At 35.9% G+C, this 63881-nt stretch overlaps 3 protein-coding genes across 5 annotated transcripts; 2 read left to right on the top strand and 1 right to left on the bottom strand.

The window, feature by feature from the left end:
* The first annotated feature begins 8773 nt into the window (after positions 1-8773).
* LOC131940018 (thioredoxin domain-containing protein 16) lies at positions 8774-25730 on the top strand. Of its 2 annotated transcripts, XM_059298559.1 has the most exons (21): positions 8774-8827; positions 12857-13055; positions 15012-15097; positions 15192-15268; positions 15459-15533; positions 15907-16028; positions 16203-16293; positions 17005-17173; positions 18373-18536; positions 18798-18876; positions 19106-19250; positions 19545-19694; positions 20115-20349; positions 20832-20965; positions 21297-21384; positions 21617-21755; positions 22014-22180; positions 22645-22826; positions 23180-23299; positions 23768-23824; positions 24628-25730. In XM_059298559.1, the coding sequence occupies exons 2-21, from the start codon at positions 12866-12868 to the stop codon at positions 24864-24866; spliced, it is 2709 nt and encodes a 902-aa protein (XP_059154542.1). In that variant the 5' UTR covers positions 8774-8827; positions 12857-12865; the 3' UTR covers positions 24867-25730. The 2 variants fall into 2 exon arrangements, with proteins under 2 accessions (XP_059154542.1, XP_059154549.1); XM_059298566.1 differs by lacking the exon at positions 23768-23824.
* Positions 25731-26251: 521 nt separating this feature from the next.
* Positions 26252-31706, bottom strand: LOC131940034 (large ribosomal subunit protein uL4m). The gene is made up of 10 exons (XM_059298576.1): positions 31529-31706; positions 29593-29677; positions 29266-29434; positions 29071-29122; positions 28746-28863; positions 27993-28099; positions 27650-27700; positions 27158-27216; positions 26954-27027; positions 26252-26573 (listed from the first exon to the last, which is right to left on the bottom strand). The coding sequence occupies exons 1-10, from the start codon at positions 31592-31594 to the stop codon at positions 26362-26364; spliced, it is 993 nt and encodes a 330-aa protein (XP_059154559.1). The 5' UTR covers positions 31595-31706; the 3' UTR covers positions 26252-26361.
* A 282-nt stretch (positions 31707-31988) lies between these two features.
* On the top strand, positions 31989-37011 carry LOC131940003 (protein lin-37 homolog). Of its 2 annotated transcripts, none has more exons than XM_059298547.1 (8): positions 31989-32142; positions 33450-33519; positions 33834-33887; positions 34136-34233; positions 34463-34626; positions 34929-35048; positions 35276-35349; positions 36283-37011. In XM_059298547.1, exons 1-8 carry the CDS (start codon positions 32121-32123, stop codon positions 36380-36382), a joined length of 702 nt encoding a protein of 233 aa, XP_059154530.1. In that variant the 5' UTR covers positions 31989-32120; the 3' UTR covers positions 36383-37011. The 2 variants fall into 2 exon arrangements, with proteins under 2 accessions (XP_059154530.1, XP_059154523.1); XM_059298540.1 differs by having other exon boundaries at positions 35273-35349.
* The last annotated feature ends 26870 nt before the right edge of the window (positions 37012-63881 follow it).

Here is a 63881-nt window from a genome sequence, read left to right as displayed (position 1 = left end):
ACAAAGGACATGCGCAGTGAGTCTGGATGAACGACATAACCAATCTGTGAAGCGCAGTACAGTGCTGGTGTATTGTGGAATAGTAATCAATAAACGACGCCATGTTTGATTTGACTGTTTGAATGCGTGTGAACTCATTTATAAATTCACAATATGCACTTGTCGTTGGGAACTGATTCGATTCACGCCCTTAAGTAACAATAGTGGGCTCTCCAATTAAGGAATGGCCATCTGTTACATAACACAAATATGTGACAGTTGTTTTACTTGGCCTACTCTAGAGTTATATACCATTTTTACTTTCTCGTATATACGTAGTATAGAGAAAGTATTGTAATCGTGCAAAAAAAAAAAAATCGAGATTTTTTACAAATCTCGACGTTTTTACACCTCACTGATACGGAAAAACATAATTTTGCAATCTTGTCCGTATGTCTGTGTGTGTGTGTGTCTGTCCGTGTGTGTGTCTGTGTGTAAACACGATAACTTGAGTACCGTTACAGCTAGGTTGATGAAATTTCATATATAAGTATTTTATCAAAATCGTAGATCCGTATCAACTTTTGAGCGATTTCCGATAACCGGAAGTGGTACTTTTTCCTACTTTGAATTTTTTAAAAGCCTATAACTTGAGTACTATTTCAGATAGATAAATGAAATTTCACATGTAAGTAAAAGATCTAATTCTCTACCTTCTGTTAAATTTTGAGTAATTTCCGTTGACTGGAAGTAGTAATTTACGCTACTTCCGATTTCTCAAAAAACTAATGTAAATTTTAAAAGTACTAATAATATTGCGCACTATTATGCGCTTTTTTAATTGGTTGTCGGTGTTCACTTGGTGTGCAATTAATTTGTCTACGAGATTTTATTCTATTTTTAAAACTTTAAGTATTTAAAATGGATTAAAAATCATGTCTATAGCCCGAGTTTCCATCCCCTGTTATTTTATATAAGAATATTCGAGAAAGTTTAGGGGAGATCACTCCCGGTTTATTTATATCGTGATACCACTCCCGTCACAATATAATTTGGTACCATGAAAATTGACTAAAATAATTTTTTAAATGTCATTGTTTTTTGTTGTTTTTTTTTTTTAGAGAAAATCGCTTTTGTGTGTTCATTTTTTTATGTAAAAAAATGTCAGTTTGATGTGACAACCTATTCATCCAAGATTCTATTTAGATAAAACTGTAAAAAAACAACAAAACAACAACCCCAACTTGCAATAAAATATAATATTACTCTAAACCACCATCTCACCTCGCATGATATATAACAAAAAGACAAACCTCCCACATTAGTAATGCTAATAGTTTTGTTTTAAAAACTAAATGGGAAAGAACTCTTTCTGCCCACTTGCTTTATTTATTATGCTAATATTTTTGTTTTAAAAATTAAATAGGCCTACTAGATGCGCAAGAACTCTTTTTGCCAGTAGCGTACACGGGAGGGATGGGGGAAGAGCAGGGAGAGCGCTCCCCTTACGACCATTTTAAGGACAGTGGCGCCTTTTTTCTGAGATTAATTAAATACCACTGAAAAGAAGTTTGGCAACACAAAATAAAAAAATACGAATTTAAAACAGTCATGTAACGTAGCCTATCACATTTTGCATGTCCAGGGCCTATACCTCTTGTCTTACTACTTCGAGCCTAGCTGTTGGACAGGCACGAGCGAGGCGCTTTTCGTCACACGTTAGCGTCTGTACATCATTTGTTTGTGTTATTCTTGCTGGATATGGACTGTCAACCACCCACACATCGATCTAATTCACTAGTGTAGCCTTTGCTTGAGTTATCAGGCTCAATTAATTCATCCACCTTTTTAACGGTAGGTTATTATTTTTGGGTTTTAAGATCAGTTTAGAGACGTAGGGTAATTGTTTATAAATGACACATTTTTTGGTGTTAAAACATCTATGCAAATATAAGGGGGAGGGGGAGGGGGGAAGAGGGGAAGTTGAATAAAAAACACACTCTCACATAACTTCAAAAATGTTAGTGTGAGTTAAGTTGGTCAGCACGTACAGATGTACTTAACGGAAATATACTTAAACGAGAAAAATGGCCCGTTGAGGAAGGATACTCCGGGCGCTAGGTTGATAGTGCTATCTCTTTTCTCTAAACTAAAACCAACCCACCCCCCCCCCCACACACACACCACCCCCCCACCCCCCCACCCCACACCCACCCCACACACCACCCCCCACCCCACACCCACCCCACACACCAACCCCCACCCCACCCCCACCCCCCCCAAAAAAACATGTCTACCGTCCCATTCAACGAAATATAATTATATACTTTTTCCAGTGTCCGCCCCCTCCCCGAAAATTTTACCCCCCGCCCCCGAAAATTTCAAGTACCCCCACCGCTCTCCGGGGAGCAAAAAGTCTGAAAGAAACACTGGTGTCGCGCTTAGCCACTACGCGAAGAATTGCATTAAAGAAATTGCGAGAAAACCACTTTTTATATTAGACACATTAATTAGGCGGTAATTTTATTATAGAGTATCGATGAGGAAATTTCTTTTGAGTTGGGGAGGGGGGGGCTCAGACGTTCTTACGCGGGGGTGGGGCTTCGCCCCTACCCGAAGAATTGTATGAAAGAAACTCTTCCCGCAAACCACTTAGATTAGACCAAATTGCCTTTGTATTGAATGTTTACTCGATAATCAATGACGTCATATTAATGTGTGCACTATCCGGCTTGAGATTATTTTCTACTCTGTGCTAAATGTGTCGACGTCATACTTCGTTTTTCGAATTACTGTGCATGTTTTAATTTTCCTTGTGTTTTCTCTAGAGCGTTCTTGTCAGATAGATAGATAGATAGATAGATAGACAGACAGCGAAACTATTAGTATTACGAGAAAAATGGCCCGTTGAGGAAGGATACACCGGGCGCTAGGCTGATAGTGCTGTCTCTTTTCTCTAAACTAAAACCACCCCCCACACACCCCCACACCCCCCACCCACCCCACCCACCCCACACCCCCCACACACACCACCCCCCACCCACACACACACCACCCCCACCCCCCCCCCCCCCCCACACCACCCCCCACCCCCCAAAAAACATGTATACCGTCCCATTCAACGAAATATAATTATATACTTTTTCCAGTGTCCGCCCCCTCCCCGAAAATTCTACCCCCGCCCCCGAAAATTTCAAGTACCCCCACCCCTCTCCGGGGAGGAAAAAGTCTAAACTAAAACCACCCCACCCCCCACACACACCACCCCCCACCCCCCACCCCCCCAAAAAAAAAAACATGTCTACCGTCCCATTCAACGAAATATAATTATATACTTTTTCCAGTGTCCGCCCCCTCCCCGAAAATTCTACCCCCGCCACCGAAAATTTCAAGTACCCCCCACCCCTCTCCGGGGAGGAAAAAGTCTAAATTAAAACCACCCCACCCCCCACCCCCCCCACACACCCCACCCACCCCCCCACCCCCCTAAAAAACATGTCTACCGTCCCATTCAACGAAATATAATTATATACTTTTTCCATTGTCCGCCCCCTCCCCGAGGGGGGGGGGGCTCAGACGTTCTTACGCGGGGGTGGGGCTTCGCCCCTACCCGAAGAATTGTATGAAAGAAACTCTTCACGCAAACCACTTAGATTAGACAAAATTGCCTTTGTATTGAATGTTTACTCGATAATCAATGACGTCATATTAATGTGTGCACTATCCGGCTTGAGATTATTTTCTACTCTGTGCTAAATGTGTCGACGTCATATTTCGTTTTCGTTTCACTGTGCATGTTTTTAAATTGCTTGTGTTTTCTCTAGAGCGTTCTTGTCAGACAGATAGATAGATAGATAGATAGATAGATAGATAGACAGACAGCGAAACTATTATTATAGATAATATCTCGGATAAATTTAGTTAAAGCAATAGAAAAATACTGTTCATGAGAGTAAAACTCCCTCCGAAAGATGAATAACCAAAAATCAGAAGGAAAAAAAAACTAGTTTTTTTTTAAAAATTAAATTCAGACTTATAGCTTTTGAAACAGGTAAAACTCTAAGAATATTGTTTTTGCAACTAACAGTAAAGAGGTGTATGCAGAGTTTCTTCCAGGCATCTCTTCGGGGGGGCGAAGCCCCCCCGAAAATTTTTTACCGCCCCCCCCCCCGAACGAAATGAAATTTATATAATTTATATAGAAAATATATACTTTTAACAGTGTCCGCCCCCCCGAAGAAAGTTTACCGCCCCCCCGAAGATTTCAAGTGCCCCCCCCGGAGAAAAAAGTCTGGAAGAAACACTGGGTGTATGGGGTCGTCCATAAATGACGTCACACACGTAGGGGGGGGGGGGGGGTGTCCTTAATTTTGTGACCGTGTGTGATGAGGTGGAGGGGGGGGGGTTAGATGGTGTGACGTCACTTTTTGCACTTTAAAAAGCAATGTTAGAAAGCGAGTTTCAGCCGTTAATTCGCGTTTTAGAAAACTGTTTTAATAAATTGTAATAGGAATTGATAAAAATACTCAATGTTGACAGAGTTCTGACAAGATTTTGGAAAAATATCGATGTTTTAAGAAAAATTCAACTGCAATTTTGAGGGGGGGGGGGGGTTGTAGGCTGGAGGTGTGACATCATTTTAGGGGGGGGGGGGTCTGGCTTTTTGTGACGACGTGTGACGGAGGGTAGGGGGGACGTAAAAATCGCCAAAAAAGCGTGACGTCATTTATGGATGACCCATATGAGTAAAACAGATCTAACCCATACCTTATTATGTTAAAAATACAATTTAAAGAACATAAAAAGCAGTGGCTAATTAAAAAATGTAATGATTTGTAAGGCAAGAACAATAATTTTCAATAATTTAGTGGAAACAAATAATTTTTGCTATTATTCACATTTTTAGCGCAATTTCCATTCTGGAGAATTGCGTTTATTAACTCGTCTTTTCTGGGAATGGATGGATGGATGTGTGTCCGCAGCTTTAAGTCGTATCTCCTCCTCAACGAAGCAATATCGAGGACTAGTTCCAAAAGCAAATATGTTAAGCAAGTTACCAGGATGAACATAGGCCAAAAACCGGGTTTCTTTCATGGATTTCCCGGAAAAGCCAAAAAACCTCGAAAAATGCAGTTTTTGGCCCATATCTCGGCAACCAGACCACTTAGCGACTTGAAACATGTACCAATCGATTCCTGCCATAATTTAGAACAATATTGCCGAAGAAAGTTTTCAAAAATATCCTTTCGTTCGGTCACAAAATTTTTTTTGAATTAATTAAAATTTGGACCGAATTAGTAGGCATTTTTATTCAACCACACCACACGCGTCATCACGTTCAATAGCTGCGCCATCACGTTCAATGGCTGCGACATCACGTTCGGTAGCTAGGCGCGCAATGGTTTTTAGTCATGTAGCTCTATTGTAAATAAAACATGTATTTTAACTAATTTAACCAATGGTTTTACCAACCCTGCTCTTGATTTACGCTACGACAGAGCTATTTTTAGATAACATAAGGAAATTGCGCTAAAATTGTCACTAGACTTTTTAATTACCTTGTTTTCGCCTCAGACATGTAATTTACAGCGTCAGTTGTGTGTTCGCTTTAGTATTACATTTTTCATCATCGGCTTGTGAGGACTGATACAGATTGACAATAGTAATTCTTCTTTCCTACATGTAGCCTACTTTCATTAATTTAAGATGGTTTTCTTATACATAGATCTAATACTAAACGCCTAATTACAATTTTTTAACACGTTTTTATTAACTCAGCTTCGCGTGTGTTTGTTGTTAAAATTGACATCGAAAATTAACCCACTTCTGATTGCTCAATAGATCTGAAATTTGGCATGTAGGCTACTTTCGCCTAACAATTTCAGATGCAATCATAAAAACTAGCAATTAGAGACGGTAATTAGCTTAATTTAATTACGCCCCAAGGACCATAAAATTGAGGACATGATTTCTAAAGATACCGACAAGACTGGAGGCTTATAGACACAGTTACTTCGGCCCCAATCGATGTGAGCGCGCTGGCCGTGATCGTATAGTGGTTAGTACTTCGCGTTGTGGCCGCGACAACCCAGGTTCGAATCCTGGTCGCTCAAGATTTTTTTAGTCCGTGTATTTATAAACACTTAGTCAATTCATACTTAATCAAGTCATTAGATAAAGTAGAAAATAAACTATATAAAAAACTTTTTTAAAAACCACGTTTTTCATGTGTAGCAACGGACTAAAAAGGAGAAAATAAAATACTTAAAAAAAACTTTTTAAAAAACCACGTTTTTCTTGTGGACTAAAAAGTAGAAAATAACTATTTACATACATTTGATGACAAAAAACGTGGGTCGGGCAGATGGGTCGGGAAATTTGATGGTGAACGTACCCACGTTTTTTGTCATCAAATGTATGTAAATAGTTATTTTCTACTTTTTAGTCCACAAGAAAAACGTGGTTTTTTAAAAAGTTTTTTTTATTTTAAACCTGAAAATGCAAATGTGTAATTAAATGGTGATTCAAGGAATTTTTTTTCTTCGGCGTGGTGGGCTAAGGGGATTTGGGATTTTAAGTAGAGCTGAAATAAATTGGGGATTAAAGAAAAATAAAATTATAAAAATTTTAAGCAACCGGAATGTTATGTTGTGTACAATGAGACTCATCAAATCAAACATTCTTCCCTTTCAAACATCTATATCTATAGCAGTCCTCCCACATTTTTTAAAAACATTTAAAATAGTAATAATAATTTATTTGGTAGTTTTACACAGTTTCAAAGACATGAACATCTATTGTATATATAGTAATTAAATGGAGAAAGTAAAATGGCATAAGCACTAGATTAAAATAGGGTGTGCAACTCGATTTCTCTTGACTGCTTAGTTTACTGTGCTCCATCCTCAGCTGCGAAGTCAAAAGTTCACATAGTAGCTACCCATGGCCAGAAACAAAAATAGACCGTGGGAAAAGGGTCTCTGTAATACTCATACTGATCTATCATTTCAAAATTGTCCATGACACAAAATTGACCCCTAGCGATGAGCGTAGGCTGCCCTTGATTTATCCTCAAGTCCAGTTGGGTGGGGGTTGAGAGGTGTATATCTCTTTCTACCATTCAGATTGTGCCCTTTTAAAACCCGAGAAATCTAAGGACTGCTCTTATGGTAATTTACTCGAGGGCTGATCATGTGAGTTTTGGCTCCAGGCTGTCTGAATATTAAATTAATACTATTATTCAAATTTTTTTTTTCGCCCCAGACACGTAATTTATAGCGTCAGTTGTGTGTTCGCGCTTTAGTATTACAGTTTTCATCATCGGCTTGTGAGGACTGATACAGATTTACAATAGTAATATTTCTTTCTTAGTTGTAGCCTGCTTTCATTCATTTAAGATGGTTTACTTATACATAGATCCAATACAAAATGTCTAAATTTTAAAAATTAAAAAAAAAAAAAAAAAAAAAAAAAAAAACCAACCTGAAAATGCAAATGTGTAATTAAATGGTGATTCAATGGATTTTTCCCACGCCGTACTATTATTCAAAATGATCTATAATTACAATAAGAAATTAATCTAGATGTAACATGTAATAATTTGAAAGAAGCGCGTTTGTATATGATTTCCGCGTTTGCCAAATTTTTTCATGCTTTAAAATTTTAGCATTTATGATAATGAAATATTTAAGCATAAGTAGAGACAGTTATTAATAAAACCTGTTGTAGTAAATTATTATACTTAATAAAACGTAATTGATTGATATCGTTGACTTTGAAAATGATAATTATATTTGTAGGTCTATACGTATTATCTATATCAAGAGAGTGATTATTTCCCCTACATTAGTTCGGTTGTCTATTCCATTTGCCATTTTGTCAAATTTTTTTTTTACAAAGATTACGAAACAAGAAGTGTTGCGATTCTTGTTTTTGGTTGTGTTATGTGTATATTTTCTTTTGTGTGTTCAATTGCTATGTGTTTTAGGCTTTCGTTGTACTGTGTATAGTTCTTTTGTTTTCTTTAAAGAGTACTATAACATACAGCTAGTGTGTATATATATATATATATACATATATATATATATACATATATATATATATATATATATATATATATATATATATATATATATATATATATATATATATATATATATCGTAATACGATTATACAATTTATATAGAATATATATACTTTTACCAGTGCCCCCCCCCGAAAATTTATCAAAGACCCTTATAATTCCATTAAATGTTTGTAGTTTGATTTAAGTGGGTGTTTTTTTTTCGGGGAGCTAAATCACAGTGAGTCCTCTACGAGCGCTGACGTAGGCCAATGCATTCTATATCGACATCTATTGTGCGTTTGGTTAGGCTTTTCATATTTTCATTACTGCTCGCATTAATTACTAGATCTACGACCTAATCTAGAAACTGTAACAGGCCCCAACCCACGTATGCCCACATTCATGATCAATTATTTTATCCAGCTTTACCTGGCTTCATTGTTAGCCTCGATTAATGAACTGACACAGCTTGTTTAGCTATCATCTCCCTTCCAATAACTTCTCCCTTGCACGAGAATATTGCTAGACTGCTCGTACTATTGTGGACAGCTGTGCTACACATTAGCAACTTGTTTAGTTGCTTCTTGTTAATTCCTGTATATGAATTTATCTAGATAGTCTATGTTGAACAAATCAAAAGATAGATCTAGATCTAGAATCTACATCACTTCGCGACTGTTTTATGAATTCTCTGCTAGACTAGTCCTTCACATACTAGAACACCTGGTTTGACGTCTGCTGGTATTTCTCTCATCAACACCATTATTGTGACCATAAAAAGAGTACGTTTGGTTTTTGCCGTCGTATACTTAATCTAATATATATATATATATATATATATATATATATATATATATATATATATATATATATATATATATATATATTTTTTTTTTTTTGATTTTTATTTTTATTAATTCAATTGTTTTAAACATTTAAATCAGTAATAATAATATATTTGATAGATTTTCTATCTAATATATATATATAGTTCAATTCTGTATGTTTGTATGTCGTGGATTTCAAAGGAATATAAGAAAAACCGATACTTCCATTGTGTCAAGTGTTAAATGTCTAAAGTGCTCATCGTCTAAATGCAGAGCCGGCTTTAGGGGGTGACAAACGGGGCGGTCGCCACAGGCCCCGCGCTTGAAGGGGCCCCGCGCTTGAAGGGGCCCCGCGCTTCAGCAGCGCCATTGTTGCCTGAATTAGTTTGTAAACTTAAATAATCTTTGCTGAATTAAATTAAAAAAAAACAACCCAACGAAATGGCCGAAATTGTTGGATGTTAAAACTGAGGCCACGGCTGATGTTAGTGAGTTATCCTCTACATGGACTGGGACAGACCGTTATTCTAAAGAAAGACATTAGTGTCACACATCGCTGGCACGGTCGACTCGCTATTGTCCTGAGGTGACTGGAGATGGCGGTTGCGAATTAGCCCCCGACCTGACATGGGAGGTAAAATCGAGAAAAACGTAAAAAGATACCCTATTGTTTGCGGACCGTTGAAGACGTTTTTTTTTTAGTGAGCAGGCGGGGGTGCCTGTAGTAAACAGTCAGTGACCTGATGATGGCTTGCAGAGGAGGAGGGGGAGGGGGGAGGGGAGCGGATGGGGACATGCCCCGGAAATCCAGAGTATTTATCCCTAAAATCACAATTTATACACGGTATGGGCATCTTTTGTGTAATTATAGGCATCCATACAGTAATTATGTTCATATTTATTTTATATATTGTCAGGTCATCTTTAAATACATTATACTTGTATTTATTTTTATATTTTTGAAGGGCATTTATACAGTAATTATGTCCATTTTCATTTTGGTAAACTTTAACGGTATTCGTAAAGTGATTAAGCACATGTTTATTTTAATTAATTGTAGGGACAGTGGCGTAGCGAGGTCGGGTGTCACTCGGTGCGGCACTTAATGGTGTCACCCCCCCCCCCAGAGGCGTAGCGACCCTTCCCAGGAAAAAACTTTCAAACTTTCGATTTGCACCCCCCCTCAAGTTTTCGATTTGCACACCCCCCCCCCCCCCACCTCAAACTTTCGATTTGCACCCCCCCCTCAAGTTTTTCTCTATATATTTTGCTATTTTTTGCCTTGGTGTCGACCCCCTAAATGGTGTCACCCGGTGCGATCCGCACCCCCGCCCCCCCCCCCCCCTCGCTACGCCTCTGTTTAGGGATATTCAGTATAATAGTTAAGGCCATAGTGATTCTTGTTTTAAAATAGTGTAGGCACACTAAACAAATTATAAAGTCTATACTGTTTGATATATCGGGCCGAGACTGTTTTATGGTAAAGTTCTCCTGATTTCTCAAACGTCTAAATTACCGGCAGTCCGAGCATGCCATCGCGAAACTCATAAATAACATGAAGCACATGGTTCACTTTCTATAGACACGGACCTTCTCTTGTGAGAACGCGGTCTTAATCTGTAATGTAATACGCTGACGCTCTATAAACACGCACCTTCTCTTGAATGGCTGCGGTCAGAGATCCAGTAACGTAGTACCCGAACTGATTTTTTTTTAGGGTTTGGCATCCCATAGATTTAAATGTACAGTTATCCTTCACGGGCTTCACCTCACCCCACCAACTGTCACCCCCCCCCCCCCAGTGTTCCACCTTACTGAGCGTCCGTGATTACATTTGAGAGTAATTTCATTTGGATATCTATAGCTGTAAACAGTGTTTTTCACGATTCGAGCTTATTCCGAAATCTATCAATGTTTTGCTATTTTTCCCGGCATCCACACACTTTGAATGCCACTGTTGAGAGTACCAGATGAAAGCACGTTATCGGGTGAAGATGAGTTTAGAACAGAGTATTTCTTATGTATAATGGATCAAGCAATTATTGGCATGAACACTCGATTTGAACAACTACGACAATACGATTCACTCTTTGGGTTTCTCTACAACATAAACACAATGAGAAAATTAAATAATGAGGATTTGTTAAAAAGTTGCATAAATCTTGATATAGCGTTGCGATCGGTGAGCTCAGGTGACTTAAACGGGGCAGATTTGTGTACAGAGCTCACAATGTTTCGAGAAATTTCCCCGAAGGTATTAAGTCAGCCAAACAGTGCCTTCAGTACATTTGGAGTATTCGGGATTCCTTTCCCAATACGGCGATCGCCTACAGAATCTTGCTAACAGTTCCAGTCACAGTTGCAAGCGTCGAAAGAAGTTTCTCCAAACTGAAGTTGATCAAGAACTATTTGAGATCAACGATGTCCCAAGACAGGCTTTGCGGCCTGTCGATTCTGTCAATAGAAAAAGACATAGCCTCCAGTTTGGACAATGATGATATAATCATGGAATTTTCCTCACGAAAGGCAAGAAAAGTAGATCTTCGTTTGTGAACGTACTGGTAAGATTTTCAACATTAATGTAAAAAAATCAGGTTTGAAGCTGACGTTCATCGTCACTTTGATGCTTGTCTCAAACTTATATCTGTTTTATTTTTTACTTTTCAAACAAAAAGCCTTAACAGAAACAAGCAACGTTTCGAAAGCACTTCTAAGTAAACAAATTATTTGTTAATCAGTGTCTTAATGTTAATACGACATTGATAAACAGCTTAAAAATACATATATATCGTTAAAAATATTAATTAGCGTTGAGAAGGAAAAAAAAACGCCGCACTGTACATGTTTTATTTAATTATACACCAATGAAAAAAATTTAAGGCCCCGCGCGGATGGTTGGCCATAGGCCCCGCGTACCCCTAACGCCGGCTCTGTCTAAATGTATGAGTTAAAAAATTAATATTGAAAGTGTTTTAAAACAGTTTTTATTTTCCATAATTAGAATCATAATTTTTAACATGCTGATTAAAAACAATTTTAAAAATAAAATGTATCAACGTTCACAAAATGTGTAATTGTGTTTGGAAATTATTTACATTTAGTCCAATAACGCTCATTACGTCCCTTGATTAGGAAAACACAGTTATTTCCCTTTATAAAAATCATTACAGCGGGGGAAAAAGAATTTACTTTTTATTACTTTGTTTTGGTGTTAGGAAAAAATTAATTACATAATTAGCGGGGATTTATCAAATGCCATGTTGTAGGTATTTTTAATACTGCCTTTTATTTATTCTATACACTGAACATACTGTTTTCTTCTTATTATTTTTTTGTGTTGTGTTTGTGTTGTTTTTGTGTTGTGTTTGGTTTGTGTTGTGTTTGTGCTGTGTTGTGTTTGTGTAGTGTTATGTTTGAGGTTCTTTTTTTTGTGTGTTTTTGTTTTGCTTAGTTGTGGTTAGGGTGGGCAATGCTGGGTATATGATTATTACTAAACACACAGGTAATGGTCCTTAACAGATAAGTTTTTTACTGAGGCCAGAGCAGGGCCTGGTCGGGATAGCTAGTATAATATATATCTAGACTCTAGACTCTCTCTCTCTCTCTCTCTCTCTCTCTCTCTCTCTATATATATATATATATATATATATATATATATATATATATATATATATATATATATATATATATATATATATATACATATATATATATATATATATATATATATATATATATATATATATATATATATATATATATATATATATAGATCTATGTGTGTGTGGGTGTGTGTTTGACACTGTTTATAAATAATAATATTGTTTTATTTTGTAAACTAATATGATAAATTATGAAGTACCATAATGTGACTTCCTCACAAAATGATTATAATAAAATAAAAATAAAAATTAACATTTTATTAGTCATAGTCATATAATATCTATATGATTGTTAATCAAAGTTTTATATTAATTGTTCCAGCTTCATTCCATGAAAATGTCATCTTTTGATTCCTGTATGGCCACCTTAGTCCTGTTGCTCGTTATTGGTGTTGCAAGTAGCTGGGCTATGGAAGACAAGTCTAGTTCAAACACAGAGAGAAGTATTTATCTCACATCTCAGGAACTCAAAGAGTTTAGGAAAACGCCCCATTTATTAGTTGTGTACTACTATGTCAAACGTAAGTTTATGTAATAATACGTCATGTTTGCAACTTTGTTATTGATTTTAATTTTGAATAAGTACACCTGCTAAATGGTTTAATATTTGATTAACTTTGCAAGCTGATACTAACAAATGTTGAAAACAAAATATAAAGCACCAAGTAGTTGACTACACTTGGTGACGTCATCTACGTGACTGACACCATCTGAAAATATAACATGGTCTAAGATAGGGTGGGGGTGGCACCATCTGAGGTGGAGTGACATCATCTATGAGACTGACACCATCTGATAATATAACATGGCCTGAGAGAGGGTGGGGGTGGCACCATCTGAGGTGGAGTGACATCATCTAAGTGACACCATCTCAGGGGATGACACCTAAGGGGGTGGCACCATCTGTGCAGAGGGGTGACACAATCTGATGGGGTGGACTTTTCAAAGAGTTAAACTATTCAAGCTACCACTGACTAAGTTATGGCTGCAAATATTAAGTAATTATCTGTTGAATTTTTTAGGTTGGATGATGTTAAAAGCAATTATATGTGACTTCTTTAATAGTATAACTCATCACATTACAGCTTCAAATGTTTAGCAGTTATACTTTAATCAAATTCCCCTGCATTTACACCACATATTCTGGTACAGAATTTTTTTGCCTTTAAAATTTAATTATTGCAAAGCACAAACCTGTTCCTTTCAAACTTTAATGTCCTTCAGTGTTTTATTTGTTTCAGTTATGAAAGGTGAGGTAGTATTTTTTATTGTCAGATGGTGGAAATTAAGAATGATGATTTTTAAAAATTGGTTGGTGATGGTCTTTTTGAAAGCATCATGAAAATAGTTCACCCTCTCAAACACATGGGCTTATCAAACTCATTTGCATTAGGAGCCATTTTTATAATTGAAAATTATACATGCGCTTTTGCAATTTTAAACGTAGAATTAAGGCTACATTATAACGAAAAACATAATTTCTTAACTTGTTAAAGAAAATAACAAAAATCTCTGTAATTGTTCCCCTTACTTAGATTGTATTTGTACTGTAAAGTACCCTATTTGCCCACAAGAACACTTTTAATTATCCCACTTTTATTGTTGGTTGACTTACACAATTATACCAACTGATTTCATTCCAAGTCATCCTTTAGGAGTCCATCATGTTTTTCTTTTTTAGTTTTTCAATTCAATTTCCTGGTCAAAGTGTCATTGGTAAAATATGGTGGACTCCTTTTAAAGTGCCTCATTACTTACAGTTTGAAGTAGAACCATATTAATTTTCACCCTCTCTCTCTCACCTATTCCCACCATCCCTGCTTCCCTCCATTCCTCCTTCCCTTATTGCCATTATATGTATATGTATTTCTTTTATGTATACATATACATGAATTTACCTTAAATGTATACATATACATAAACATATATTTATATTTATTTAAATATACACATATGTATGTATGTATACAATCTTATAGTTATATATAAAATGAAGACGCCTACCCTAGTCTTTTAGTTAAAGCCTAAGTAGTTAACTGCTCAAGTTCGCTGGATAAGCATGATACAATTGATTATTTAATTACTTACTTTATTTGTGAACTAAATCTAATTATATAGTTTAAACTGTTGATGAGTACATGTTCTTTTCTCCTAATCCATTAAAAAATTAACTTTAATTATTTTAAGAGAACTAAAATGTTAATTCAGTCAGCCCAAATTAAAAGAAGCAATACTTCATTTACCTGTGATACAAATTAATATGATATTAGCATTCACAGAAAATTTTTTGCTTTAATCTTGTACCATTTTTTATTGGGGTAAAATTTGGGGAAAAGCTGCAATAGCACCACAATATAAAAACCAACCAGGTGGATAGACTATAGAAAAATACATTCCTCTCCACTTGGGTTGTTTAAATTAAAAAAAAAAATCCCCAAAAACCCCACATCTATAATTTATATTGATATTTTTCATAGCTATCCCAGGGCTTTTTGAGGAATATATGAAACAATTTGAACAGTCAGCAACATATTTGGAAGCCTACAAAATTAAACTGGGAGTGGTGAGTATATTCATATTGTGTTGAAACCCATAATATAAAAATATGAGATTGTATTGGCGTCAAAGATAAAAACAGATTGAACTTGTTTTCTTAGTTCGACTGTACATCGGATACATCAGGTGAAGCAAAATGCAAGGAGGCAAAAGTAGAAAGAAATGTTTTTGCATATCAGTAAGTTTTTATATCTAAAGAAATGTAAATTCTGTCATAAAATACTATTCTTGCACACAAACTATTTGAAATAATTTAATACAATAATGTTAAAAAACAAATAAATTAAATATGGAGAAAATGTATCAATCTATTATGATAATTATTATTTTAATCAAGTTAAACAGACAGACACATGTTTTTCTTTTAGACTGGGAAAACTCTTGGCAAAAATGGAGTTGGAAACGATGTTTGACGTCAACTCAATTATGTCTAATGCTTTACAGTATGTACAATTATTTATTATAAACTTGTGAAGTTTATGTTGTGTTGTTTTCCTTCTTCTCTAATTTGCAGTGGCATTATGGCACTAGCAGATACACTTTAATTTTTCTAAAATGAGAAATCCATCATATGATGTTCTTATTTCAAGACTTTTGATAAATCCATCACGTTTTTATTGGTGAATGCATCACATGTTTTTATTTAAAGACTTGTATTGGTGAATCCATCACATGATGTTTTTTTTGTAGACTTGTATTGGTGAATCTATCACATGATGTTTTTATTTGAAGACTTGTGTTGGTGAATCCATCACATGATGTTTTTATTTGAAGACTTGTGTTGGTGAATCCATCACATGATGTTTTTATTTAAAGACTTGTGCTGGTGAATCAAGTAAATATTATACAGTCGAGGCTGGAGAGGCAGGCAATGCAGAAGAATCTGATTGGAAAGAAAAATCTATTCTTTGCATATCCACAGGCTGTTGGGACAAAGGGTATTATTTAATTTTTTAAAAAAAAAAGCAGTTCTTAATATCATTATCAACTTCTGTATTACCAGAAAAAAAAATACAAAAATTGTTTTAGAATCAGAATTGAGTTTTTCAAAATTACAACTTGTTATTAAATACCTTTTATGAATTGTAACAGCGATTCAAATACCATTTTAGAGCATCGAATATTTATGGAAGTAGCCTACACCTACCAAGATGACTATAACTTTGCCCTAACTACAGAACTTAAGACCACTGTGGGTCTACAGTAAGTTAATTTTCTTGTTTATTATTAAACTGTGTATGTAAGTATTATATTCTTGTAACTGGCGTGGTGTAAAAACTAGTATTCTATACATTACCTAGGCAATGTAAACAATGATGGAAATGGATTTTATAAGTGTAAAATACATTATATTTCATGCACGCCCTAGTCATCCTATAGAATACCAAATTGACTAAGGGCAGAGTAAGTTAGGGTTAGGTCCTGAGTAATTCTTGTAATTCTTTACAATGCCTAGTCATTTATGTTATACCAAGAAAAACTATAGAACATGCATATATTTCATACCTTGCCTGACAAAACCAGGGATTGTATACATTGCCTAGGCTTTCTATAGAATGCTTGAGTTTCATACATTGCCTAGGTTTTCTATAGAATGTTTGAATTTCATACATTGCCTAGGTTTTCTATAGAATGCTTGAGTTTCATACATTGCCTAGGTATTTTACAGAATGCCTGAATTGCATACATTGCCTAGGTTTTCTATAGAATTCTTGGGTTTCATAACATTGCCTAGGTATTCCATAGTGTGCAAGGGTTGCATACATTGCCTGTAACATATAGACACATTAAACTAACCTAACCTCGAGTTCAACTATCCACAATTCTTCATTATTTTATGGTTTGTATACTCACCTCCTACAATATTGAACACATGATACAACTTGTGACGTGACTTGCCACTCCTCCTCACAGAGATAGTCAGCAGGTGAAGTCCAGCCTTGCCTTGTGGGTTTTTTTCTGCTCTGAAACGACCCCTGAAGAGTTTGCTGAATATGGCGACTGTCTTAACATGCAGTATCAAGGGGAAATAAGCCTTGCTGCTGTAGCCAAATTCATCAAGAACTTGCAGAAACAAGTTTTGGTAAAATCAAATGAACAATTTTAACTAGTTTTGAAATTAAGTGAGCTATTTATTAATTTATTCATTTATTCAATAACAGTAACAATAGTAGGGACTGAGGCCTTTTTTCACATTGGCCGTTTTAAAATAAACAGACAAAACAACAACTTAATAACAGCATTTAATAAACCAGGAGTGATCTCCCCTAAACTTTCTCGAATATTCTTATATAACACTATGGGGGATGGCAACTCAGGATATAGACAATATTTTTAATCCATTTTTAATTACCTAAACTTTTTAAAACAGAATCTCGTAGAAAAAAAAATTGCACCCCAAGTGAACGCCAAACAAAATGTGTATAGGCCTAATAAAGCGGAATATTATTAGTATTAGATAAATTCACATGCGTTTTTTGAGAAATCGTAAATAGCGTAATTTACTACTTCTGGTCAACGGAAATTACTCAAAATTTGATTGTTGGAAGTGAATTAGATCTAGGTCTTTTACTTGTGAAATTTCATTTATCTATCTGAAATATTACTCAAATTATATGCTTTTGAAAAATTGAAAGTAGAAAACGTTCCGCTTCTGGTTACCGGAAATTGCTGAAAAGATGATACAGATCAACAAATTTGATATAATACTTATATATGAAATTTCATCAACCTAGCTCTAAAGGTACTCAAGTTATCGTGTTCACAGACACACACACACAAGATTGCAAAACTATGTTTTTTCGACTCAGGAAGGTGTAAAACGGTCGAGATTTGAAAAAATCTCGATTTTTTTCTTTTGCACGATTACAATATTTTCTGTATAGGGCCTACTTCGTAGATCTATATGAGAAAGTAAAAAAGCAATTGTGTAGTAAAGCTACTCTTCTTTAAAAAAACAAGTTTTGGTAAAATCTAATGAATGATTTTTAACTAGTTTTGAAATTAAATGAGCTACTCTTCTTTAAAAAACAATTATTGGTAGAATTAAATGAGCCCATTCCCACTTCATTCACTAATGTCATCTAATGAAATATAACTTAAATGAGAAAACAAAAATAAATATTATAGTGTTTTAAATATCTAGATTGAGTCTTGCATACAAAGATACCTTATAAATTAATTCTCTTGTTTAAGTACATTTACATTTTTAAATGTATTAATATTTCATGTGAAAATTACTAAGTTAAAAAGTAGGCTAAATTTGCTAAATTTACTTTACAGCATTATGCAACCCCTGAAGAAATCGACAATTTGTTTTACATTTTGGGAGATATACAGACTGTTTATATCTACACCAATAAAGTGCTGGAGGAAAAAATCGCACCCGTTGTTGAATTTTTAAAATTTAATGTTCGTGGTTACGGAAGAGTTGTGGTTGTTGACATGTGGGTTCTCTTAACTGCTATTTATTAAAGAAAGATATTCTTTTTTTTGTAGTTAAATTTGGTTTATTTTAAAATTAAAGAATGTTTTGATCAATTACATAATGTTTGGATATAAAATAGATCAGAGTCTCATTCGTTTATTAGTATCAATGTTTCTGAGTGGTGTTGATACTCTCAATAGGACAATACTAGTTTTGACTTCATAAAAAATCAATTTCTTGCTGACTGAATATTTTTGATAAAACAACATATTTGCTACAGGGATACCAAAGTGTTTCTGGATCATGCAAATAAACAGGGTTTCCATGGGAAACTGCCAGCTATTGCAGTCGCATCACAAGTAAGTTCAGTCTATACCTTACTTGATGTGAAAACTTATCAATAAAAGTCATATATAATATGTATGTATATATTCATTATTCATATATATATATATATATATATATATATATATATATATATATATATATATATATATATATATATATATATATATATATATATATATATATATATATATAGCATCAAACCAGAAAAGAAATATTTTGTATCTGCAATATAATTCACAGAATAGAAATGTGAGATTCATGAATCCTTCAATAGAATGGGAACTATCGAATATAATAGATTTCCTGTTCCCACTGATGTTTCCACAAGAAAATGCAACTGTACGATACTCTCCAGAATATTCATCCAATCCACAGATAGAAGAAGGTTAATTTCTTACTAAATCAAACATCATATAAACTTAATAAATTTAATTAAATAAACTGTTCAAAAGCCATGATTAATTACCACAATGGCTCTACTACACCAATATTTATCCATTTTATATAATTTATGCTACGTAGAATAGGAAGAGCTGGTTGTTAATTTTTACTCTTTCGTTTAAGGGGAGGGGGATGGGTGGTGTCAATGTACCCCCACCCCTTCCTCGAAGACATGCTTTAAAGAAACTGCTTGTTCTCCAAAAATTTAATGTTGTCATCCTTCACTTCTCATCACCAGTGGAGACTGAAGATGATCAAGTAGCAGACGCAGTTTTTAAAATGCAATCTTTTGAGATGGAGCTGGATTTTGTTCCAGCCTTGTTCAAGTCAGATTTTTATAAAACAGTCCAGTCATCTGACTTACTCTTTGTGCTCTTCTATTTGCCATGTAAGACACAGTCATACACTTTTGTTTTATTTGTTTTTAATCATTTAAGACTAATATTAAAAATTGTATAAAAATTAAGATATGGATTCATTTTTTTGTGTGCAAATAACCCACCAGATGAAAAACAATATTATTGAACTTAAATTTCACTTATTGTTTACCATAAATAAACAAAAAACTTGATATAGAATAATTTAGGAAAACAGTAAAGTTACCCTTTCTGATACAGGGCAGATGAAGTAGAGTTCACCTGTTTCTGTCACCTCTGTATATAAATGAGTACTGTAGATGCAGTGTACCTAACCTCCTTTACTTTCCCTGGCTGGACTCAGGGACGTGGTCAAGATCCAAACTACCACCCACAGCTGTCCCATAACTGAGGGCTAATACAAATAAAAGACCTGATGATTTCATCCACAGTTGACCACGTCAGCATGGCATTCTTGCGTGATTATGGGCACGCAGCTCAGGTGCTACACAACAACTTTTCTGATGCCAATCTGTTGGCCAGGGTCAACTGCTATGACGCCACTGACGTATGCGGCCTAGAGAACATAACCACTTACCCTGTTTTGAGGATTTATCAGAAAAATAAGGACTCGCATGATTACAAGTGGTCATTGGACTGGAAGTCTATGGTCAAGGCGGTTAAACTGTAAGCATTTTCTAGACGAATTATCGGGAGAAGAAAATTACCTCCTTGTTGGACTTAACTCCCCAACGCCCCGCCCCAAAAACTGCAGGACATTATGCCTTATTGATTACTTATTGACCCTAAACAAATTGAGTTATGGTTAGTCTAGGGGTGATGGATTGGTTTACAGTTACATTTACAATAACAGCAATGGCATGATTAGGATTTGGGTTGAGGAATAAGGATAGGTTACATTGAGTATAAGGGTTGTATTTAGGGATAGAGAAAGGGGAATGTTTAGGGATGTCTTTAGGCTAGTAAATGGAATAAGCTTACCATAGTTTACTAATATTACTAAGTCAAATTCTTTTAATAAATTCTTATTACAATGTAAAAAGCCTCACTTTTTTTAGTTTGAAATCAAGACATTTTAGTTATAATTACTGTAAATATATATTTGCACTTACTAGTGTATCATATTTAATTACTTTTCTCTATTTAAGTCTTCAGCTGCATGTTCCAGTACTACTAAATACAGAGGAAGACGTTGAGATGTTCATGCAAGGAAAATATCCAAAAGATTTTTCAAAGTTTAGTCACACCTCAGTTTTACTTTTGGCTTCACATAATGATAATGGTTAGTCATTTACTTATTTATAACTTTGTGATATAAAAAGGAAATAGTAACTATTTGATGGTTTTAAAATTATCCATAACTAATTATGAATAGAGTTATGAATATTTGTTAATTTTCTTGGAAAAACTAAGCTGTATAAGCTCCATCATTTCCTTAGTAGAAGCTCCATCATTTCCTTAGCGGCTTAGTTTCATTTGAGTTTGAGGGACCTTTACTTTTACTTTTTTTGTTACTTATCTAAATTTGTTAAGATAGGGTTTCAGTTATTTAAACAAACTGATCAGTAAAAAATAGATGTTCCTTATTTAGAACATAACTAATTTATTTTTAGATAAAAAAGAAATGTTTTTGGCTGCCTCAAAAGACTACTTGACATCAGTTGTGATAGGGATTGTGTCTGAGGAACTGACAGAAAAAATGTAAGTTATCTTATTTTTTAACTTTTAGACTTAACTCTTGAGTCATAACTAAATATTATAAAATTAGGTTTAGAAATAAGCATTTTGGTTATTTAGGTTTTCATCACCTGCCTATGCCCTTAACCTTCAGCTTTAAACTGATGTAAGGTATAATTTAAAAAAAAAAAGAAAGTAAAAATTGTTTTAATCTAGTTTTAATCTGGTTATATTTTAAAAATATCTATACAATTAGAGGGAAAAAATTGGATGCTAGTGTGCCCTCTGTTGTTGCCTACCATCGCAGAGATGAGTACAAACCAACCAGAATCCTGAGAAACTTTTCTACTCAAACTTTAACAGAATTCATCAAATTGTCTCAGTACACCTCCTTAGTAAGTGTAAACTTCATTAGTAGTATCATAAGAATTCATCAAATTGTCTCAGTACACGACCTTAGTAAGTGTAAACTTCATTAGTAATAAATATCATTTGCTTATGATATACAGGCTATGTGTATTAGTACATTAACTTTTAGCATATATAATTATATATGTTGTTTTATTCCTTATAACCTGTCAACTTCTATTCATTGTTGCTTTAAACTGTTAATTTGAGAAGTTCAGATAGTTATTGTTTTGTTTTAATTTCAGCCTGAATTGACTGTGGCAAGTTTTCCAGCATTATTTTCTAAAAAGCTGCCACTAGCTATTCTATTTTTGAATGGCTCAGACTCAACTTCTAAATCTGTCAAAGATATGTTTTACAAGCTGGCTGAGACAGAACAGTTTAATGACGTCATATTTTGTTGGATGAATGCGTGAGTATTGAGAGAAAACAGTTTCCAGCCGTATAAGATTTTAGCTTTTGAAAATGTTTCCATGGCATTGACAAGTTTGATCATCATTCTACTATAATGTGCATTGAATTTTTTAAATATTTAACAACCAGCATAAGCACTGTTCACATTTTTAAAATATGTTTTTGTGTTCACTATTTTTAAAATATGTTTTTGTGTTCACTAGAATAGTAAATAAATAGTACATAAATATCAAGTAATTTGTTGAGTGATATCCTTTAAATACATTTAGATGGTAACATCCATTTTGTTCTTTGCACACTGTGATACTTGCTATCATACTGTGTCCCATGCTAATTAACTAGCTATGTGATAATTTCTGATAATTACTATACCTACTTACAAAAGTAAAAACATAAAATGACAATAGCTAGCAAGCTATTTAACCCTAACATTTCATAAAATAATGAACTTATTTTCTTTAGGCAGTTGAAGACTATTGGTTTGAAAATTCTGTCTGAGTACACCTACACTGCCACGCTACCCATGGTTGTTGTAGTGAACCTAAGAGATGGTGAGGTGTACAACTACCAAGCTGAAGAACTTGTGCAAGCTGACATTGAGGGATGGATGAGTAATGTGTTCTCCCACAAAGTAGCTCCATCAAGTATGTCATACTTTAATAAGGGATAGTGCACAGTAATTTGAAGATGGTGGGGGATGGTTATTTTGTGATAGTGGAGAGTTTTTTAAATACTATCATTTAGAAATAATATTTTCACAAAATTACCTATATTATCAATATGTGAAAATAACAGTGCTCCTAGCAATCTATGCAGTTCTAAGCTGTTTTTGTCTTTTGAAGACCCAGAAAAGTTGTGTTTCAATAAAATATAGACCCAGAAATGTTGTGTTTCAATAAAATATAGTAGCATATAAAATTATACATTAGTATTAATTTTTGTTGTAGTTCTAAAAGCACAATATGGTATTGATTGTCCCATGTTGACTGTTTTGTAGAAATTCTTGAGAAGGGCAAGTGGGTACCAACAAGACGAGCTTATGATTTCCTGGCTATGATTGATAAAGACAGAATGGTGAAAAATGAAAGACTTTGTATTGAAGGAAGAGAAGAAGAAGGCAAGTTTATCTGATTTGTTTACTGTATGCATCATGCTTGGATCGTAGAGCCCATAAGTACTAACTCATGGGTATCAAGTTTGGTTCATAGTCTTGAGCCCAATCAGTTCTAGTAGGTACCTGATTCAAGGCATGAAAGTAAAGAGGGCTAAGCAAAACGCTGACCACACACTCGCAACAAATGCTGAAGTTAAGACTGATTTCTTAAACAGCAGCATTTATTGTCACTGAGAAGAATAAAGTAGTGAATAGACATGATCAGATTCAATGCATTTTCTGCAACTAACAAAAGACAAAAGAATCAATGAAATGTTGTTTGACTAATAACTCAGAATTGTACAGATGTAAAACAATAAACAACTAAATCTGTGTCAATGCTTCATTGAAAAATAGGCAGTTATTTGCTATACAGTTCTTTAGATACCCTGACAGTTATGAACATAACTAATATTTTCTATGCACTTTCAGAAATAGATTGGTATGGCGAAAGGTCTGATATTGATAAAAATCAAGAAGAAAATCATGGTACTTTTTACTAGCAGAAATTCGCTTACAACATTTAGTTTTTTTTTTTTTTTTTGCATTTCTTTACTATAATTAAAATGCTTTCACTTTCCTGATTCAGTCATAGCTAACTCTTAGTTTGAAATTAATGTTATATACATATCTTAGCTATTAAAATTAGTTTAGAGGTACCATTAAAAAATAATATAAGGTATTATTAAATAATTTGAAAGTAATTTAATTAGCATTTTAAAAAAATTTTTGGTATTGATGAAAACAGTAAGTAAGAAATTTAACAAACACTTTAAAATGATTTTTCTTTTTTTGAGTTCAAATTAGAAAATTAATGAACACATGTTAAATTTATCCCGTGCAATAGTAAGAGTGTTACTCATAAAAACCATTTGAGGTAATTCTGGAAATATTATTATTGTTTCAGTATTGGCCTATTTATTTCAACCATTATACTTTTATTAAGGGAAAGGTGCATGATTTAGGTTAAAATTAGATTTTAAGTCCTATATTTATAAATAATATTCTTTTCAGAATAATGCTAGTTATTTCTTCATACAGAAAATTAAAATGTCCTTATTTTTTTCTTACATCCCATTATTATTTATCTAGTAAAGACATTTTAAAGTGGAAAACTCTGTTGTAGATTTATCGGAATTTTTAGTCTGCTTTCCTTACGTGCATTTTTAAAATGCTGGATTTTATAGATTCATGTACATAAAGTTTATTATTATTTAAGCTGGTGATATTTTGAAAATAAAATTTTGTAATTGCATTTAATACCTTGATTATATTATAATTTAATTCCACAGACAATATTTCTGAGCGAACTGCAAAAAATCTGCATTCTCAGAATATTCCAGGCATAGGAGAATTACCTGGAGATGATGAAGAAATTAGGAAAGAACTTTTAGAAATTCGTAAATCTAGGCTGTACCATGTAAGCCCGGAACGGCTGGAGAGATCTGCTAAACTCCATGATGGTGATGCAGCTGTCATCAAGAAAAAAGAATCTCTTGGAGTCCATGGTCAAAGCCATATAGAACTTTAACAGATCCCTTGAACTCTGCTCATTTATTTTGAATAATTATAAGGTTTAAGTTATGTGATCCTGAAGATTTTACTTGGAACTGTGCTTAGTGTTCATTATAATTTAAGTAACTATACAGATTAATTTTCAATTTACTGCTTATATGTTCACTTTTGAAGATTTAGTTGTCTCATTAGTTATATTGTGTACTGCAAGTAGTTTTGTAAGACATTTTTTACTTTGCTTGTCCAGTCCTATTTATTATTTTTTATTGAGAAAACCAAACATTTAAATGTTTCATAAACAATATAACCAGAATAATATTTAATATTATTTTTTTTCATCTATTTATTATTTATTTTGTTTTTTCTGCTGTACTGTAAACTCTTTAAAGGTGAATCTCAATCCACAATAATTTTTTGATTATATCATTTTTGTTGATTCATTTAATATTTACAATTTACACATACTCTTTCATGGTGTGAAATCAACTACATTTTCATTTTTTTCAGCAAAATTTTCATTAGCTTTTTTGTGTTTAAGACTAAATTGAAAGAAATTTATGATACAACAGGCCACAATACCATATGCTTTTATTGTGTATAGAAGTTATTAACAAAAAAAAAACAACAGATCTAAAATTGTCTTCCATGCTTATTCCCTAAGTAAGTCCAACAAGTCTTCAAATATTGTTCTCTCTCTTGAATTTTAATGTCAAACTAAGAAACTATTTATAAAATTGCTATTTTTAAGGCCAAAGAAATTTGTTATTTTAAAACATTTCAAATAATTGTTGAAAATTCATATTTATACCAAAGATTCTTTTTGTGCGTGTGAAAATATACTCAGTTATACTATGAACCAAAATAAAATCCACATTTGCAATTTGGCCTTGTACAACTTTTTAACTTACTTTGCCTTAACTTTGTTCACCTCACCACTTCCATTAAACATGGGTAGTGTGTAGGTGGGATCAATATGGTTAATGGAAATCAATATGGGTAGTGGGATTCAGTCTGAATAATGTGAATCAGAATGTGTAGTGTAATGAGTAAAGTAAGAGAACTCTCATTTGTTTCAACACCCATATTTTCTTTGATTGTATCAGTAACGATTTGTACAGGGAACTTATAAAATTATGTTGAAAGCTGAAAAAATTTGGCGTGTATGGACTTCATCTATTTAATTCTTATGGACATGATTGTAAGTAGAAAGTTAATACTATGATCAAGTCTTACACAGTACTGGTTGACATGCTTGTGGAGAATAATTCATCTCAGTGAAGATAAAGAACATGCACAATATAAAAAAGAAAACAGCTTGTAAACTAGATAGAATTTTGCTAATGGAGGCTACTCTTTTAAGTTTAAGGGGCAGCCATCTCTTTTGGTAGCAAATTAAAAAAAAAAAAACATCATTTTATTTCATCTTTTATTATTCCTCAGAAAAAACCATGGTAGAGAAATATTACAATCTACTATGTAAAATGAAAATGACACACATAAAAGGGAGTACATTATAAGGTCTGGATTGGCTTTGTAAATTTTTTGTACATGATTGTATCTTCTTTGGGACCTGAACGGAAATCTTCAGGTCTTAGTTGGTTGACAAATTTAGTTTCCATCAATGTAGAGTGCATTTCCTCCAGCAGCTTGCCCTCAATTCTCTCTAAGGCAGCTAATGTTATGACAAGTGTCTCATGTTTTAGCATTGAGAACACATTCAGACCTGGGGAATATAACATGTTATGACATGTCTTGCGTTTTAGCATTAACGAATAAAAATACATAGGTAATAGATACTGGCACATTATCTCTTTAAATTCAAGCAACAAAATTATTAATTTTAATTGTAATTTGTAATAATTTTCATCATGAACAAAATAATTTCATAAAAAAAAAAAATTAAAAAAGAAAAATAAGAGCTAAATGTACCAAACGTTATTTAATTTTAAACCGTTTCTGATTAAGACATTCTTAAAATTTAAATATCAGAAAATAATTTTAAAAAAAGAATATAACTCACTGCAGAAAAAAAATATTAAGAAAAGTATTTCATTATTGTCATTATAACAATAACTGTCATAACAATAATTGAAAAAAGCTTACCATAAGCTGGCATCAAACTAAATCCACGGAGCTTATTCACAGCTGCTGTAATATTCCGTGGCATGATATCAGTACTGGAATAAAAATTTCACTATCATACAACATGCTGCTATCATCAGGTTTTAAACTGATCAGTTTATCTGAAGATATAACTTATCACAAGCGTATAGTAAAATAATGAATGCAAAAGACGTTTAAGCTTACTCATCAACAAAAAGCACGGAGTATCCCCAGAACCTGACATCAGCTAGTTCAGAGAGAAACTGTAGCAAACAAAAATATATTTCAAGTTTGTCCCAGAGAGAAAATCAGTAAGAGAAAAGCATATTTTAAAAGTTCATAAGAAACTGTAACAAACAAAAATATATTTCAAGTTTGTCCCAGAGAGAAAATCAGTAAGAGAAAAGCATATTTTAAAAGTTCATAAGAAACTGTAACAAACAAAAATATATTTCAAGTTTGTCCCAGAGAGAAAATCAGTAAGAGAAAAGCATATTTTAAAAGTTCATAAGAAACTGTAACAAACAAAAATATATTTCAAGTTTGTCCCAGAGAGAAAAATCAGTAAGAGAAAAGCACATTTTAAAAGTTCATAAGGTGGTCACTAATAATAGTACAATTCAATAATTCAACAATAACTAAATACACTTTTTAATGCTTTAATGATAAATTCAATGGCTGATTAGAAAAAGCTACCTGGGGATCTGATGTTGGTAAATCAAGGTTATCCACAATCACAAGATCATTCTGTCAATATAAAAATAAAATTAAAAAAATAAAAATAATTTCTCAATTATTTTTATATTCTTTTAAAAATTAAGCAGCTGAATTTTTAGAGGGTTACTTGTTATTAAGAAATGAATCACACTGCAATGATTTTATGAACGTATTATATATTTGTTATTATGTGTTTCAAAGACAGTTTTTAAATATAATGATTATTTAGGTTCAAAAAAGCATAACTGAAAACCTTGGAGGGAGGGGACAACTGTATTATGGCATTTACAAAGAAAAAGATAATGAAAACTCTGACACTTACTTGAGCATATTTACATGAAAGAGCCACTCTCAAACCCATGCCCCTGACAGCACGAGGCAGCATGTAGAAATAGTTTGTGGGACCTCTTGGACCATGAGCTTTTGCACCTGATGAAAATAACAGAAAAAAGCCAACAGTTTATTATTATAATACTGTAAACATATTAGCCGTTATGACATAACTATATAAAAAAGTACATAATTTGTTTAAGCTTCTGAGTCATCAAGAAAGTCATATGATTGATTGCCATATAAAAAAACACTAGTACAAAAAAAAGTTTCACTTAATGATAATGAATAATTGGAATTAAAACAAAAAAAAGCACTCGAGAAAAAAAAAGTCATTTAAAATATGTAATTAATCACATGTAGGGCATATCCGTTCCAACGTCACACATTCATAAACAATGTTTCTACTTTAATACTCAATTTATGTAGTAGAAAACTTTGGCACAATGCCGTCACACATAAATAATGTTTCTACTTTAATACTCAATTTATGTAGTAGAAAAACTTTGGCACAATGCCATCACACATAAACAATTTTTCTACTTTTATACTCAATTTATGTAGTAGAAAACTTTGGCACAATGCCGTCACACATAAACAATGTTTCTACTTTTATACTCAATTTATGTAGTAGAAAACTTTGGCACAATGCCGTCACACATAAACAATGTTTCTACTTTTATACTCAATTTATGTAGTAGAAAAACTTTGGCACAATGCTGATAACTAGCACCAGATCACTCACCCTGGATCCACAGAGGCGATCTACAACTTCCATGCCGAGCTTTGCCGAGACCTTTTTGTGGCCAAGGTTTTCTACCACCACCTTTCATTTCAGCACGACTGGGTTCAAAGCTATAGTCCTAGAAGGATTTAAGACATTGATTTAAGACATTGATTTAAGATTAAAAAAAATATTTTTTTAATAAAAAAATTATTTATTTATTCTATACAAGTTTTGTCAATTTATTACTTGACAAAGCAAGAAATAATGATAAGGATACAATACATCCTTTTAATGGCAACCAGTGTTTTCTTAAAAACTGTTAAAGCAAAAAATTCTCACTTACAATATGTCGGTAGAACTTTTGCCAGTGAATATTTTTATGAAGAATGTCCAGCCTGCAAAAAGGAGATTTAATTTTGTTTGAGTAAACTTGCAACAAAAGCTTTAATTTACTGCTATAAGTTTAAGGCTCTTTAAAAGTAAACCATAGATATTGTGCAAAAATATTCTGAGACAAGACAATTAGCTGTATTCACACCTGGGATAAGTTGCAAACACATCTGGATGAAGATCTAGCATGCCAAGCTTTTCTCCCTCAAGATTTTTCATAGATTCCAGCCAAGCTAGTCGTGGAAATGTGTGTGTTACTGGGAACTGCAAAGTTCTTTTTGTCATAATAGGAGTGTCTACAGGTGCTGATAAATTTTCTGTCAATCAAACAATATATTACAGTAGAAAGTGAACCAAAAGGACAAATGCTAAAAAAATAATTTTCATCTATTACTATGTACTGAACCTGTTTGCTATGATGTAAAACAGAAAAATAATTTGCAATGATGTAAAACAGAAAAATAATCTCTTTTACCTGTGACATTTTTTCCTTCTTCAGAATGTGTGGCCTCAAAAGAGTCAACATTTTGAAAGCGACAAACACAAGTTGAAAAGAGAGCCTGTTGGAAAATATAGCTTTTTAATGTTTTAAAGAAAGAGCAAAGATAAGATTAATGTTCATTAACCTTTATTTTGAAGGTAAAGGTTTAGGAAAATGGATGGTAATCAGTGGCTTGAATTTTATACAAAGCAATATTTTAATATTCTCTAAATCAGCTTTGTGAGCCAGTAATTGTATGAAACTGTTAATTTGGGTTATACAAGCAAATGTTACTACTGGTAAAATTAATAAGACTTTACTAGTACTAGACTCACTATTTGTTAGACCTCAGTCAGAAATATGGGAATGAGACTCAAGCTTAAGACTCCCTCACTTTATAAATGTATTATTTTTTAGCAATGTTTAGGCCAAATTAAAATTGATAATGCCAAGCCTAAATATATTCTAATTTAAACTGACAAACTGCACCTGTGTTAAGGGATTAGCCACTAAACTTTTATAAATAAACTTTTCTGTGACTGTAATATTTACAGCTTTTAAAGTATTTTCTCTAAGCCTATGGGGTCGACATGGTATCAGGCTTTGGCCTTTTAACATAATTTAATCTGTACCTAATTCTTCAAAACTAAAAGCATAATATGATTTTACATGCTTATGAACGATAGTCTAGTTTAAAGTAAACAGATCTATAAAAAATAGTAAATTTGTAGCATAATCACTAATCATGGAAGAAAAATAAAAGAGAATTAAAAAAAAAACAACAGAACAGCATTTAGACCACATAGGGGTAATCCCCTAGCACAACATCGCTTATTATTCTGGAATGGTATAGCAGTAAAAAAAACAGTAAAACAATGGCATAGCCATTCTGGAATCCACAGGAAATACTGTTAGCCATACTTTATTAGGCGCCATCTTTTATTTTTAATACAGAATATTCAAATAATTAGATACATTGATTTTTTGCATGTTAAATACTGATTTACTAATTATTTTGTATTGCTAATCATTTTTAAGTGTTTCAGCTGATAATTATTGCTGCTACTAACTAAACATTGTTCCAGTCAATTTTACTATTTGTGTAATCATTTTCACTACGCCTAGATCTAGATCTCATCTAAAATGATTCCTCTGCAATTTTATTATTCCAATGTTTTTTAAAAAAAACTTTACACTAATTAGGCAAACTTAACTTTATTATTTATAATTAAATCAGCTATATTTCTGTTTCCTTGTGTTGATTAAATTTAAAATTATGTTCAAACATTAATTTAGCATATTGACTTTATAAACTTTATTATATTTCAATGGTAAAAAACCCCATGGTTTACAGTAACTAATGTTAGCCTAAAGAAACTCAACAATCATTACCAAATAATTCCTGACGCTATGCTGGGGGATTACCCCACAAAACTTATTTATATTATTATATTAAAGATTTAGTTAGATTAGCGACTAGTGTTGATGGGCCTGAATTTTTCCCAGGTTATAAATTAATAAATCTACGTAGGCCTAAGTACAAGTAGTAAAGTCAAATATAGTAGGCCTATTTTTTTAGGCAGTATTAGGCCTAACTATTACTATTAATTAGAGGCTAACTACTATGTAACTACTAGATCTAGGACTAGATCTAGGTCTAATCACACTAATGAATAATTAGGCCTAATAATGCCTAGGCCTAATATTATAATTAGGCCCTATAATAATGATTTTGGAAAACAGATAAATTAAAGTTAAAGTGATATTGTACGTTTTCATTTATTTAAAACAGCCTACTCCTTTAATCGCAAGCTGTAGCCTATTTTTAAAATAATTTCATCAAAATGCCGAATCAAACACCACACCTCAACTGGAGATCTTAGCTGTTCTGTTACAAATTAAATAGTTACATTAATATTTGGGAATTTACCTTAGTTAAAGAATTTTTCTTAAAAGCATTCTTTAAACACACATCTAAAGTAGTAATTAGAGACATCTTATAAAGATGCTAATTCTCTTCCTGAAAAAAAATAGACGAGTGTTTAAAGTTTAAATCTATGTTGCTTAAAAAAATGAATACATGACATTCACGAATGATTCTCAATTTGTTTTGTAGTAGTTTCCCTTGAAAATAGCTCTACTTCACTAGAAATATTTCGCCATTTTATCTTTTGTGACTAAAATTTTAATTAAATGGTCAAAGTAAAATATTTTGAATTAACCTTTATTCATTTAGATATATAATCTAAATTTAACATGAAAAATAATATTTTGCGTTTTTCTAGACATTAGACCTTGTAGCATCTAGTAGATCTAGGTCTAGTAAAAATCAAAAGCTTAGTACCAGACATGTTATTTAAAAATATTTCAATTTAAAAGTCGAATCTGCCTATTCGGCGCAGGATATAAATATAAATTTGGAGTCCAGTCATTTGTACTATTGTTTTTAGTTTTTGGGGTCTGGCTTTCGTTACATTAATTATTAATTAAACAAACTTGTGTGATTATTAGGTAGTTTTGTTATGTCTGGGAAAACCAAGCCAGGTAAGTTAAATATCCTTACCAATTTCGGTATAGACCCCCGACTTAGGCCAATCTCGAGATTAACCTCACCCCTGCCTTCTTTAATAAAATTTTACTCTTACTCTTCTTAGTACTTAGATTCTAGTTTTAGAGCAGTCCTTTGCCTTTTATAACTTTTCTTTTATTATTTTATTTAGATCTAGGGAGTAGATCTATATTTAGGACTAGATCTATAGGCCTATTTTCTTTTGGTAATTACATACTTGGTTATTGAATAGCCTATAGTCACTAAGTCAGTATAGATCTAATCAGATCTATTAGATAGATCTTTATAAAATTATAGCCTATTTAATACTATTTAATTTATTATTAATTTATATTATGAAGTGAAGTGACTACTTAGAAAAAGATTTATCCTCCAAGCACTAACTGGCCGGCAAAAGATGCAAAACAAAATGACCTAAATACAGTGTTTCTTCCAGACTTTTTTCTCCGGGGGGGGGGGGGGGGGGGGGAGGCACTTGAAATTTTCGAGGGGGGGGGCGGACACTGTTAAAAGTATGTATTTTCTATATAAGTTATATAAATTTCATTTCGTTCGGGGGGCGGTAGAAATTTTTAGAAATTTTTCGGGGGGGGGGGGGGGGGGGGGGGCAAAGCCCCCCCCGAAGAGATGCCTGGAAGAAACTCTGCCTAAATATCTGCCCAATAGGTTCAAATTAAATACTATTAAGTATTAATAGCTGTGCAATGAACTCAATTTATTCTTTTATAGCTGCACACTGGGATAAATTAGCCTACTCTTTTAGCTTTATTTTTCTGACAAAACTAAACTATCTGTACCTCCTGGTCGAACAGTTGTGCTACGGGCGGGTCATTAGGGGTTGAGGGTTTATAGCAAAGAGTTCTAGTCTATAAGTTAAGTAGTATAAATTGTTTTTTAAAAACCTATTTTAATAGCCTTTTTAAATCTAGTTGGCTATTTAAGTTTTAAGTATTAATCATGTTAATCCCTGCTCCATCAAGACAACACATAGGCTTAAACAGCAAACAAAAAAACCCCAGGTAATTGTAGAGCTATGCGCAAGCACATCTTTTTCTGGCTAGAATGGTCTTTCATATTATTGAACCCACTGTTATTATTTTGTAGAAACTACTACTAGAGAAAGAAAAAAGCCAACCATTATATTATCATATATATATATATATATATATATATATATATATATATATATATATATATATATATATATATATATATATATATATATATATATTTATAATATCATCAACCAACTCCTAATAAATTATAATGCATTGCTATTCAGCTGAAGTCACATCAGCTAGGATTAGGTTAGATGCTACTCTCCAACACTTGGTAGATAGGAAGGAAGACAGGTATGATGTGTAGCGTAGTGTGTAGACTTTAGTCAGATCTAGAATCCTCTAGATCTAGGCTACATGACTATTTGTGTGTGTATTTACTACTTTGTCTGGACTATCTGTTCTGAAATCATAAAAAAAAATTGCAATAAAAATTATTATAATTATAATATTATTCCATTTGCATAAATTTAAAACATTAGGCTCCTATGCCTAAACATTAATTAGGCACATTGGTGGAATATTAATTTCAATCTTTTAAAATTTCAAACTGTAACCTTTTTCTCACCATGTTGATCTAATTTCCAATTTCTTTTCATTAATTTTAGTCATGAAGCCATCAGTGATGGAGAAAGCAGTGTTCCCCTTGCAGAACCTGTTAGGTACTGTTCTAGATTTTATACATCTTTCCTTTTAGAGTCAGACAGAAGAATTTTTATCTAAACATTCAACCAAACTATAATGATTTATATTGCAGCTTAATTGTTAACTGTAGCACCTCATTATGATACAACTTTTATGTAGATTGCTAAATGACTATCAACCACCTAGTATCTTATTAATATTGATCAAACATCATCCTTGTTCTAAACCTTGGTGAAGGCCTTAAATCAATTGTATTCATCAACAGTAAACAAGTAACATCACCTAAAAAATCGACATCAAAACAAGGCAGAAAAAGGAAAAGACGAGAAGATTCTGAAGAATATGATACAACAGACGAGCAGCGTAATAATTAAGATAGAATGTCATTACTACCTGAACTGTTTTATTTCCATACATCATTTTTCATATATTGGCTAATTAGTTTCCACATACCAATTTTCTCATGCTTCATTTTAAATAATCTTATTTATTTTCGTATCTTATCTGCTTCACTTTTACTCATCAATTTAATGACCTTTACAAGAAAACTGCTTTTAAAATGTTGTAAAGGCTTTAAATTTGCTTGCATCAGAGACGGTGATCATGAAGTTATTTGATCGAAGTGTTGACCTAGCACAGTTCCCAGAAGACACCCCCCTGTTTCCTGTGTGTAGGGCATGGATACAAAATAGACCACACGACAAAAGCTTGGGGACTTTACAGGAAAGACCTCTGTCTCCTAAAATTGAAGAGGATGTATGTTGATTTTTTCAAAATTTACTGTGTAGAACCGTTTTATTTATTTCTGCTTTGATCTATACATTTGCAACATATTTTGTATTAGTATTATTATTTTACCTAGGAAAAATATAATCTTTTTCCTAAACTCTGAAGCTGCATGTATTTAGCGCTGTTAAAATTAAAACAAACTCTTTGACATCACATTTTCAAGCATTTCATTAATGCATTCAGTTATAAAAATGAGAATTATCTTTATTCTTATTTATGGTTTACTACAAATTTTGTCATACCAAATAATTTCGTGTTTTAAATTGTAGCCAGATGACGGGTGCATATACAGAATGCCCCCTCCTCTTAAATCTGAAGAAGGCTGCTTGTATGATTTGAGGATCCCTGAACCACTACCACAATCAGAAGAAAGGCTAAATCTATCTGGAGTAAGTTATTAATTAAAGACATTAATTCAAACTGGTAGTTAAAACTAGTTTTACAGCACAATGCGGATTTTTAAGTTTAAGATTAACATGTTGAATACATTTTGAGCAATACAGCAGTGCTTCTTTGTGTATAGCTAGCTACATAAGATGTAGCTTACTCTTGATACTAATCACAATGTGACAATTGCATTCTGACATTGTGATACATATTTTTTTTTGTCTAGCAGGACCCAAAAAATGTGCCAGCGCCTGACCACTTGCTATTGGAGCACTTGAACAGATGGAAGAATGTCAGAGAAAGGTGGGCTTTTGATTTAGTACATAGCAGATTTAGTTTGATAGCCTGACTTAAACAGATGAAAGAATGTCAGAGAAAGGTGGGCTTTTGATTTAGTACATAGCAGATTTAGTTTGATAGCCTGACTTAAACAGATGAAAGAATGTCAGAGAAAGGTGGGCTTTTGATTTAGTACATAGCAGATTTAGTTTGACAGCTTGACTTGAACAGATGGAAGAATGTCAGAGAAAGGTGGGCTTTTGATTTAGTACATAGCAGATTTAGTTTGATAGCTTGACTTGAACAGATGGAAGAATGTCAGAGAAAGGTGGGTTTTTGATTTAGTACATAGCAGATTTAGTTTGATAGCTTGACTTGAACAGATGGAAGAATGTCAGAGAAAGGTGGGCTTTTGATTTAGTACATAGCAGATTTAGTTTGATAGCTTGACTTGAACAGATGGAAGAATGTCAGAGAAAGGTGGGCTTTTGATTTAGTACATAGCAGATTTAGTTTGATAGCTTGACTTGAACAGATGGAAGAATGTCAGAGAAAGGTGGGCTTTTGATTTAGTACATAGCAGATTTAGTTTGATAGCTTTTGTGTTTGAAACACAATATTAGTAGGAATTCGACACCCTGCTTAATATACTGGCTTGTGTTTTGTAGGTTTGAGGTGGTAGTCAATACCATTAGAGAACACATCCAATAAAATGATATAGGAAAAACTGATTTGTTATTGCCCTTTTGAGATTTGTAATGATACATGATTGATTTATCAATAGTTATGTATGCAAATTAAATAGTGCCCTTTGATCATATGTTCTACTTAATTTCTGAGTTCTTGTTTTATACATTTAAATCTGAGTTTTATAACAGTTCATACATTTGCATCTTGTTGTATTTTACTGTGAAGTATAAGTGAGGACTTAATGCTGTGAGTGATCTCCCATTTCAGATGGCGTGTTGCCAGTGTAATGAATGAGATGCAGTACATCAGCAGTATGCAGCTACTCAAAGAAATGTTTGATAGAAATGTGGATAATACTTTAGGCTGAACCCTTGATCTGGACACTGTTTGAAATGCTTTTGCTCATACAAGGACGATGTTTGGCTGTTGGATAATTCTTCACTTTACACATAATTCAAGTCTTTGCCATCAGATTGATCTTAGGAAAGATGAAGTAGAGTTTATACTCCTATGTCAACATTTTTAGAAGGGATTGTTAATGTTAGGCCAACAGTAATATTTGAGTGCTTCTTAATTAATTATTGTTGGACCTGTCTAGCTTATCAAATTAGGTATGATGTAGAAAATGTTCTTGAATATAACACTTTAAAAACAATTAATAACCAGATGATTTAAATGTTTAGTGGGAATTCTTGTATAACAGTGTAATTAGATTAAGTGTTTGAATATTCCACCATGGTAAAGTCAGAGAGCTGTCAGTTAACTTGAACTTTTATCAAACCACACCATGGAGATTGCAGCAGTGAGAGTTGCATTGGTTATCTTCATGATTCCAAAACTAGAATAAAGCAAGAAAAATTATTATCTGTGCATGGCTACTATAGTTTATTTCCTTATTGCCAATGTGTTTTCATTTTTTTTTTCAAATACTTAACTTATTACCTGCCTTGTAAAACATTAACTTATGCAATATGTAAATGAGATGTAATTAAAATTTGTTCAGAATACAAATTTGTTTTTGTTTTTTCAAGTACCATTCGTGGTGCTGATCTGTAGACTTTAATGCAGCCACTGGCTCATGAGTTGTGTACACATAATTTATATCTTTGGTTTAAAATTTACTGACATGTTGTGTATTACTGTACCTTTTTAATACAGTTTTTCTTATTTGGTACTTCGGAATTGTTAAACTTGTGATGAATTAACATCTTTCAGAAAACCAGTCTGAAATGAAAGCAAAAGTACCCCTGAACTATCAAGAGCTCCTTTATTATCTTACATATTATGAAACCAGGTATGTTAATGTTAAAACCCCTTGTGTAGCTTGAGAATGTCAATCAAGAACACATTGAATCTGTTTCAGCTATATTTGCTAAGATACTAACAGGAAAGAGAACTCTTTCATTCACTACTAGCATAAACTGGATTGTCTCCCTTAGATATCTTCCATAGTCTGATCTATTTATTTCTCACGTACTGCTAGAATTTAAAAATGTCTATAGATCTTGTGATTTATTTGCAATTACCAATTTCATGAATTTGTGACTTAAATTTAATTAAAATAAAACAATTATAATTATAGGCTTTAATTAAATGCACTGAAAGTAGAGAAATAAAGACAGTCTACTAATACACACACACGCATACTCGTAAACATGCTAGTAAAACCTGTTTTACTCTATGGAGGTGAGACATAGAGAATAACTGCTTTAAATAAGAAAAAAATACAATCATTTATAAACACATGCCTCAGAAAAATCCTGCGAATTCGCTGGCCTAAAACCATCAGAAATGAGGTACTATGGCAACGGACAAATCAACTGCCAGCTGAAGGAGAGATACGGTTAATGTAACACAGGTGGCATTATAATGTTTACACCTTCAAACAAGTTCAGAATCTTTTATATAACTTTTTTTCATGGACAACGTAAGTGGGAATTTTTTTTTTTGTGAGAAAAGGAAGATAACTCAAGCGCCTGATATGATTAACGAGAGTTGGGATCAAATACAGTTAAGTTACTGTCTCATGTACCGTGTACTACAGGGAGATAACAGCTTGTGAAAAAAATTCTCCACGCAGAAGGACCATGTCTATATCATGGGCAGCATGACATTCCTTCACCAAAGAACTACGTAAATGTATTACCCCGACGGTCGATTACCAAATATAGGTAATATGAATAGGGATACTTTTAAGAATAGGGATAGCGATAGAATAAGGAGCTGAATGCTGATAAATTTATAGTGTATAATTTGGATTTTGATGGAGTGGATTCTTAAACATTTAGAAACCACCTACACCTAATGAAAAAAATAAAAATAGGACTGAATTCCTTAGCCTGGATAGCAACATTTCCATTTGGGCAACTAATTTCAAGCTTTAGTTTTTATCATAAACCAACTCTCTTTTTTTGTACAAATGTTCTGCTCACATAAACTATAGGGTGGACGTCTCTTTCGCCAAATTTACGGAGCGGCTAATCCGGCTTGAAGCAGACGCGAACAGAGGCCAGAACCTAGTCTTAATTACCCACAATCCACTATCGTCGTGCAGAAGATACCCCCCCCCCTTCTCCCGTCTCCAACTCTGTGAATAAAGACTTACATTCCAGATTAGCTGCAAACGGATTATCCTGATATACAATGAGACTTAACTAAAGACTTGTGTGAAAGAGTTGTTATGGTCTACCTGTAGTAGAAAAAGTAGAAACAAAATTTATATAGGAAATATATTCTAACAAGTGTTCGCCTCCTACCGAATTTGTAATTGTCCCCCCCCCCCCCGGAGAACAATATCTGAAAGAAACCGTGTACAGGAGAAAGCAAGTAAAATATATGACCCTCGATTATAAAATAGATAAGTCGCTAAGTAACATAAGACCGAATAGTAACAGACATTCATCAGCTGACAAGAGAAAGTAGACAAGTGCAGACAGAATCAGTCTTCGAGTGGAAGCGTAAAGGTCATGTCACTCCCTTCTGTGACCTTTTAATATAAATCTTTAGATCGACAAGACATAAACACTTAATAGCATATCTCTGCGCATGTCTCTGCGCATGCTCACCACACTTCGACATGCATGCCTTACAGTGAGCGCGTCAAGACAGTGCCACTTAGTGGAAAAAACAATCCTTTGCAGTTGGTTACAAGACCTTCTGCTCATAAGGTCACACGGTTGTACAAAAAGATCTCAGGTCTAGAGAAGATCATAGGTCTACACAAAAAGATCTCAGGTCTAGAGAAGATTACAAGGCTGGCTATTCAAAAAAGATCTCAGGTCTAGAGAAGATCACACGGTTATACAAAATATATCAGGTCTACAAAAGATCACAATTCATTACCGAGTGATACAGAAAGATCCCAGCGGTTTGAACTACCTCCTTACCGGCACGGCCACAGGAGAGGTTGACTTGATAAATAATCACCACGTCACATACACTGCAGGTGGTACTCATTCAACACGTGCATTAGCCAGGCGATCTTTTGTGTGGAGTCTTATGTAACAATCTAACTAAAACATGAGCACAAAGAAATAAACAAAAAATAAACACACAGGTGATAAAAGAGAAGAGATAGACATTCATTAAATGTTGCTGTTAGGTTAACGTTCAATGACGCTTGACTTAAGTGCTTCAGTCAATTTCATTAATACACTTTTTAAAAACCCAGACCTTCATTAGTATATTTAACGATGGTCGTTTGACCTTATCTTTTTACATTTGTGCCTCCTATGTCACTGTCAGAAACATATATTTTAGAAGTGTTTCACCCTACACTCTGTACATACCCAGTAGACAGATGTTTCATAATTGTATTCAATTGTATTGAAAAATATAAAGTTCGAGCAGTGTTAAACCTAGAATAGGTTAAGTTGGACCAGTGTTAAACACTAAAAAAGTAAAGTTGGACCAGTGTTAAACACTAAAAAAGTAAAGTTGGAGCAGTGTTAAACCTGGAACAGGTAAAGTTTTACCAGTGTTAAACCTAAAACGGGTAAAGTTAGACCAGTGTTAAACCTGGAACAGGTAAAGTTGGAGCAGTGTTAAACCTGGAACAGGTAAAGTTGGACCAGTGTTAAACCTGGAACAGGTAAAGTTGGACCAGTGTTAAACCTGGAACAGGTAAAGTTGGACCGGTGTTAAACCTGGAACAGGTAAAGTTGGACCGGTGTTAAACCTGGAACAGGTAAAGTTGGACCAGTGTTAAACCTGGAACAGGTAAAGTTGAGCAATGTTAAACCTGGGAAAGGTAAAGTTGGAGCTGTGTTAAACCTGGAACAGGTAAAGTTGGACCAGTGTTAACGAGACCAGGACAAAAATGCCGCGCGACGATTAGCGAAGGCCGCGCAGACGAGCGGCCGTCGAGTAGTTTCCCGCGCTAGAGAGCGAGCGATTGCTAATGAAGGCGCAAGCAACAGTTCGTTAGCCCAACCCGTAGCCACGTGATACAGAGCTGCTAGCTAACGATGAGTTGCTGTACCAATATTTTACCATGTTTGTTAGTGTTGTTTTAAATGTACGGATGATGGGATATTTTGTGAGAGCCAATTCAATCTAAAATATATTACAAAACAATAATTGAACGTAAAAGGGCTAACATAAATTCTTAATTTTGAAGAGACTCATTAAGTTTAACAGCTAATTATGTATTGGAGGATAATGACAATTTTCAAATACAATTCATGGGGTTTTTGAAACCTCATGGAGTTTTCTGAATGTGTGGATTAATTGATAGAGAAAGTATACTTTGATCAAGGCAAGGTAGGTGTTATTTCTATCTTCTGTCTCTTAGGTATGTTCTCTTTTATTCGTCGCGATTACTATATGCTGTGTTTCTTATTACACACATAAACACATACGCATAGACTCATACGCACAGACGCACTAACGCACACACACAAACACACACATAAATACATAATATATTTTACTATATAATCGATTAAAGCTAAATAAAAAAAATTTCAAATAAAATTGCTATAATTAATGTGGTTAAAAAGTGTTATATTGTATCCTGCGTACTCGAAGTTGAACCAATTCGCACATATAGCTCACGCAGCACATATTTTTGACAACAGCAATGTTGGACGCGTGAGTTTTTTTTACCTGATGCACGTGCGAGAGAGGGAGTGATCAATTTCAGAGCGGTGGACTGTTTTTGATGCGCATCGTTTGGAGTGACAGGTTTCATTGAGTTGTTTTGGGATTCGTTCACGTAGAAGCAATGCATTAAAAAAAGCTACAATATTGTTTAGGAATTACTGTCAAAGCAATGTTGTTTAAGTCGAGATTTTATAAAGTTGCAAAATTGATATTGTGCAAACCTCACTGATTACAATTACGAGAACGTATACATGCTAGAATTAGCATTGTTAACTATAGTTTTTTTGTTGAATTTCATAAAAAAACATCCTATCTATGTGGAGCATGAAGTGGTAATGAGTTTTAACAATGATTTGTTTTGGCTTTACTGATAGTTAACTCCCTTTCAAAACAATATTAAGTGTGTGTGGAAGAATTGAGTGGGGTGGGGGTTGTTTCTTTTTAAGCTGAATGAGCCTTACCGGTAAGTCAGGGGTTAAAAAAAAAGATTCCTTCTCGTGTGATCAGTAAACGGCTACTTTGTCGACAGTCTTGGCGGTTCAGGGTCGTACCTGATGTGGACGTTGTCGACTTGACTCACACCTGTCTACCACACAGCTGGAATATACGTGCAACATGGAATATAGATGGCCGTCAGTTCAGCTACTACTGCTAGTGTAACGGTCTTGTCTAAATATATAAGTTGTGATAGATGATAGTTCTCTTTCTATCTCTCTCTTTTCTCCCTCTCTCTCTCTTAATATATATATACATGAATATATATACATATATATATATATATATATATATATATATATATATATATATATATATATATATATATATATATATATATATATATATATATATATATACATGTATGTATATGTATAAATCGCTGCCTAGAATGAAATGAGCAGGCGCAAAAGATTCGATCTGACGGCATGACGTAATCAAGCTAGCTGGATGTTCCATTTTGATAGCCGTCCATGTCAAGAGTAGTTTAAGTGTTGGTAACAATCTCTACACGCGCGCCTGGTGTAATTAACGCGGGGATTAATTAACCCGTTGTTTAATCACATGCTTACATGTAGGCTAAACAAAGACATTAATTTCATGATGATTGTCTATGATAGGGTGTCAGTTAGGCCCAGTGGCGTAGCGAGGTCGGGTGTCACCCGGTGCGGCACTTAATGGTGTCACCCCCCCCCCCCCCCAGAGGCATAGAGACCCCTCCCAGGGACAAACTTTCAATTTTTCGATTTGCACCCCCCCCCTCAAACTTTCGATTTGCACCCCCCCCCTCGAGTTTTCGATTTGCACCCCCCCTCAAACTTTCGATTTGCACCCTCCCCTCGAGTTTTCGATTTGCACCCCCCCTCCAACTTTCGATTTGCACCCCCCCCCCTCGAGTTTTTCTCTATATATTTTGCTATTTTTTGCCTTGGTGTCACCCCCCTAAATGGTGTCACCCGGTGCGGTCCGCACCCCCCGCCCCCCCCTCGCTACGCCCCTGGTTAGGCCTTCTACAGTCATATAGTATACGTTTACAGTCTTATTTCATACTTCTCCAGTCATATATTATACGTTTATCGTATTATATCATGATTTATCCAGTAGTATAGTATACGTTTACAGTCTTATAGCATACGTATACAGTCTTATATCATACTTATCTAGTCTGATACCATACTCATCCTCAGCTAACACGAACTTGGTAGCCGCTGAAATCGTTGGTAAATTTGTTCTGGTTTCAATACAGTCGGATGTCGATGTCTCATTTTTTCTTGTTCACAAAAATAACTAGATGGCTTAACTTTAAAATAACGTAGAAGACAAAACTTGTCGTCCTCTGTATTTCTTCCTGTTGTCTGTGCGTTATTATTTCACGGCCGTCTAGATCTATATCGTTAAACTGAGCACGAAAGAAAAAATGACTTTTAAGAAGACGGTTTCTGTCTGTCGTCCCCCACCTCTCCCACGTGACGCCTTATGGTCAAGGTACTAGGTTTCTGTGCCCTTCCCATTCTCACAGGTGACTTCTTATGGTCAATGTACTAGGTTTCTGACACCCCCCACGTGACGCCTTTTGGTCAATGTACTAGGTTTTCTGACACCCCCTCCCTAGTGACGCCTTCTGGTCAATACACTAGGTCTCTGACACCCCCTCCCTAGAGACGCCTTCTGGTCAATGTACTAGGTTTCTGACACCCCCTCCCTAGAGACGCCTTGTGGTCAATACACTAGGTTTCTGACACCCCCTCCCTAGTGACGCCTTGTGGTCAATACACTAGGTTTCTGACACCCCCTCTCTAGTGACGCCTTCTGGTCAATGTACTAGGTCTCTGACACCCCCTCCCTAGTGACGCCTTGTGGTCAATACACTAGGTTTCTGACACCCCCTCTCTAGTGACGCCTTCTGGTCAATGTACTAGATCTCTGACACCCCCTCCTAAGTGACGCCTTATGATCATGAATCTTCTGACCACAACTGAACAAGATTACCATATTTGGCACGCAATACTTTTCTAGATTGATGGTTAAATAGTGATATAGGTCAGCGTGGGCCATGAGTTAATCTAGGACATGAGTTATGGTAAAACGACATCAGTATAGAATATCTGCCCGTCTGGTGTACGGGGCAGCGTGTTGTACCAGAGATGAAGAATTCTGCGCGCATAGGGCAGGAGAACATATTTTTCTGGGTAACAAATAATCTGATAAGGATTGCTTCCCTTGAATTATCTTCTCTTCGTCTATATTGCTATTTTTTTGGTGGAACTCATTAGATTAACCGGGGGAGGGGGGGGGGGGGAGGAGAGCGTAAGTATGGGTGGGGATGCAAGGAGGGTTGGACTAGTACTAAAGAAGGCCAGAAAGGTCTCACAATATAAGTTATGTAATCTATATAAATAAAAATATACAGCTATGAATAATAAAGCATATAATACAAAACACATTTTGTCTCTGAAGATACAGCTTACAACGATGTTGGCATTCTTTCGGCCGTCTTATCTCTCCATCAGATGTTTTTTTACTTTCTTAACTTAAGACTGTTGAGTAACGAGGAGTTCGCTCCCTTGAAGTCTAGACCTATTAAACTTAGTCGTACTATCATAACAACAATCATCAATCTACTATCATAACAACAATCATCAATCTCCCTTGACCCCTAATGGGGTCGCTGGGGTAGCACAGTTATTTTTCTCATAATTTTCTGATATCGGCTGCTTTGAGTAGTTCTCCAAGGGGCACAAGTGCAATAAACATGAGGCTAAATTAAAATAAGTTAATGGGATGACAATATATTGGTTTACACTAAAGGTGCTTCGTTAAAATGGTTCGAACCCGTTTGTTTCAATTGTTAAAATGGTTGGAACCCAATGGCCAATGTTTATATTGTGTTTGTTAATTTGTAGCCTCTGATCAGTTTCACCTCGTACTAGACATGGTACCCGAATGACCTAGTACATGTCATTGTGAGAAACGTCCAGCACCTCTGATGCCACTCCATAGCTCTCACTCAGATGACCGGAAGCGACATCACTGTTTACAAGAATTAACCAATCAAATTAGCTGTAACGTATCATGTTGGTTACGTCAGTCAAACAACGTCTGAGAGTCTCCCATCAAGGGAGACTATACAGCCGTCGTTCAGACAGGAGGTACATTAAGTACATTTATAAAAATGTTACTATACACGGTAGCCTCCCATTGAATTATACTCGGTACACTCCTCGGCTTATAACCTTGAGGGGAGACAATGTATAATTAAAGATCTCTCTCGTTCTGAGAATGGTTAGCTATTTTTTACAAGCTTTTATTTAACTCACTTCCTCGTCAGTCGTCAGTCTGTCTAGACGGAGTGAAAATTCGGAAACTTCTATTTGACCGATACGATTCACACTTGGCACGTGGGTCAAGACATGAAGACAATGCAATCTGAAATTAAATTTGACTTAATTGGATGCCTAATTAATTTTTTATGAATTAATTAAAATTTGGACCGAATTAGTAGGCATGTCTATCCAAATCACACCACACGCGTCATCACGTTCAATAGCTGCGCCATCAAGTTCAATGGCTGCGCCATCACGCTCAGTAGGCGCGCAATGGTTTTTAGTCATGTAACTCTATTGTAAATAAAACATGTAAAGTACTGAAAAAAATTCATAAAAACGTTTTAATAACAAGCTTTAATGCAGTGGTTCCCAACCTTTTTCGAGTGGCGACCCCCTTTTATAAAAATTAAGTGACCCGCGACCCCCATAGAATTAAAAGGCCGAAATTAGTATGGAAATCAATAAGCACTAAAATAAGATTTTCTAGTAGACTTTCAACATGAACTACTCTTGATAACTGTTTTAATACCATGAGTAAAATTGCATACTTTTCACTAAACATTCGAGGTTAATTTTTTTTTAAAGTATTTTTTTGTTAACGCCAACCTATGTCATTATCATTATCATAATTTTGTTTTAAATCGAAAAATAGTGTTCTAAATAAAATTGTATTCTCGAAATGTCAATCAATTTTACGTTTGGATATAAATGGTTAATACTACACCAAAATTGTGTCTGAAGTTTTTCATCTTACGCGGAATCATTCTACAAATCAAAGAATTCATCTTGTAATTCATTGGGAATGCTGGCAACATCAAGGGAAAAAGAGAATGGGTAATGCGTCAATGCAGATTTTTTTTTCAGCTCAGAGAAATAGCGCTGCAGTTCGTTTTCAATAGATTCAAGATGCCCAGAAATTTCTTCTTTCAAAATTTTAATTATCTCACAATTAATGATAATAATTAATCTACCACACTGCAGAGTTTCTCAAATTTACAATATTTCCAAGTTTTATTTTTTTTTTTCGCCGATTTTGCAGCTTTGATAAAAATGCCCCGAGATTATCATGGAAAGTGATAATATTCGTTCATTTTCCCTGAAGCTTCAGGTTATGCTTATGTTGATGTTCGAACACATCTGCTAGGTATGATACTCTCTCCAACCACTCTATGTCGTTTTAAGTATACCAAAAGGTCTTGTTTCCTTTGCATTTCCAAGAACAATTTGATTTCAGATTTCAATTCAAAAACACGATTCACAACAATTCGTTTGACAGCCAGTGCACTGTAGTGTAGAAGAGCAGAACCTCGTGATCTTTATTCAGGTCTTTGCTCAGTTCTTTGAAGGCTCCAGATTTTATATAATTTACGACTTATACTAGCAATGGAGTCTTGATGGCGATTGGTGAGGGCAGTGGTTAGGGAGCTAAATCTTTTCTGCTGTCTGAAAGCCCGATTTTGACCTAAACATAGATGGTGGACCATCCGTACAAACCCTCACAGCCGTTTTAACCCATTTTAATCATCCAATTTAAAAAAAAAAACGTATTTATTTTCTCCATGCTTTCTTCACAAAAGAGCATCTCTTCTTTGCTATCATCTGAATAAATATAGACAAAGACCAGCAACTGCGAACACGAACTCGCGTCTGTTGATTTATCAACTTGAAAAGCAAATAATTGTGAAAGCTTAATTTCAATAAAAATGTGTTATTTAACATCTACGGACATGTAAGAATTAACTTCACCATCTTCAACATGCAGCGTTTGATGAGATTTTCTCCTATTGTGTTTTTTTTTTTTGCTTGGCATTTTCTGTCGCGACTTCATGTGATGCTTGAACTAATGCTGAGTTTCCTTGGTGAAAACTTCCTGTTCGATCAAGTCTCTGACGTTTGCAACTAGCTTCATGCCGACGAAAGACCTCCATATCTTTTTTGGTGTGTTTCGAATGTCAAATGACGTTTTAGTTTTGAAGATTTCATAAACTCGTGACTGAGAACAACTTTGTACAGTACGCTTTGTTTCTTCTCTATTCCCTTTCCAGTGATGTTAGTAAAGCCGAATTTCAAAAATTCTTCTAAATATTTATGTTTTGTTTCAAATTACTAAGGTTTAGTATACCAGTTGGCGACCCCCCAGAAAGCCCTTCGCGACCCCCAGGGGGGTCGCGACCCCCAGGTTGGGAACCCGTGCTTTAATGTAATAATGCACTAAAAAGTAGAAAATAAATTATAGACTACTATTTAAATAACTATAAAGAAAAGCGTGGGTGTCTTCCTTAACATTAGTAAAGGTATCCAATAGATACTAAAGTGGCCCACGCTTTTCTTTATAGTTATTTAAATAGTAGTCTATAATTTATTTTCTACTTTTTAGTGCATTATTACATAAAAGCTTGTTATTAAAACGTTTTTTATGAATTTTTTAATACGTTAGATATTTCTGTTAAAAGTTACGAACTTCTACTAGAACACAAGCTAGATCTAACTCACCAGTACAAAGAAAAGGATCGGATATAGATACATACATATATATATATATATATATATATATATAAATAAATAAATAAATAAATATATATATATATATATATATATATATATATATATATATATATATATATATATATATATATACATACATACATACCGTTGGATCACACCGTCCCTTAACCTTTAACTAACGTTAATATAAGTAAAAATGTATGTTGAAGTACATGTGTGTTAGCGGTCATTTAATATGTATGAGACACGAATATTTTACAATCTAACACGTCTCATGCTTAAAACTTAGGTGTCATTTATGCGCGAATTGTTGATTTATTATTCGTTTAAAGATTGCAGGAAAAAAATCTTTATGTCTGGCGTCTGTTTGGCGTGGCTTATTTCTCTGGCCACACGGACTGGTCATTCATCAATGTGGGAGGGGTGAGGGTGGGAGGATATTCCCGGGGGACATTGTCGCGACTTTAGGAGGGTGGCGTATGTGGGTGGGGGGTAAAGTTGGGGGGGGGGGGGGGGGTAAAGGTGGGGTATTCTTCGGGGAATCCCATCGCACCAGTCGGTGAAATCTTGAGTGGGGCAAATAAAGCAGCGATTGTCACTAGTCACGTGACTCGGCGATTACACAAAGCTCGGCTACTAGACAGCTACTAGCCTGCCACTAGCTTGTTGCTAGCATGCTACTAGTCTGCCACTAGTCTACCACTAACCTGTTACCTACCACTAACACGAATGTTCATGCTAAACATACATCTGATCTTACATAACTCACGCATTTATTTTCTCGCAGAATACTTATCTCCCCACCCCTCTACCACCGCCCATCATATCAGCCAAACACAGAAGCAGTGATATAAATAATTCCGAGATTTTCGTCCACGCATCAATAGAATATATTGGAAAACCCGCGAGAAAAAAAAGGAATGGTAAGACCTTGAGGATTGATCAGGATTTGCATACAAAGGACGGGAACCATTCAAGATACGGCAAGTGGGAGGGGGGGGATTGATTGCTGTCTACTGCAGGAGATGCGCATTGTTAATCAGTTACATCTAGAGTGAGAGAAGGGGAGGGGAGAGGAATGAGGCAGAAAGAGGGAGGGAGGGAGCTGCGAAATAGAGTGAGAGAAAAAGTGAGAGAGCGTGCACGTGAACCACTCAGTGGCGAAGGCGGGGGGTGGGAGGGGTTAGGGGGTGGTTAACCCCCTTATAGACCCCTCTGTATATATATATATATATATATATATATATATATATATATATATATATATATATATATATATATATATATATATATATATATATATGTAATGCTGGAAAAGATGTGAACCCCCCATGAGACGACCCTGGCTACGCCACTGGAAAAAGTGACCTTTGGGCAAGGTCTCACGGTGTTTACAATTACACCGTTACAGGCTGTGAGGGATTGGTGACCAGTTGTCAAACCGCGTAGTCTGCTGACGTCATCTAATGACCACTAGGCATGGAGCCTGCACATGCGCACTGGCGGTTGAGTAAAATTCCTTTCACGTTGACAGAGTTCTGATCATACCGGGTCTATGATTCTGTTTTAACCCGAAAACTTCGTCCTTCCAGAAACAAGATTTCTTCCACTAGCTAGCACTAACTCATACATCAAATGTGTCGGCTGTAGCTCATTCTAACGAAGACTGAGACTCGAATGTTTTGTTTTCTAGCCTGGCTTTTCTGTGAGGAAATTGGTCTAGGATAAAAAACCAATGCCCCTAAGCCGTATTGGCTCTTTTTATGAAAATGCTTGTCTAATTGTATATATATATAAATATATATATATATATATATTTATATATATATATATATATATATATATATATATATATATATATATATATATATATATATATATATATATATATATATATATATATATATATATATATATATATATATCTATATATATATATATATATATATATATATATAACTTTGTTATATTTTTGTGGGCTACTGGGGCGCTTAAAATGTAGTCTTACATTGTAGCTTTTTTAATGTAGTCATTTTCTAACAATGTCGTTCTTTCTAACGACGTGTATCTAACTGAAAGTATTACGCAGCAAAATAAAATTATGTCTAAAATAATTTTAGCTGATAAAAGTTTTTTGACCCGGGTTCTGACAAATATCTCAGGCCATTAAAACAAGAAGCAACTTGTTCGTGTATTTCCAGCCGGCAGATGTAGGTGTGTCCTGTCCGGGCGTTGGATTTACGACAAGTGCATCATGTTTCTGAGATTGTGGTGTTTTTAATGATTGGAAGCTTGACATTAGAATTATGTTTCAAAGATTATACTGTTTTTTTATAATAGGAAGCCTGGACCTTTGAATAAGGTTTTACAGTTTATACTAAAAAAAAATGATTAGAAGCTTAACCTTAGAATTATGTTTAAAATAATTCTATTTTTTTATGATTGAATGCCTCAACTTAGAATATTAAAGCAAATAGTTAAAACACTTCATAAACATTTTCCTGAATCTATGACTTGATGCTGGGAGTTTAGAAAATTGAACAATCTCCAGCACTGTTTAAGTTAAAAGATGGGCACTTTTTTTGGGAAACTTTTTCAGGCAGCACCTCTATTTTTCCGCTCAATTAAATCCGAGCTTTTTTTCCCTGGTGAAAAATTGTAAGTCAACACCGGCAACAGTTTAAGATACTCTGCTGTATGACTGCTGACTCCTGACTCCCAGCTCCTATCATTATCTGTCTCAAACCTGACTATCACTGTGACTCCTCTTACCGCAATCTGAATCTTGACTCACAATCTGATTCACGACTCATTATTGCATGACTCATCACTCTCTGCAGTCTGACTCCTGATTTAACCTATTTCATATGACTCTTGACTCTTATCATATACTCTCCGACTACTGACGCACGTGCATCGGTTGAGTAGTGTAAAGATTGTCTATGAGTACACGTCACAGTCTCTGCCCTCACGTTGGCAGACGTAGCAGGCGAAACACGATCGTTTGGACGGAGCTGAGAGCCAACTTTGGCATCAAACGGGCGACCAGGAATGTAGAGTTGTTATTACTTATGCTTGGCTTCAGTCCCACCCCCGGAGGAGGGGTGGGGGTAGCGTCAGAAATAGAGGTTTGTCAGACCAAGTGTATACCACACAGTGGTGTCAGCCAGGGATTAAAGCATGTTGGCGCCACTTTAGCCGCGAGAGAATGGGTTCCTAAATCATATTCAGATTTGTTTTTAATATTATCACCTTAGGTGTTGGTGTAGTTTTATTTCGTATCGTCGATGAACGAAAACTAAAATAGCGAAAACAACGAAACGATAGGTTTGAGATCAGGCTAGCTGGCTGGTAGTTCTAGGTAAACTAATACGATAGGACCAGATCAATCACAATATCCACCTCCCCTCTTTACAACGCGGGGAGGGGTTTCACCAAGCCGACATTGAAGAGGTACAGCGCCCAACTTACATGTACACAGGACTGAGTTATGTGAGTTCACATACACACACGTTAAGATCAGGAACACACCCACATAGAACAGGGACCCACCCACATAGAGCAGGGACCCACCCACCTACATCAGGGACCCACCCACCAAGAACAGGGACCTACCAACATAGAGTAGGGGCCCACCCACCTAGATCAGGGACCCACCCACATAGAGCATGGACCCACCCACATATCAGGGGACCAACTCCACAAATAAGCCACCCGTACGAACCATAGGATGATGTCACATAGATAAGAATTTGATTTACAATTCTTCCTGGTGTACACACACACACACACACACGCACCATACCACACACAAACACATACACACACACACATACACTCACATACCCTAGAACCTGCATCATAAATATTCATCTATCTTGGAGATAAGGATGAGTTACTTACTTGCAAAATGAATTTCTAAAAAAAACCTGTGTTAATTGCTGTATCGAATTACACAACCGTTCGGTGTGGGGGTTTGTTTAGTTTGGTAGAACGATTGTTACTGCGATCTTCGTTTTGTCTTCTCCAAATTTCTTCTTCGATCTTAAATTGTAATGTTGGAAAATATTTAATCCAAAAACGATTAGTATTACGTGTCCATCTGTTATGTGCCATATAGGCCGTTGACTTCGATTTCAGCCTGCTTTTGTTTTTGGATTTTCTTCCATAGACTTTGTCCATCCAAGAACTAACTACAAGGCAGCAGTTGTTTGATTTTGGAGTCGTCCTAACTTTCGAGCCTCATCTGCTCGGGGGTTTGAACTCGGACTTATTGGATTAGCAGCCACGAGCTTTACCGGCCCTACAACGCACTTCTCTCCAATGAAACACATTATTTTTATGCTTCGGTACATAGTGCACCTACCAATAATAAGATCTGCACACCATAAGGTCTTACGTGAGTGATATCTGAGTCAAAAGTATGAGTCATAAGTACGTCCTGACATATAGTTCTACATTAGCCCCACCTGCCCTATCAATCGTCTGCTCATACTCTACACCTGCATCATCCTACCATGGCTGACCACCTGGATACCGTTGCTATGGTCACTAGAGCGACGTGGTAATCCACAGATTAAAGGATTAGTCCACTACATTGAGCGTTGTTTACTTGTCAGTGGAATAAAGTTCCTAGTCTTGTCCTGAAGGACGACGTTAAAAGGGTTGGTTTGACCAGACGGGAGTCACGTGGGTATTGTGATTGGGGAACCAAAAGGTGAGCAGTCACTGGTCAGTCCCAGTTATCTCAGCACACAACCAGGTCACTCTGACATTTAAAGTGATTCTACTTGAGGAAGTTACTAAATACCTCTTCGTCAGCAAAAAAAAAAGATGGGTTCTTTATTACCTAACGAACATGCGGCAAATGTTATCAGTAAGGTTAAAGGTTAACGGACAGTATTATCTTTATGTTTATTTCAACAACTTGTCTAAACATTAAGTTTATTTGTAGGAGTTAAAAAAAAAATTATTTATGTTTTTAATTGATTAAATTTTTCTGTTATTTAAATAATTGATTTTCCTTTAAGTATTGCCCAAAACGCTTTTTTGTTTAGTAGGATACGCTTTATACATGCACACTAAATACGAAAAAAAGAATTTAAAAAATAATATACCGAGTAAAATAGTGCATCCTCCACCAGTGTAAATAAAAAACACTAGCTCCACCCCCTTCCCCAGAACCAGTGCCAACGTCAAGTAGAACGTTACATCCCCCTCCTCTAGAGTACCCCCAGACCGTGCTGCCATCACCTGGCTACTTAATGTTCTGTGTTTATCTCTCTGATACCGACAGTCAGACAATCTTTGTCTGTCTGATACAGACAGTCAGACAATCTTTGTCTGTCTGATACCGACAGTCAGACAATCTTTGTCTGTCTGATACCGACAGTCAGACAATCTTTGTCTGTCTGATACCGACAGTCAGACAATGTCTCTCTGATACCGACAGTCAGACAATCTTTGTCTGATACCGACAGTCAGACAAAGTTCTTCATATTTTCTGACACAACGAGTGCAACTAGGTCGTGTCTGCACATATTAGACGTGACGTCAGGAGCTATACCTGGGCGAAACGTGAAACGATTAACATTTTAGTCAGTCACGTGATGGCCGTCGGTGCTTACCCTCTTACCCCATTGTTTTCTATCGTCAAGGTCATTGAGGGTGGGAATACATAAGATAAAATGGACTACTCATTAGAAACAAATGAAACAAAGATTAATGAACGCACTGAATCATATTCAGGTCTTAAAGTGTCACTGTACGCCAACAACATCCGCGAGTTTGTTCGGCCATTGATATCTAGATGCCCCCAGTGTTCAACTCACGTCCACGTTTATTCGTCATTCAATGTTCACGTGACACTTCCATTTTTTTTTCTTCACACCAAGTATTGTCTAACCTAATTAACATAATTAGCCAATCAGTCTCGTATTGATTGTGAAGCTCCTACGTTCCTTGTGTGTAAAGTGATCATCAAAAAATTAGGAAAAAAAATCTTAGATTTTCAACTTTAAATTTGGTTTCAAATGTCCATCTTTCCTAGACCAGAGTTTCTTCCAGGCATCTCTTCGGAAAATCTTGTCCGCCCCCCCCCCCCCAAAAAAAATAAATAAATAATATCAAGTACCCCCCTCCCCCCCCCCCCCCGGATAAAAAAGTCTGGAACAAACACTGTTCAAGGCCCACACATTGTTAAGTATTTCGGATCTTATACCTGTCAAAGCTCCATAGCAACTACCAACATTGCTGATAGGTTTAAGCATATTACCCACTATTTAAAAAGCACCAAAACAGCGTGCCGGGAACAGAGAGGTATAATTAGAAACATTAGGGAATGTTAGGAGTAGTTACCTGCACTAGGGAGATACACTGATGCTTGATGCCCGGGAAACTCGAGGCTAATTACACGGATACAACAATCTACCATCATTAGACTAATTAAATTGTTAAAGACATCTAACTTCATTAGACTAATTAAGCTGATACTGTCATCTACCTTATTTCTTAATTGAAATAGTGGAAAGGATTTCCTCCAACACATTTAAGTATTTCGTGTCAAAATGTTATGCGCCAAATAGCCTATTGACTCTGACTTTAGATACTTTTCTTTCTGGATTAGCTTCCATAACCTCTTTTCATCTAAGAACAATCTAAAATAAAACTGATACAACTATTCTTAGAGTATCTCGACATCTTAAATTAGACATTAAATCTTGGTCATGCTCTATGTAGTTTACATACTTAGAAAAATGCACCCCATTTCGTGGAGCTTCATCTTCCCACCACACACGACTGTCTTGCCCCTACCACTTCCCAGCATCCACCACCCTCCCAGCACACACCACCACCCTCCTCCCCCCACCACGACCATATAAATCCCCATTCGATAAAAACAGGCGCGATAACTCCCACACGTCACCAAGCAAAGCTACCGGATATAGAAAATACATTGATGTGAACGGCCTGTCCATTTCCGGTGTACAATTTGCTGTTTCCGTCAGGGAAAATTTATTGCCTGCACGTTCCCGATCCGGTTCCCGCTCACAGGGAACAAGCACCACACCTTGACATGCTCAGCTTAACACGCCCAGCTTTATCTTATAATTGCTCGAGGGCTTTGGTAAAGGGCGTTACATCTTTATCTTAACTGGGGAGGGATATATAACCTATGACCTAGTCTAGGGATATATAACCCTTGACCTAGTCTAGACTGGAATATTTTTCTGTCTAGACTGGGATATTTTTCTGTCTATACTGGGATATTTTTCGGTCTAGACTGGAATATTTTTCTAAGGGCGTTGTCCTACTAACAACGATTCCATAATTCCATGCAATGTTTGGTATTGCAATAACATTGTTTTGATGAGCTTTAGACATTTAAATTTCTTTAGCAAAAATAACTGATATCTCATGTTAATTCACATCACTTATAGGCATGTCATGTGTGAAATCTCGTGGCATTAACATGTCATTTGTTTAGTAACGTGACATCAACACGTTAGATTTTAACTCATGTGACCTTAACAGTATGCTATATGTTAACTCATCTGACATTGACACCTGACCCAACCATGTCATATGTTAACTCACGTGACCTAACCATCATGTCATATGTTAACTCACGTGACCTAACCATGTCATATATTACCTCACGTGACTTAACCATGTCATATGTTAACTCACGTGACCTAACCATGTCATATATTACCTCACGTGACCCAACCATGTCATATATTACCTCACGTGACCCAACCATGTCATATATTACCTCACGTGACTTAACCATGTCATATGTTAACTCACGTGACCTAACCATGTCATATATTACCTCACGTGACCCAACCATGTCATATATTACCTCACGTGACCCAACCATGTCATATATTACCTCACGTGACTTAACCATGTCATATGTTAACTCACGTGACCTAACCATGTCATATATTACCTCACGTGACCCAACCATGTCATATATTACCTCACGTGACCCAACCATGTCATATATTACCTCACGTGACTTAACCATGTCATATGTTATCTCACGTGACTTAATCATGTCATATGTTAACTCACGTGACCTAACCATGTCATATGTTAACTCACGTGATCTAACCATGTCATGTGTTAACTCACGTGATCTAACCATGTCATGTGTTAACTCACGTGACCTAACCATGTCATGTGTTAACTCACGTGACCTAACCATGTCATGTGTTAACTCACGTGACCTAACCATGTCATGTGTTAACTCACGTGACCTAACCATGTCATGTGTTAACTCAAGTGACCTAACCATGTCATGTGTTAACTAACATGACACCACTCACCACCCCACAACCCCGGCCCGTGCTTTCTACTTTTCATAACCTTTAAACACTGTATTTCACGCAGAACATGAGCTGCACAGCAAAGATAATTAACATAAGGTGCACAGCAAAAATAATTAACATGAGGTGCACAGCAAAGATAATTAACAATCACTTGCAGTTTTGTGCTTGAAAGTTTTCCCTCATTACAAGGTCAGTTTAGTTGAACAGGTGGACCTCAATGTGACCTACATGTGATGAGATTCATCTGGTGACCCATTTCTTTAGGTGCATCTCAAATGATTAGCACATTTTGACCTACTTTAACTAGTTTTAAACATGTTACCATACAAACATGTTTGCAGCATTTCGTAGTGATTTGCTTTTAGGAATGGAACGCCACCTAAAATGCGCCAACTGCGCGTTATCTAATAGATTACTTCAGCGGCTGTTTCTCAGTTTTTTATACCATTTATAACATATCTAAATGGTCCATAACAAATAACCTCAGACAAAATATTCCAGACAAAATATCCGAGACAAAATATCCCAGACAAAATATTTTAGGACAAAAGATTTCAGGACAAAATATACAAAGATAAAATATTTCAGGACAAAATATTTCAGGACCAAACATCTCAGGACAAAATATCTCAGGACAAAATATCTCAGGACAAAAGATATCACATAGATAATAAATACAGAAATAACATTCACATAGATAATAAACACATATAGTACATTCATGTAGATAATAAACACAGAAACAACATTCACATAGAACACCCCCCCCCCTCCCACAGAAGCAAGGCGGCCGTCCAAGAAAGACCAAGCATCAACATCCGTGAGCCTCGAGTCATGTTCAATTACTGGGCCCCACCCTCTCAAACATTCCATCATATCTTCAAGTGGCCGGCCATTACCTGTATGAAAACTCCCGGCTCTGTGGGGGCTTAAGGGCAGGTGAAGTTGTTTACACGACCCCATGGAAAACTAATTGCGCAGTTAAATGCAAGAATACATCTTAGGCTGTCTAAATAAATTTTAAAAAAATATTTTTTTTTTAGTTTCTAGCATTCGTGAGAATAATATATGAGAAATATAATATATTCCGGTTGACCAGTTAAGACATTCAGAACACACAAAACAATGTTGGCTAAAAACAACCGGCTAAATCCGGCGAAACAAGATACACAGAAACAGAAAACATGAGAACACAATGCTAAATGGGGGATGACGGCAGGACAACTGCTACAGACTGCGGGAGAAACGCATGATGACTAAGGATGACTGCAAGCTGACTGCAGGTTGATTGCAGGTTGACTGCAGGTTAACTGTAATTTGAACCCCTTCGTGATATTCCTGGCTGTGGCATAATTCCAGAGACTTCGCCAACATGGCGGCAGTTTTATATATCTCAGTGCTATAGACTAGTCTAGACAAGCACGGAAGAAAGTGTATACATTTGGTGGTTGGATTATCCCAAAGATTAAGACACGCAAAAAATAATAAATTTGGTGGTTGGATAATCCCAAAAGATTAAGACACGCCAAAAATAATACTTTTGGTGGTTGGATTATCCCAAAGGATTAAGTCACGCCAAAATAATACATTTGGTGGCAGGATTATCCCAAAGGATTAAGACACGCCAAAAATAATACTTTTGGTGGTTGGATTATCCCAAAAGATTAAGACACGCCAAAAATAATACATTTGGTGACAGGACAGTTCCAAAGGCTTAAGTGACGATAAAGATAAAAACAAAACAAACCTTAATCTCAATCTTAAAACTCGTTTTTGGTCCTATAGCGTAAACAGTTACATTGCCATCAGACAAACTACATTACACAAATACATTTGATTCATTAAAGCCAATTAACGCCTACACCTGACCACCATAATGATGTTCTTTAACAAACCTACGAGGCCATTTTTCTAGATATTTTTCTGTCTTAATTTGTTCAAAAGCCGAATGAAGCCATAGAAACGTCACACAATTCACACGCGAATGAGCGAGATTAAAAAAACGTGGCCTTTCCTACCCTGCATCGGTAATGACATCATTAGTTCTTGCGTGGGGCATCATTAGTTCTTGTGTAGAACAGATTGCTTTTAAAAAGATGTATTAACCGATGCTATTTCCTTTGTTGCCAGAGCTTTATTTAAAAAAAAATCCTATCATGTCATGGTCGTTGGAATGGTCAAGGTTAGCTGTACACTCGGTCAAATTTGTTTCTTTCATCAACTAGGCTAGTTTGGTTGTGAGCAGTGAATCCAATCTACATCATAGGTCCCGGGGATTCAAACAGATGTTTGGAATGAGAGTGCACAAAAGGGGGAGGGGGAGTAAAATGTAATATCCAGTGCACGAGAAGGGAAAAGTAAAGTAAATAAGATTCCTCTTTAGACCTAGCGATCCATTGGGCCGATGAAGTAGAGTTCATATTTTCTTGACCTCGGCATATGAAGAGAGAATGGTGTCATCACTATTGCCCAGCGTATAATTTCCCTAACTTGAGTTAGTTACCCATTAGAGCTGAGTTAACTCAGGGACGTTCCTCTAACTTGGGAGTGGTATCGGAGTAAAATGTACACTGTGTGTCTAAAGACACAGGTGGGTTTCATGTTTAGTACAAGAGCCCATTCAGCTATATTGAGTACCTTGCATTGGTGTGAAATCTTCTGTGCTGGTGAGATCTTACAATTATTTGTGAGCGTATATAAACACTAAGATTTCTTCTATGGTAAACTCTCAAATAATGTATTAATAAAAGTATTTCCTATGTTATACTTTGGTCAAGTATACATTTACACTGACTTGAAAGGTCTGGGGGAATGACAAGTCACAATAACTAATCACATAGTTTCAAATTCGGTTTCCGTAATGAGTCAGTACAGCGTCTCTAAGTTTACTAGCTCGGGGATTGAAGGTTGCTGACTACACACTCTCTTTATACAGCGAGATCAAAGACCTGTACTTCAACCTACCAAACGACGTTGTGAAAGATACTTATACATTTGATCAAGATCAAATACCAAACAAAAACATACCAACTTCTAACAGACAAGTTTACCAAAACCTTTTGGTGACCTTTGAACCTAGAACATCATCCCCAGCATGCAATTCAACAACATCCGCCCTGCTGATTGGATAAGCGACCATCCCCTACGTCATCAGGCGGCATGGGACGTAACCCAGGACAGACATTAGTGCCGGGTTATACTGGCCGCAGACGGACATTAGGGGGCATTAGCGGGCAGCGGCCCTAGGCAGCTTTCATCGCTGATTTCATCTGTTTGTCATTAGCAGAACGTCGCCGTGACCTGAACTTTGACCTTGGTATGGGGAATAGCAAACTTTGTTAACGTCCCACTCATCTCATTCACCAGTTGAATAAAAATTCTTGACGTCTATTTTTGGAAAGGTATCTTAGTCTTTGACAAAACGTGACATACAACTAGACGGATAAGCCCACGTGACATATCACGTCAGACACACGTGACCGGAAAACATCGGAAATCCCCGAGATAAAATCGATTGTAAACAAAAATACGTCATCGACATTTACCCTGGGATTATTAAGTCTGGTCATAGATTTGGTCAGCAGAAATTACCAGTGTTGTAAGGTAGGGTTGGTCGCCAGAGGCTGACTTATTATTTCCGTCCGGCTCCAAATTATTCGGACAATTTTCTAGCTGGACTATTTTTAGATACATTTCTTGGGATGAGTTATGGATTTCTATTGATTTAGTTAAAGCCAGTGTATATATATATATATATATATATATATATATATATATATATATATATATATATATATATATATATATATATATATATATTGTTACGTACCCCCTTCTCTAATCCTTTCGAACTAGTCAGGGGATCGTAAACAAGAAGAAGAAAGATAAAAATAAATAAAAGCCAACTTCAGTAATCTCTATTTATTCGCCACAAAATACAACATCTAACATTAACCCGCCACCACATGGAACACAATAGGAAAAATACACAACTATCTACAACTAAAGTACTTAGTACGACTACCCTACTTGTCCCTAACCGTCTAGCCTAGCCTAAGTCTAAAACATGTCGTGGCTTTCCACTAGCTCACAGAGACGACCCCATGTCTGTCTCCTCTAAACCTAGCTATTCGAGACGTCCGTCCGTCTCCGTGTGTGTGTCCCGAGTGTCTGTGTCGAGAGTGTCCCCCCAGTCTCCGGTCTACCCTCCTAAAGTACTCGTCCCCCGCCCTACACCGTGGGAACGATTTTAATTAAGGCCTGACCCTAGGTCATATCCGTCCATGACGGTCCCCTCGGCCCCCTCCGACCTGGAAGGTTTTCCCGACCGTCACTAGCCTAGGTCAAGCATCAACGGCAGCCCGTGGTGTCACCAGGTAATTTATGGGCTGTTGGCCACGTTAATAGCCGAGTCCCCCAAGACTTCCATTCTACCACGCCCCACAGCGTGAAATCTAATCCGTGGTGTGGCCGTCAAGACCCCCAGACTCTCATTAACATGCCTAAGCATTTCATTTTAATTACCTGGCCCTCCTCGATGGGACCAAACCCAGGTAAAGATCACTTGGGTTCGTAACAATATATATATATATATATATATATATATATATATATATATATATATATATATATATATATATATATATATATATATATATATATATATATATGTATATATATATATATATACATATATATATATATATATATATATACATACATATATATATATATATATATATATATATATATATATATATATATATATATATATATATATATATATATATATATATATATATATATATATATATATATATACAAATTATACATATACATATTCTGCTTTCTTCTTGCAGTAAGAATGATTAAAACACAGTGATGTAAATAAACTGTAATCTAGGCCCCACTCTTTAAGAAGAATATTTTCTTGGACGTGTAAGATATTTTTTAAAGACATAGGTGTTTCTTCCTGGGTGAAGCGATGTCTAATATCAGCCTCTCCACGAGACGTATGTCTGTCGTTTGTCTGTCTTTCCATCAGCCTTGTGTCTGTCTGTCTATCAGTCTTATGTCTGTCTTATGTCTGTCTCCCCACCAGCCTTATGTCTGTCTCCCCACCAGCCTTATGTCTGTCTTATGTCTGTCTCCCCACCAGCCTTATGTCTGTCTCCCCACCAGCCTTATGTCTGTCTCCCCACCAGCCTTATGTCTGTCTCCCCACCAGCCTTATGTCTGTCTCCCCACCAGCCTTATGTCTGTCTCCCCACCAGCCTTATGTCTGTCTCCCCACCAGCCTTATGTCTGTCTCCCCACCAGCCTTATGTCTGTCTTATGTCTGTCTCCCCACCAGCCTTATGTCTGTCTCCCCACCAGCCTTATGTCTGTCTTATGCCTGTCTCCCCACCAGCCTTATGTCTGTCTTATGTCTGTCTCCCCACCAGCCTTATGTCTGTCTTATGTCTGTCTCCCCACCAGCCTTATGTCTGTCTCCCCACCAGCCTTATGTCTGTCTTATGTCTGTCTCCCCACCAGCCTTATGTCTGTCTTATGTCTGTCTCCCCACCAGCCTTATGTCTGTCTTATGTCTGTCTCTCCACCAGTCTTATGTCTGTCTCCCCACCAGCCTTATGTCTGTCTTATGTCTGTCTCCCCACCAGCCTTATGTCTGTCTTATGTCTGTCTCTCCACCAGTCTTATGTCTGTCTCCCCACCAGCCTTATGTCTGTCTTATGTCTGTCTCCCCACCAGCCTTATGTCTGTCTTATGCCTGTCTCCCCACCAGCCTTATGTCTGTCTTATGTCTGTCTCCCCACCAGCCTTATGTCTGTCTTATGTCTGTCTCCCCACCAGCCTTATGTCTGTCTCCCCACCAGCCTTATGTCTGTCTTATGTCTGTCTCCTCACCAGCCTTATGTCTGTCTTATGTCTGTCTCTCCACCAGTCTTATGTCTGTCTCTCCACCAGTCTTATGTCTGTCTCCCCACCAGCCTTATGTCTGTCTTATGTCTGTCTCCCCACCAGCCTTATGTCTGTCTTATGTCTGTCTCCTCACCAGCCTTATGTCTGTCTTATGTCTGTCTCTCCACCAGTCTTATGTCTGTCTCTCCACCAGTCTTATGTCTGTCTCCCCACCAGCCTTATGTCTGTCTTATGTCTGTCTCCCCACCAGCCTTATGTCTGTCTTATGTCTGTCTCCTCACCAGCCTTATGTCTGTCTTATGTCTGTCTCTCCACCAGTCTTATGTCTGTCTCTCCACCAGTCTTATGTCTGTCTCCCCACCAGCCTTATGTCTGTCTTATGTCTGTCTCCCTACCAGCCTTATGTCTGTCTTATGTCTGTCTCCCCACCAGCCTTATGTCTGTCTTATGTCTGTCTCCTCACCAGCCTTATGTCTGTCTTATGTCTGTCTCTCCACCAGTCTTATGTCTGTCTCTCCACCAGTCTTATGCCTGTTAATGTCTGGCTCCCACAGAGACAACAGCCTTACGTGTTCTACTGACTAACGCCATCTTTCCCACCCCCCACTCCACCAATTAATCACCGTGACCTGGTCTATGACGGGCCAGGATGTTAGTAGCATAAGTTGGGCGCTCGTCTCTTAAAATGCTAGTAGCATAAGCTGGTTCGTCTCTCCTGCTAGGATAAGCTGGCACTAGACAGGTGATCTTCCACACAATGACCAGGTTGTGGCAGGTATCTACCACGTGACCGAGCACACAAACCCCTATTTCACGTGGCGAGACACACAAATATGACGTGAGATATGGGAAAAATCATCACACAAATATACTTCAATGAAAGATTTTGAAGGGCCATCTGTAAACTGTCTTAGATAAAGAAAAAACTCTACAAAACATTCGAGGGCTTTAAAACATTCTACGTGGCGCATAACTTTGGTGTGAAAAAGTTTAATTAGGATTCTGTCAATCATTCCTGACCTTATATCGAGTGGTTCTAGAGTTAGTTTTCTGACTAAGCCGCTGCATGAATGCCACTAAGAGATTGGCACTAAAAATATCAACTCAACAACATATCGCTATCAATTGCAAGACATTCTTGTTGTATTATTATACCTCTATAACATAATGCCCACAGTTACACCCGATACTCTGTTCAGCAGTTATTGGTTTATATGGTAATTTTATAGTATATTTTATTCAACAGGGTAATTTGTGTTAGGAATAAAGCCGATAAAATATATGCATGAATTATTTTTTACCCCATCACGTTCTATAACAATTAAACACATTTCTTTGTGTTTCCATGTGTAAAAACGCACGTTTTATTTCCCTATTCTGTTACTAATTTACATCTAGTCTTATGAAAATATTTACTTAGAAAACCCCAATCTAGCCCCATCGACCTCCCACCCCACCCCCCCCCCCCCCCCAGCCTGGTGCTGTTGTTGCTTCGGTCAACACGTCTAACACCCCAACTGACCACCCGATGCTTCTGTTTTTTATGACAAGTCTCCCGTCTGACCCCGGTCTGACCCAGTCTGAGCCCCGTCCCCGTCCCCGCCCCATCCTGCAGCAACTTAATATCCCGTCTTGTCGATAAATAAGAGGCGAACCTCTTAGAAGTAATCAGTATAGTACTGGCTGTCCACAGAGCACTACTGGCCGTCCACAGAGCCGTACTGGCCGTCCACAGGGCACTACTGGCCGTACACAGAGCAGTACTGGCCGACCACAGAACTGTACCGATCGTGTAAAGCAGGGGTCTCCAAACTACGGCCCGCGGGCCAAATGCGGCCCGCGAGGTCCTCTCATCCGGCCCGCTGAGATCTTTTTGTCCACGGAAAAAACGTTTGTTAGTGATGGCTGAGGAACTTTGCCTAGAAAAATCAAAGACATGCCTGTAAGAAAATGGCCCCCGAACTGAAATTTTATAGTTAATGCGGCCCTCGGACTGAAAAGTTTGGAGACCCCTGGTGTAAAGAGTAGTACTCACTGCCCCATTCACCAGTTACCTCCCTGCTGAACCCGCCTGCCAGTGTAAAGTTGAATAACTCCCGGTTCACACGGTCATTTCTAATGTTTGTCCTTTTTTAAAACAACTCTGGACAAAATACGTTGGTAATACTGGAAGATTTCT

This window comes from Physella acuta, unplaced genomic scaffold, assembly GCF_028476545.2.
Source record: "Physella acuta isolate Inbredline_101_S28 unplaced genomic scaffold, ASM2847654v3 ptg000020l, whole genome shotgun sequence".
NCBI classification, from domain to species: Eukaryota; Metazoa; Mollusca; class Gastropoda; family Physidae; genus Physella; species Physella acuta.
Note: the sequence above shows the minus strand (reverse complement) of the source record. Positions and strands in the feature narration are given on the sequence as shown.

What these genes read in the sequence shown, in the direction of transcription:
- LOC131940003 (XM_059298540.1), top strand. Translation starts at nt 32,121, where the DNA reads ATGTCTGGGAAAACCAAGCCAG. An exon ending in GTCTGGGAAAACCAAGCCAG is followed by an intron (nt 32,143 to 33,449) that starts GTAAGTTAAATA and finishes ATTGCTATTCAG; the next exon opens with CTGAAGTCACATCAGCTAGG. An exon ending in CTCCTAAAATTGAAGAGGAT is followed by an intron (nt 34,627 to 34,928) that starts GTATGTTGATTT and finishes TTTAAATTGTAG; the next exon opens with CCAGATGACGGGTGCATATA.
- LOC131940018 (XM_059298559.1), top strand. Translation starts at nt 12,866, where the DNA reads ATGAAAATGTCATCTTTTGATTCCTGTATGGCCACCTTAGTCCTGTTG. An exon ending in TGTGTACTACTATGTCAAAC is followed by an intron (nt 13,056 to 15,011) that starts GTAAGTTTATGT and finishes TATTTTTCATAG; the next exon opens with CTATCCCAGGGCTTTTTGAG. An exon ending in TGTCTCAGTACACCTCCTTA is followed by an intron (nt 21,756 to 22,013) that starts GTAAGTGTAAAC and finishes TTTTAATTTCAG; the next exon opens with CCTGAATTGACTGTGGCAAG.
- LOC131940034 (XM_059298576.1), bottom strand. Translation starts at nt 31,594, where the DNA reads ATGTCTCTAATTACTACTTTAGATGTGTGTTTAAAGAATGCTTTTAAG. An exon ending in GTGTTTGCAACTTATCCCAG is followed by an intron (nt 29,123 to 29,265) that starts GTGTGAATACAG and finishes TCCTTTTTGCAG; the next exon opens with GCTGGACATTCTTCATAAAA. An exon ending in TCCGTGCTTTTTGTTGATGA is followed by an intron (nt 27,028 to 27,157) that starts GTAAGCTTAAAC and finishes TTTTTATTCCAG; the next exon opens with TACTGATATCATGCCACGGA.